Raw genomic sequence first — 72,089 nt, 5'->3', positions numbered from 1 at the left:
GTTGTTCTCATTTGCATTTATATTGGCATTTCGGCCCCTCTGTGGAACTTGAGGTAAGACCTCACCTTATTCTAGATCCTCTACCTCCTCCCCCACTATCACATTGCCGAGAGGGTCGTTTGCATTAAGAGTCATTTGTACCTTATTGATCGACACAAACAGAATTAGTAAACAAGAAGGAAAGAGAAGGAAAACACAAAACTAACTAAACAGATAGTCAACACCGTAAGCTCCCCGGCAACGGTGCCAAAAAGTGATCGCTGCCAACTCGATGCTACACTAAGGTAGGTAGAGCAGGTTGCAATAGCTTTTACTCGATATGAGGGTCGAGATCGATTTCCTTAGGGAGCTAGCAGTGGAGTTGGATTGTCCGTCTAGCCTAGAGATGTGTTTGTACTCCTAATGTCACTTCAAACATTTTTGGGTTTTCGAATTAAAACTATTTTTATAAAACTATTGATTAACACTAAATTATGCTACGAGAATATTGCTAAGTTGTATCTAATGGGAAGAAGGACACTAGGGTCATGACACTACTTAGGTGGCTAATTGACGGGTAGATGTTACTAAGGTTCGATTGACATAATTGTGGCTTATGCTATAACCGTTGCACAATTTTACCCACTCTCACACCTCTCGGTAGAGAAAGTGACTTTGTCCAATTGACTCTCTCGAGACCAAATGGGTAGGCAAATTAGTCCAAGCAACTAGGGTTCAAGTAGGGTAATTACTCTCTCGAGGTTTAATCCGTTAATTGGAACTATCATTTCTCATGAGTCCATCCCAATTCCTTGTTGGGTCAATTTTGGGGTCATAGACTCTCTGTCTCAAGAAGAGTTCAACCTACAAAGCTTGAATCAGTGTTTGCAACCACCAATTCTAGATTAAAACATAAAATCAACCCAATTAGCAAACACCCATAGTCAATCTAACATTAGATGACAACACCCATCATACTAGGGTTGAGCCACAACCCTAGCTACTCATGCTTGAAGAATAAAATACAGAAATACATGAAGAACTAAGAATATTAATTAATTGCTAAAATTAAAATACAAGAATCTATTGTAAATATAAAGCAAAAGCGCCAAAATGGCAACAAAATTCATTCTCACGAGCGCAACCATTGTCTGATCTCTCTCCTCCCCTAAAAAATGGTGAAATGTTCTATTTATACTAGGCTGGAAAATCTAGACAAAAATACCCCTGTGGGATCAGTGCGGGCCGCATTAAATGCACCGTGGCCACACTGGGCTCACTTCTGCTTCTCTGAACTTAGACTCCGCGGACCGCGTAGAATGGACCGCGGCCGCGGAGGGATCTGGTGCGGTCTGCGTAATCACGACCGCGGACCACATGGCACTGGCTTTGCAGACTTTCATCTCTCTGAATTTCATGACTGCGGACCGCACAAAAGAGTAGTGCGGCCGTGGAGCATTCACTGCGGACCGCGAGATGTGTACCGCGGCCGCGCTTCTTATAGCCTGATTCACCGACTCTCTGAACCACCTAGTGCGACCTCATTCCACTTTGCGCGGTCCGCACTAGGCCTTCTTTTCTTAAATTTCTTGGTCTTTGATACTTGAGCAAGTTTCACTCCTTTTTTTTAGCCGATCTTTGACATTTCGTCATGTTGTTGATCAAACTTGCAATCAAGCACAACTTGTGAGCCTTTTAGGACTATTTTGTAACAATATATGATCAAAGAATAGGCATGAAGGGGCATAAAACATGTTAAAATCCTAACTTATTAGTGGGAATAATCACAAATTCGAAGAGTATTCTTGGAGGAAGTTGCAATGTTCTTCGCGATCGCGATGGGTATGATTGTTCAGTGAATTATAAGTACTCTATTTCGAAGGTTCAAATATTTTGAACATATTTTGAGCTATGAACCTAGGATTGAGGCGATTTTCATCAGATGAATTGTGGTAAATGTTTTGTACTCGGTATTGATTTTATTCCGTGATTCCATCTTCGTTTGTGGCATTTGATTGATAATTTCAAAAGAGAAATTGAGGGGTTTTGTCTAAATTTCCCTAAAATAAATTCTTGAGATTTGAACATCGATTCGGAGTTGGATTTGAATAAAATTAGTTGGGTTGGACTCGTAAATGAATGGTTTGTCAGATTTTGTAAGTTTTGTCAGTCTTCGAGGTGCGGGCTTTGGTTTGAATTTTTTGTTGGGTTTGGGCTTTTTATTAAAGATTCAACCTTTATTGATTGAGATTATTTTCTTTGGCATTATTTGATGTTTTTGAGTTGCTTTTGGTTCTGAGGTTGTTACGCGCGGATGATATTTCTAAAATGTTGTTTGACTTGCTCGGTATTAGATTCGGCTTGTTCGAGGTAAGTAACATATCTAAACTTGGATTTTAGGGTATTTAATCCTATGTACTATGTTATACGAGATGCATTGAGGTGACGCATATGCTAGGTGACAAGCGTGTGGGCATGCATCTGGGAAAGCATGATGCTAGTTGACTATTAGACTGTGACCGGACTTATTTTGCTGTTATATCTTGTTACATCCATGTTCTCCCTACTTGTTTGATTATATGAGTTGTGAATCATATTAGAAATCATGTTTAGGCTATGCGCTTAGAGGTCATTTCTGTTGTTGAGTTATTTGCTTAAATTGCAATTATATACTCAGTCATATTCATTCATTTGCATATCATATCCCAGTCTCTGTTATCATTTGTTGTTACATCATATTTTCATTGTTTGGGCTGATTGGCATGAGATTTGTAAGCCCGAGAGACTGAAGAGATTAATGACTGAGTTGGGGCCTGAGGGCCGAATTATGAGTGACATTTATGATATCGGGTTCCCGCCGCAGCAGGATTTATTGACTCATTATGGAATCGGGATGCATGTTGCTGCATGCCATGTTGGCTTATATTAGTTCTTGGGAAGGATCCGCCCCTGCGGTGTCTGACATACCAGCAATGAGCCAAGTTACCGTACAGTGCTGAGTGATTGAGTGTGCCGAGTGATTGAGTGTACTTAGTGATTGAGTATTCTGACTGATTGAGTATGTTAAGTGGGAGTGGAGATAGTAATATTGAGTACTCTGAGAGTGTGACTACATGAGTTTATCATTGCGATACATTACATTTGACATGCATACTTGGCATATATGCATATAGATGCATTTTCTCAAGTTATTAGGAATTGTGACATTCATGACTTGACATGTAGGCATAGAGATGTACTTTCCTCATGCTGTTTGATATTAAAATATCTTATCATTTGTTGAAAGGTTTTGGAAAAAATCATAGCTTCCTAATATACTAATATTTTTGTGATTTCAGTGAACGATTTGGGTTTTACTGCTATACCTGAAAAGCAGTGCCATTTTCGTAACTATGAACGAGTTGAAAATAATATCTTTAAATTATTACTTGCACTATTTTTATTATATTGTTACGAGTTGTTCTTGGCCGTTGGTGTTGGACTCCGACCTTCTCCCGAGCTCGTCACTGCTTTCAACCTAAGGTTAGGTTTGTTACTTATTGAGAACATGAGGTCGGTTGTACTCATACTACACTTTTTCACCTTGCGTGTAGATTTTGGAGCTGATGTTGATGTGTATGGCAGAAGCTGGCATTAAAGATATACTTACGTTCCTTTATAGTTGCCTCTTGTTCTTGGTAGCTTTAAATTTAAAAATCTGTTTATGCATATTTCGAACAAATGATATATTTATTTCATACCAGCTTTGTAAACTCTAAATCTTAGAATCTCGTGATTTATATTACTAGTCCTTGGGGAGTTGTATAAAATTCAGTTATTTTTTTTTACTCTTATCAATATCATTATACTGTGGTTTATTATTGTTTGACTTACCTAGCGGATTGTGTTAGGTGCCATCATGACTAGTTGGATTTTGTGACACAAAGCTTCGACATTTATTCAATTTCCAAAAAGCCAATAAAAGTCAAATCCTGACCCACATGATCAAAATCTGAGTTAATGGATAGATCACGACTACCCATAACCCTACAAGTCCAAAGATGTGATTAGATTCCAAAATCAAGTTTCAAATCATAGCTCAAATCCTTAATTATTTTTTTTCTTAATTTGTAGGAAAATCTCCCATATTTCCCTCTAAATTTTATATTTTGGGATGTTAATAATTCATGTAGATTCTTGAAATAATACCAAAAATAAGTAAAAATTACTTATCCCAAAGCCTTGTGTGAAAATCTCCAAACCAAAGTAGCCTCCCCCAAGTCTAGGGTTGAAATATGAGATAATGAGTCAAAATCCCAAAATGGCTCTATATATCTAGCTTCAGGTGTCGCATTTGAGACCAAGAGTTCGAAAATGCGACCCTCGCAAATGCGAACTAGGCAGACGTCTCTAACATGACCAAAAACCTCACAAAAGCGATGAGTCGTTGCAAATGCGAAGTACCCTTCGTAAAAGCGGATGCCGCAATAATGACACCAATTTCGCATACGTCGCAAATTTGATCCAAATTCCACAAATGCAGACCTTGCAAATGCAAATAGAACATCGCAAATGAGATGTCTGTTGCGCCAACAAAATTCTCAACCTCCAAAATCAATACGAAACAAATCCGAAACTCACCCGAGCCCCTTGGGCCCCACTCCAAAATGCACACACGTATATAAACCTCATATAAACTCGCTCTTAAGCTCTAAAATAAAAATAATATCCACAACTAGGAATCAAGCATCAAAACTCATGTTGCATGCATTCAAGTTCAAGAACTTTAATAATTCACAATAAAGCGTCTGATTCATACCTAACTAACTCATAATGCAACCAAACTTTGAACACAAGTTTCAAATGACGAAATGAACCTATTTTAAGTTTTGGAATAAAAATCTTAATATAATACCATCAGAGTCAACTTCCAGTAAAACTTGTGAACTTTCCAAACCTTCAATTTGCTAATTTTAGGAAAATAGAGCTGAAACATCCTAGGAAACTCTAAATTCAAATTCGAACATATGCCTAAGTCATAAGATAACTATACGAACCTATTAGAACCATCAAATCACCAATCCGAAGTTATTTTTATAAAAGTCAAACCTTAGTCGACTCTTACAACTTAAGCTTCTAACAATGGAACTAAGTATTCCAATTCACTTTAAAACCTTTCCAGAAGCAAACCAACTAACCCCGCAAGTCACAAAATAATAAAAAATTATATGGAAAGCATAAAATTAGGAAACGGGGCTAAAATATATAAAATTAACCGGTCAGATCGTTACAATCTAAATCTCAAGAGTCAACTAAAATTCAACTCGGTTTCACATAGTCAATCACAAAAAGGGAGTCAATTTCTAGTGATTAGTAATCTTCTAAGTCCAAATATATAATTTATTTCTAAATTGGAGTCCAAATTAGTGTTCGAAAATTCAAAATACATTTTCTTATCTTTAAGTAAAAATTCCTCTTTTCTACCTTCATATTCGTTGATTCTAAGGAAAAATTGAAGATAGATTCATGTAATAATCATATGTCCAAGTTAGAATTATTTAACCTAATGATGTAGATAAAAACTCCCGCAAAGATTACCTTAATCGAGTTTTTAGCTTCGAAAATGGTGAAATAAACTCTAAGTATGAAATGAAGCTATTTATACAAGTGCGAATTAAAGGCTGAAACTATAAAAAAAAATTAGTTGATGGTGCAATTAATTTTGCTGTTTTTGCCATTAAAACTTCTCCAAACATGCCGAAACTCATTTGAGTCCCCTGAGACCCTCCAAAACATCCATAAAAGTCCATATAAACTATATGGAATTATCAAAAGGCCCAAAACACAAAGAAAAACACCATATGTCAAAATCAAGATTCAATTATGTAACCATCCGCTAGGGTATTTTAAGTTTTAGATTTCCATTTATATTTTAAGACTTTGCATAGACTAATTTGATGATTTATGACTTGCGTGTGTGGTTCATTTTGATTTTTCGAGGAGTTTAAATGTGATTTTTCAAAGAAAACTTGATTTTTAAAACTTAGGAGTTGTTGGTAAACGACCTTAGATTGTTACTTTGATGATTACGGTAGTTTTGTATGATAATTTTGGACTTGTATAAATATTTGGTTGGGGTCCCGAGTGAATCGAGGCTATTTCGACATTTATTGTAGAAAGTTGAAAAAATGAGTTTATGAACTTTTAAATCTTTAAGTTTTGAAACTTAATTCTTGATTGTAGATGTTATTTTTATGTTTTGGGCTTATGAGCAAGTTCTTAAAAGATTTATATACTTGTGTGGATATTTAGGGTGGGGGCTTGAGGGGCCCAAGTGAGTTTCAGGGTGGTTTCCGGCACTTTTACACAAGTTGCAGCAGCTGATCTGCTGCTGGTGTGGTGTGCATCACAAATGCAGAGCTTGTCTAGCGTTCACGAAGGTTTATTTGTCCTGGGAGGTTTTACTCTACGCAAACACGAATGTGAGTTCGCGAACACGATGGCTTAGGGGGATTTGGAATTCACGAATGTGACTGCCTATTCGCAAACACATAGGCTCGGGCACTTGGGGGCTGGTGGATCTTTTTCATCGCGAATGCGACAATAGGGTCACGAACGCGTAGTCTTGGAGGCCAACAAGCTTCACGAACGAGAGGAGGCCTTTGCCAAGGTATATAAAGAGTTGAAAATTAGGATTTATCCACTTTTCACTATTTTTGAGACCTAGAATAGATTGAGGAAATTTTTAAGAGGATTTTCATTCCAACTTTATAACTTAGTAATTATTATTTATTTTGATTTATTTTCATGAATACCTATAGATTTTTATTCTTAAATCTAGCGTTTTCTAGTTTAGAAATGGGGTTTTTCGGGAAAACTCTTGTGAGGGCTAATTTTGAGAATTTGGACCTTGATTTGAGGTCTAACCTCAATACATATAACATATTTGGACTCGGGGGAAAATGTGTGAACGTAAATTGATCTTATTTTTGGATTTTGACCATGTAGGCCTGAATTGACTTTTTGTTAATTTTTCCAAAGATGTCCAAGATTGAATCTTTTTTTTAAACTGGAGCAGTTTTTAAAGCTTGTTTTGAATTATTTGATTATAATTAGCTAGATTTGAGTGTTTTAGAGTCTTGTTCTAAAGGAAATACGGTATTGGAGGGTCTGATTTATGCCAAAACGTATCTTGGTTAATCTTGATTTGAGAGAATTAGGATGTAAATATGTCTAATTGCTACGTGTATTATGCTTTGAGAGCACCGTATATGCAAGATGCGAGTATATATGTGTTTCCTAAGGGTTAAACATTCGGGTAGAACTAGATTATTTATATCTTGTTGCTTCAGGTATTATATCTTTCATACTTTAACTAAATTGTGAAACTCTTTGATTGTTCTTATTCATGTTAATAGCCGTATTGAGCTTGTTGTGATATTGGTCAGTAAGACCATTGAAATATTAATTTGGCTATTAGTTCTAAGTGATGACTATTTTTTATATGGCGAGTTATGTTTAATCACTCTTCTACATATTGTTTGTGCTTCCCATCTTGCTTGGTACTTCTTTACATATTTATATTTGGAAAGGAGCAATAAATTAAACGAAGAGTGTTTTCATACTTATGAGAAATACCGATCATGCACAAAGGGTTTTCCGTATTTCTTTATATTATTACTATTGCACGAATGATATTTCCATGTTTGTGAGGATGAGAGAAAAATCATGAAGGGTGATGCCATACCATTTGATTCTTATCTCTTATTCTTTGCATTTACTATATAGATGGAGAACTTGTCTGTGTTGTTTCATGGTTGCTTTGCCTGATTCTTGGTCTTGAGTTATTGTGGAAGGCTTGTTATTTTGAAATTATACTCATTACATTCCTTAGTTGCCTCATTAATTATCCTTCTCATTACTACTTCTTGCTATTACACTTGTTATTTACTTAGCTTTCGTACCTGCTATTTTTCTTCATTTCCTTAATTTCTATATCTCTCAATAGTTTTCCTCAATATATGACTGCTCCAATTTATATGTAGGTGTCTTGTCATAGCGTCAACACTACGTTGTTAGGGTTAGGCTTGACACTTATGACGTACATTGGGTCGATTGTATTCATTCTATACTTCTGCATTTCTTGTGCAGATTTTGTCATCGAACCTAGTTGTACTTAGGGGACGTACTAGCTTGTTTGATTGAGAAGACTTGAGGTAGTACTGCACTCTCATCCACATGCCTTGATTTCATCCATCTTTTAGACTTTCTATTATTTATTTGTACCAAAAGTATATTTATCATATTAGATGTTGTATTTAGTAATTCTGTAGAAGCTCATGTACGCAGTAACACCAGTTCTTGGAGGTTTTAGACAATTGTTGGTTTTAGTCTTGTTATACATTACTGAGCTTTATCCTTTATTATGATTTCATGGTTTTTTATGTCTAGTTTTGTTCCTTTATTTTTTTTAAGTGTCGGGTTGCCTCGCAAACGGTGTTAGGCGTCATCACGACCCTTTGATGGAAGTTTGGATCGTGAAAAATTCAAACGTATTAACTCTTAAAATCCTGAAGTTCCATTTCCTTAAGTACTAGTGCGGAATTGCACCCGACCCCCTTAAGTCCCAATCTGAATATACGTACAAGTAAAAAATTATCATACAAACTTATTGAAATTTTTAAACCATGGATCTAAGCTCGTTTATCCATATCATACAAACCTATTGAATATGAGAGTAGTATTCTAGAGAGTACCATGAGCAATTCTAATCTGGAAAATTAGCAACCAGAGGTAATTAAAATTAATGGCGGTAATCGGAACAAACTTAGCAGGATTGGTAAAACGACCACAACCCTAACATATTCATCTCATCTGAAGCCGGACTCACAAAAATTGATTTTCTCTTGTTTGATATTTTTAATAGTTGTTTAATTCCTGCAATTGTAGACTAATAACATACTTTAATTTTGGTGAGATCCAACAAAAATAAAATATTCTGAGTAAGTAGTTTAATGATGTGTCCTTATAAGTTCAACATCCGACTCTATGTCACTTTACTACTTTTTAACCATGTATACTTGTGTGTACATTTGGGAGCGACAATTCGGAACTCTATTATTCATTTTTTTAAACAATTAAAGGATTTTAATCAAAAGCATGAGGCTAATTGTAACGACCCTACCGGTCGTTTTAAGTTCTAGCGCGTTGTTTGGCGGTCTGAGGCCTTGAGTAGCTTCACTTAAGGTATAATGACTTACATGTTTGATCGGAATTGACTTTCGGGAAGTTCAGAGTCAATTTCAAAGGGAATATCTCATCTCGGAAGCTTTAAGTTGGAAGGGTTGACCAAGGTTTGAGTTTTTAGGAAACGACCTCAGAATCAGGATTTTTAGGTTCCAACATATTCGCAGATGATTTTGGACTTGGGCATTTTTCCGGATCGGGTTTTGGATGACCTAGAGCGTTCTAGCACCTATTGTGGAAAGTTAGTATTTTAGAAGAATTTTATAAATTTGGGTTGAAGTGTATTTTAATGTTATCAATGTGCGTTTGAGATTCCGAGCCTGAGAATAGCTCCGTGTGGTGATTCTGGTCTTAGGAGCGCGTCCAGATGTAGATTTAAAGGCCCGTAGGTCATTTCGGGGTCATTTGGCAAAAGTTAGAAATTTGAAGGTTTTGAGGAAGTTTGACAGGGGTGGACGTTTTGATATCAGGTTCGGATTTCGATTTCAAAAGTTGGAGTAGGTACGTAATGTCAAATGTGACTTGGGTGCAAAATTTGGAGTAGGTCCGATTTCTGCATTGAATGTAGAAATTTTGAAGTTCTAAAGTTCGTTAAGCTTGAATTTGGGTGAGATTCATAATTTCGATGTTGTTTCGTGTGATTTAAGGCCTCGATCAAGTTCATGCCATGTTTTGGGACAAGTTGGTGTGATTGGACAGGGTCCTGGGAGCTCGGGGGTGTTTCGGGTGTTATCGGATCATTTTGGGCTACTTTAGGTACTGGTTTTCTTATGTTTGGTGTTGATCTTCGTGTTCGCGATGAAGGATTTTGCTGCTGGGACTTTGTTCTTTGCGTTCGTGAAGAGATTCTTGCATTCGCAAAGAAGAAATTCTTGTTGTCCGTCGTCTAACTTTGGAAGCTTATATCTCGTAATCTATAAGGAATTTGGAGATAATTCAAAAATGGAAGTTGTAGCCCTTTGTGTCTAGTTTTTAGAAAATTAAACTATTTGGCATTTGGAGTTGTGTAACATTATGGTTGGTACACTACAGTCTGTCCGGGAAGGTGTTTGGAAATCGCGAAGAAGAAATTTGTGTTACACAGGGCTGATTGGAAGCTTATATCTCGAAATCTATAAGGAATTAAGAGATGACCAAAACATGAAAGTTGTTGATATTGTGTCTAGTTTCATAAAAGTAAATCATTTGTCATTTGGAGTTTTGTACAAAATATTATGACCATTATATTAGGAGTTGTATGAGAAGAGTTTGGAAATGGCTTTTGAGAATTTTGTTCATCGCGAACGCGAAGAAGAGAGTCAGGGTAGTGTTATAAGTCCTCTATTTCGGACCTTTGAGCCATTATTTCATATTTTTAGTTGGGAACCTCGCGATTTAGCGATTTTGGAGAGGAATTTCACCACAAAACTTGGGGTAAGCATTCTTGACTCACTTGTTATATATTTGTATGTTCGATCGGGCTGTACGACATCGGCATAATTCGTGCGTAAGAATTCTTGAAGCCCAATTATAATTGATATTGTTTCATTGGCTTGAGAGATTAACTTGTTAAATGATGGAAATTAATCCGGAATTTACCATTAGTGAAAGAATTGTTTATGTATTTCTTGTTATTGAGTTTTCAAGTGTATTTATATAATCCATGCTTAATTATAATTTTGGTACTTTATTGTTAGCCCATAGTAAGTGCCGAAGTCGAACCCTCGTTACTACTTCTTCGAGGTTAGACTAGATACTTACTGGGTACGCGTTGATTTACGTACTCATGCTATACTTTTTGCACATTTTTTGCAGGTACATATATGTTTAGTAGTCTTGTGGGCGCAGAGGCACGGCTATTGCGGGGACTTACGGTGAGCTGCATTACATGTACGAATCCACAACATACAGAGTCCCTATCAAAATTATTTATATTCTTCTATCTAATTCGTATTCTAGACAGGTGTTGTATGTTATCATATTTCCTAGTTAATGCTTATGCACTTGTGATACTTGGTATTTGGGGTTCCTACTGGATATTTAGTATGGTAGTTCACGTAATTATCATTTGTTAACCCTGCAAATTCTATTTTATATTATTTAATTAATGTAAATTATGATTTCAACAGTAATAAAAATTAGTAATTAAGTGGATCAATCAATGTTGGCTTGCCAGATGACGACGTTAGGCGCCATCACGACCTATAGTAGATTTTGGGTCATGATAACTCGGTATCAGAGCATTAGGTTTACTTAGGTCTCACGAGTCATGAGCAAGTCTAGTAGAGTCTTGCGGATCAGTGCGAAGACGTTTGTACTTATCTTTGAGAGACTACAATGCTGTTAGGAGCACTTCCCGTCTTGATTTCCTCATCGTGCAGTTTGATTCCTTTGATGCTTATGCCTTTATATCTGTCCTACTCATTCTTATACGATGTTCAACGCTTGTGTCAATTAGGCATCTCGGAGTTGCAGTGGTACTACAGAAGGGGAGCAGAGTGTTTCTACATGCGCATTCGAGCATGCTATTATCTTCTTCTTGTGGAAGGAGGTTCTGTCATTTCAGCTCAGTAACTGTATTTTCAATGGTTTCAAGGCTACGTACAGGTTTCTATAATGTTCAGACATTATTATCGCACAGTGTTTGTGTAATGGTAGGGTGCTTGTCTATGTGTCGAGGCAGTGAATAACTTGAAAGGAAGTTTTACTCAGTGCATGATTCAGAGGTTCAACATTTTATTTCCAGTAGAGGAAAGGCTATTGGACTATGCATGTTCAGGTTTTGGTTAATGGAGTGACGAGACTTGGTATTTTTGAGTGTGGTGGAATTTTCAATTGTGATGTGGTGTCACCAACCTTGTTGAACGCGTTAAGGAATGCCGGTGTTATGGTCTTCATCAATTTGCCTTTAGGGCAGGGTATTTTGAAATGGTGCCTGAGAAGTGGTTGTCAGAGATAGCGAAGTGTAGCAATTTCGGAACCAAATGGGTATTTCTAATGTTGATGGCTCGAGATGGATGATTTTTAGGAGGCTTAGAGTTGGTGGTAATTTATTAGTTCAAGTGCTACGGAGATGGATTCGGAAGTGAGGCAACAATTGTACTCAGGGGACGGACTAGCTTGCTTGATTGAAGAGACTCGAGGTAGTACTGCATTCTCATCCGCATGCCTTGATGTCACCCATCTTTTAGACTTTCTACTGTTTATTCGTACCAAAAGTATATTTATCATTTTGGACGTTGTATTTAGTAATTCTGTTGAAGCTCATGTACACAGTAACACCAATTCTTGTAGGTTTTAGACAATTGTTGGTTTTAGTCTTGTTATTCATTACTGAGCTTTATCCTTTATTATGATATCATGGTGTTTTATGTCTAGTTTTGATCTTTTATTTTCGCTAAGTATTGGCTTGCCTCGCAAATGGTGTTAGGTATCATCACGATCTCTTTGATGGAAATTTGGGTCGTGACAAATTCAAACTTATGAACCCTTAAAATCCTCAAGTTCCATTTCCTTAAGTACTAGTGCGGGATTGCACCCGAGCCCCTTGAGTCTCAATCTGAATATACGTTGTAAAAATATTATCATACAAACCTATTGAAACATTTAAACCATGGATATAAGCTCGTTTATCCATATCATACAAACCTACTGAATATGAGAGTAGTATTCCAGAGAGTACCATGAGAAATTCTAATCTGAAAAAATTAGCAACCAGAGGTAATTCAAAAATGGCGATAATCGGAACAAACTCAATAGGATTGGTAAAATAACCACAATCCTGACATATTCATCTCATTTGAATCCGGACTCATAAACATGGATTTTCTCTTGTTTGATATTTTTATTAGTTGTTTAATTCTTGCAATCGTAGATTAATAACACACTTTAATCTTGGTGAGCTCCAACAAATAAAAAATTCTTAGTAAGCAGTTAATGATATGTCCTTATGAGTTCGACATCCGACGCTATGTCACTTTACTACTGTTAACCATGTATACTTGCGTGTACATTTGGGAGCGACAATTCGCAACTCTATTATGCGCTTCTTCTTCTTTTTTTTTTTTTTTTACACAATTAAAGGATTTTAATCCAAAGCATGAGGCTAATGTTGCTCCTATTTGAGTTTTACTATCTGGATTGAAACCTTAGCTTATTGGTTCCATATGGCAACAATATTGGAATTTGTCGATCCCATTATATATATATATGTCTGAGCGGACCCCACCCTTCAATTTTGTGCCAATTTGGCTTGGGTTGATTTGATAAAGGAATTGCCTTAGCATGTTCGGATTAGTGTAGCCTTGATATTTTGAACAAAAACATGATAAAATAAGGTTAACTCCCATTTAGAGTTTTCTCACTATCAATTCCCTCTAAGCTAACTCTACTTCCAATCCAATAGTGTTATTGTCTGCATAACGTTATTCACGATGAAGTGGAAAGGAAATATTATGATGGCAGAGGCGGACACATGCTATAGGTCGAGGGGCCAAGACATCTAGAAATTTTGATAAAAACTTCATATATACTTGTTAGTGTCTTAAAAAATAGTCAGATATTAGCATAGGTCTTCGTACTAATCTTTATGAGCAGTGATAAATTTATACTGAGTGTTTTCAGGGGAGGATGCAGTGTGGTAACTACGAGTTCAATTGAACTCATAACTTTCGACGCGGAGTAAAAATTTATATATAAAAATTTAATAAAATTACAAAAAGGTAGATTTGAACCCATAACTTTAAAAAAATAATGGGTTCAATACTAAAACCCTTAAAATTGAACTCATAGGATTTAAATTCTAGATTCGCCTCTGAGTGTTTTGCTGGTTATGTGCACGTATTTTCTCTGTTTTATTCCCTTTAATAAAGCTATAAAAGCTTTAGTGCATGCACATAATAAGTTTTCATATAAAACTTGTTTATGTTTCATGTTGATTCGTGAGCATATCTACTTTTCACACTCAGAATGTATACTTTGGAGCCATCTCTTTCTTACTATAGCCGTAGCTTTATTCTATTAGCCTTAAAACACCTTTATTAATTCCCTATATTAGAAGTCTAGAACTAGCATTGATTTCAAGGTCCTTACTGCTGCAATCTCATTGTTCCACTTGTTCACTTCAATCAGGTTCCTGAATAATATAGTTGAAGGAATTATTGGTTCCCCAAGACAGACAACGTGGGAGAAACGTATTATATATAAAGAGCTTTTGGTTATCTATTTTGAGATAGTCATCTAGAATTTTTAGTCGATTAATAGCAACAAAAAATAGTCGAAAATGCCACTCTTGTTTTAATTCGTCCTTTTGGGGTAGCATTGACGACCAGGGGCGGAGCTAGAATGTAGGAAGCGGGTTGGCGTCTAAATTCAGTAGTTTTGATTCGAACCCTGTATTTGTTTTAAAACTACCATTAAACATATATAAATTATTAATTTAAAACCCAATAACTTCAAACGAATAAAATCTCGAACCAATAATCTTAAAATTCTGGCTCTTTTGACAACCACCAATTGTCCAAGAAGTATGCTTGTCCTTATTTATTTATTTATTTATTTATATGTAATATAATTTAAATTTTATTATGCTCGTCTATTTGTTCTCTCTGGTGTGCCACTCCATTCATTTCTAGATGTATTATATTATGAAATAGGACAAAAGTAGTGTAAAATTTAGACTAGACGGGAGTTTGGCAGAATTGACTGCATGTAGCTTGAACAAATATATATGTATTCAACTTATTTATATTGATAATATATAAATTATTACATTGTCTTTTTGTAACATGTAGATATTCCTTATTAATTTTCAGATTACTAATTTTATTTGTTATGAACAAAAATCTATAATTATCTTTTAGATTATCTGATTGTATAAATATTTTGTTATATCATTGGAGTCGTTTGGTACACGGACTAAATTATTTCGAAATTATAGTTTGAGATTATAATTCCTGAACTAATTTATCCCACTTGAGAGGTGGATAAAATAATCTCAAGTTTGATAGAATAAGGTATGATATCCACTAACCAGGATTAAGTCTGAAATTAAAATTATACTATATTTGATTGACAATGCAATAATTTTATACCGCCAATCAAATACAATATAAATTTAATTTCACACCTTACTCTGTGTACCAAACGGTCCGAGTATAAAGAAATTAAACTATGTGCACATGTGTGTATTAGAAAGAAATTAGGCAGAATGAGAGATGTGAGAATGGAGATATTTGTTGGGTTTGATAATTATGGAGACGCTATTTGGCATTGATGAAGAGGCAGCAAGCTCCACCCACCTTCACACAAACATGGCATATTGGCATAGCTTACAATAAAGGAAAAGAGATAAGAAATTTCAGATCACAAAAACAGCTACTCATTAACCAAAAAGCAATAGTATGTGTTTTCGAGTTCTCATTGGGACGTACTCATTGACGTGTATCAAACATTGTACGGTAAATATTATAGTAATAATAATAATTTTTATTATTTATCTTGGTGGAGTTACCACACTATCTTTCCTTTTCCACTTAAATATTCTACACTATTATTTCGATATTTCCCAGAGTTTATCTATGCTTTTGTTTTCCATTTTTATCTCATTTTTCTATTTTAGGTAGTTTTCTAGGTTTGCCAAAACTAGCAACGGATGATGTTTTGGTTCTCCACTGCAATATTATTATACTTTTTCTCTCTTTTTTCCTTTTTCATGGTGGCCTGTGGGGTCTGGAGCCAGAAGCCTAGAACCTAATAGAGCTTAATAAAGGATATTAGAGAGATAAGAATGTGCACATGAATAAGGAGAGAAATTAAGTGAAATACTGACATTGCCCTTTCTTTCTTTTGATGATATATCCCAAAATAATTCTAAGTTATGTATGTTGATTGTGCATATGTTCAATATAACAGATTATTATTTTAATTTTAGATCACTATGTCAAATTTAATATAAAGAGCTACCTATTATGGTAGGTCGATCAATTTAATTTGATGATGTAAAACATGGATTAAAATTATATAAATTAATAGTGTTTTATACCATCAATATAATTTAATCTATTATAGCACGTCACTTACTATTTATTCTAAGTTATCAATCAATGCTGTAAAATCGAATTACTTTCAATCACCTTTTAAGTAACGTAATTATATGAATATGTTTTACATAAATCTATACAAATTATGGATTTGAAAGTGCTGACAAATTGAACATGGATGAAAACTTGCTCCTACCTTAGAGACCTTTTTTTGGGTTTTTCTAGGTTACTAGCTTTCTCTCTCTCACACACAAACACACATTTTATTCATCAGATTTGTGACTTTCATCTTTTTAGACAGTACTCCTATTTTTGCAAGCAAAAGATTCTCTGTGGTTTTTGCCAATTTTGTAAGTCCTCACTATTCCTCCACCAACTATGCTAATTATACCCTTCTCCTTTAATTCTTTCTTTGAAATTCTTACAAGACTTTATCTCCTCCATCTTTGTGATTTCAGGGTTATAGAGGAGATGGTGAGAGGGAAGACTCAGATGAGGCGTATCGAAAACGCGACAAGCAGGCAAGTCACTTTCTCTAAGAGGAGAAATGGGTTGTTAAAGAAAGCCTTTGAGCTTTCAGTTCTTTGTGATGCTGAAGTTGGATTGATTATTTTCTCTCCTAGAGGCAAGCTCTATGAATTTGCTAGCTCAAGGTAACATATTTTCTTCCATTTCTCTGCTGTCCATCTAGCTACTGTTTTCATATCAAAGAAAAATGATTTTTTTATGTTAATTATATACTCATGCTCCTGAAATCTGATTTTCTTTCCGTTTCTAAACAGATCTCATCCTTTTATTTAATTTCTAAGTCCTTTGAATCTGTCCGTCAAACAATCCTAGTTAAAAGATTGCTCTAGAATGTCATTTTATCACTCAATATGGAGAAGTATCATTTTTTTCCACATGAATTCTTGCTTATGCTACTTCGAAGTCAACAAAGTGAATATCACAAGTCCCAAGTTTTCAAGATAGTTCTTACCATAAAATAAACCCTAGGGCATAGGCAGAGCTACAACATTCTTTTTACTTTCTCACGCTGTATTTTATTAACTTTGCATTTGCATTTGAAAATTTATTAAATATGTATAAATACTTAATTAACTATAACAAGTTATAAGTTCGATGACTATTGTGCCTCTGCACTAGGGTACAATAATATACATTGTTTTTCAGTAACTCATGTGTGGTTTGTTCCATTCGATTAGTGACAGTGGAAAAATGTGCTTCATGATGAGGCCCTCATCTTATGTACTGTTGTTTAAAGTTTAGACATTTCTCACTTAGGGTTAACAAGTGTGGTCATCAATGTCCTTCTTTACATTAAACTTGATAAAATAACCATAAATTACTGACAAAGTTAATAAAATACAGCGTGAGAAAGTAAAAAGAATACTGTCTCATTAATTGTTTAAAGGGGTAGAGAGTTAGTACTTTCTGTGAACTTCAAAGCTAAGTGTAAGGGAGCCAGTTGTCAAGTTAGTACTTGGTTTCATGATCACTGTCCTTCCTTACTCTTATGCTGTTTCCATTATATAAACACACCTTGAGAATCTTTTGGGCAGAATTATTTGTACGGCATTCAATCCAGATCCCAAATCACTATGTGGCTTAGAGTTTAACTTGTATCCTAAAAGAATACTGCAAATAACTATTCACGTTAGGTAGAATTAGTTACATAAAATAAGACAAATAACCTGCTACACGAGGTAAAGCTACAATAATAGTGTGTACAAATTAATTTGAGTTTCATTTGTATACATGAGAGCGTAAAAAAATCCGATCACCTAAAAGATAACTATAAGTAACCTTCCACAAACAATGAATTCTAAAACATAAGATGGATTTTTACATGTTACAACATATTAAAATATACTATAATATAAGAATACTATGTATATATAAGTTAAATCCATATAATATTATTAATGCTTGCTGAATCCTCCATGTCATTTCTTGTCTTCAATGTTCTTTGGGGCGAGTATACCCATGTACACCCCACATCCATAAAAAATGCCAGAGAATCCAACTTTGACAATGTCAAGATATCCCTCAAAAGTCATGCTGCCATGACAACAAACACGGGAACAAACGAGAAGCCAAAGGTAGTTCCCCTCTTTCAAATATCCTTTCTGTTATTTGATATTTCACAAATTAGAGCCAGAAATTTCAATAAATGGATTTTAAAAAACATAAAACTGTCGTGCTTGGAATTCAAAGTTACAACTTAACATTTTTTGAGTCACCTTTATTACTACAATAGAAATTTTACTTATGTTAAGCAGATCAACAATTTATAAATACACACAGATTTTGCTTCAATTGAATCCCTTTAATTTGGACCATATACTCCGCCCTTGCTTCCCAAACTGTCTTTGTTTTAATCCATCCATGGCTACATGGAAATATCCAACTAAACCTTCTACAAGATTTTATGACTACCGGGGCCACAAGAGAATCTTGTTTTAAGTTTGTGTCTTTGCCAAATGCGTAAGCACATGGTAGCCAAGTGTGGAAGAGAAAGGCTTGCCTTCTTCTATTAATTAACAAGAATATATACACGTCAAGTAGTAAATCATACTACTAACAAATATGAAAAACTAGTCCTAACAAATACGGAAAAAAAAGTCATACATTATATTTACTATCCATATATACACTTTATTTACTAACAAATATACGCACACTTTAATACCACCCTCAAGTTGGCGCATGCAGATTACAAATGCCCAACTTGCACAAGAGAGAAACATACTGAGATTTTCCTAATGTCTTCATAAAGATATTTGCCAATTGCTTATGTGAAGGCACAAAGATAGGACGAATGTTCTCACTATCAATCTCGTCAAGAATAAAATGATAATCCACTTCAATATATTTAGTTCTTTCATGAAAGACTGAATTCTTGGCTATATGCAACATTGCTTGACTGTCACAATAAAGATGAATAAGGGAGGTGCAAGCACTCCCAAACTAGATAAAATTTCCTACAATCATTTTACCTCACATATTTTCATTACCATAGAGCAGTATTGAACCTCCATAGATGATCGAGAGACGGTATGTTGCTTCTTAGTCTCCTAAGATATGGATGAGTCACCTAACGAGATAAACCGACCCGTGAGAAAGCATCAAGTCAAAGGACAACCAGCCCACTCAGAGTCACACCATCCATAGAAACGTAGATCACATTTGCTTCTCAACTAAATACTTTATTCGTGAGTCCACTTCAAATAGCGAACAACCTATAAAGTTACATCCCAATGCTCCTCTTTTGGTTGTTGCATGAATTGAGATAAAATATGAACATTGAAGGATAGTTTCGGCCGAGTGAAGCACAGATAAATAAGTCGATCTATCAAACGATGATAGCGCTCAGGGTCAAAGCGCCTGTCTATCCGCCAATGCCAGCCGAGGATTTTGCTCCAATGGTATTCCTACAGACTTAACACCTAATAACCCAACAGCTGAGATAATACCCAAAAAGGCATATTTTTGTTGTCTTAAGAACCTGCCTTCTGAATTTCAAGAGACTTTCACTTGTAGAAAATATTTCAATTTACCAAAATCTTTTATGTGAAAGCATTTGCAAAGATATATTTTGAACTCATGGATAGCCTTGGGCTCATTGCCAGAGATAATTAAATCATCAACATACACAAGGACATTTACTCGAACTTCACCCTTTTTCAGAGTAAAAAGAGAGTTATCAGAGTATGAATGCTTTAGCCCATAGTCCTCTAAGGCATCCGACAACTTAGCAAACTAACACCTCGACCCCTGCTTTAACCCGTAAAGGGACTTTCGAAGTCTGCACACTTTACTTGGACTTGCAACTTGAAAACCTAAAGACTATTACATGTATATCTCCTCTTGAAGATCCCCGTACAGGAAGCAATATGTACATCCATTTGATATAACTCTTAATTTTTTGTTGTTACTATAGCAAAAAATATGTGGACAATCACCATCTTTTCCATTGGGGCAAACATTTTATTATAGTCGATCCCCTCTACTTGATGATTCTCGAGAATAACAAACCGGCCCTTGTGTCACTCAACTGTACCATCAAAGTTGTACTTTATCTTGTAAACCTATCTACAACCGAGAACTTTTTTATTATGAGGTAGATCCTCTATTACCCGCATTCTATTATTCTCCAGAGCTGTATTTTTAACCTAATTGCTTTTCTTCACTTCCCATCTTTCACAGCCTTAGAGAAATGAGCCAGTTCATATTGCAGTGATTTATGCAAAGAAAGCCCTTTGTTGTACAGAGAACTTATTGCAATTCACATATTGTGTTAAACGATAAGGCCTACTTGAGTACTGGTGTAAAGTGGATGGAGGACAAAATGGACTCAATTTCTTGACAACATTAATAATATAATTAATCGGACAAGTGTGTATTTTTTGCTGGTGTCTGCATCCCAACTGCTCCTCCTCTATTATTTCATCTACCTCAGTTTCAGCCACTACTTTGTGGTGAACATTTTCCTCTATCTCAGCTTCGTCGTAATCCTCCATGTCAAGCTCGTCTTCACGAGCTTGGACGGATTCACTACCCCTCCCCCTTCCCCCCGCTTCAGACTCCTCATCCTCTCTCAGTTCCTCCGCATGTATATTTTTAATTTTAACTCGTGATAGTGTTATGTGTTAATGAAGCGAAAGGAAATTCAGTCTCTTAGATCAGTGTCTCATTAAACAATATATTCTTACTTCTCATGAAACAAGATATTCTTTCTTCTCTAAAGCATACACCTTACAACCGTTCTTTCCATAGAGATATCCCACCAAGACATACTTACGACTTCTACTCGAAAATCTATCACCCTTTCTCCCTAAACATCAAGCACAATATAGTGAGCCAAATAATCGAAGATGTCCATACTCAGGCACTCGACCATATAATAATTTATAAGGTGTATTTTCATGTAAGATTAAAAATGGAGTTTGATTAATCAAGTGACAAGCCATCAAAAAACATTCCCCCAAAAATTAATCGGGCAAGTTGCCTTGAAAGTGAAAGGCCTGGACTACATTCAAGATATGATTTTCTTTCTTTCCACTGTCCCATTCTGTTAGGGTGTTCATGTACACAATGTTTGAAAAATAATCCCATATTCAAGAAAGTAATTTCTCATACATCTAAACTTTGTTCCATTGTCGTTCCTGAAGGTTTTAACTCACTTACCAAATTGTCTGTCTATCACAGCAAATAAATTCTTCATAGTTTGCATTACTTCTTTCTCATCAATAAGAAATTCACATAGCATGTCAGTAATCTTTTACAATAGTCAAAAAATATGATGCACCACAAGACAAAATTGTTCGATAAGGTTCCCACAAATCACAATGATTCAACTCAAAAATGCTAGAAGCTCTATTATTACTCAAAGAAAATTTGTCTCTTGTTTGTTTAGCCCGATGACATACATCGCAACTTCTATTCAAAGTATCACTATTTTTCCTAAAATATATGTCAAGAATTAATTTGGTTACTTGTAGAGAGGGATGACCCAAACATTGTGCCAAAGATCCAGCAAGCCCACACCACCAACCTTTAGAGCACATACCCTCTATTTGTTTCACAAATGGTAGAGTCCATTTTTTCGCTCACCCACTCCAACCAGCATCCTCGGGGTACGTTCCTGCATAATACATAAAAGTTTACTAAAAAGGATCAAACAATTTGAGTAATCAACTAATTAAGGTACGGAAGTCAAGTTGCACATTAAGCTGGCCACACAAAGGAAAAAATTTCGGACCAAATTTCCTTCAAGTTTTGTTTAACCTCATACACTAGTAATAATTCTGCCAAAACCGACCTTGGTCTACCTACCAACTTCGGTCGGTCAAAGACACGGGCCAAAAAATCAATCGAAGTCGGTCGGTTTTTCAAAATATTTTATTTTTAAATTTTTTTTACAAAACCGACCAACTTCGATCGGTTTTTTAATTTGTTGGCGCAAAAATGCGGGAAACTATCTTTGCATCCCGCGAAATTTATTTTTCAAGAAACCGACCAACTTCAATCATTTTTTTATTTAAAATAAATTAAAATTAATATTCAAAAAATCGACCAAAAATCGGTCGTTTTTTAATATGACCACTAATTGTGTAGTGGTAAAATAGTATCGTGCGAGAGTATAGACCCCGCTTCGATTTTCAGATGGTATTTTTATATATAATTAAAAATGTCTACCGACTTTAGTCGGTTTTTCGGCAAGTTTTTTATTTTTTGATCGTTTGTAAAATTTAATTGACCGACCGAAGTCGATCACTTGCACTTGGCTCTACTGACCACACTTTACCGAATGTCTCAAATCGGTCAATTTTTGGTCGATTTTTGCCAATTACTGACCAACATCGATATATTTGGCAATCGGGATTCCCCATTTTTAGTGGTGACTGGTCGTTACATCATTACTCCAACTAATAGGACATTGCTCAAATTTCCCCATATTATACAATAATTTTAATCACCATGTCATATGATTTGTTTCTATGTATCGATGGCACATAATTTTGCTTTCCGATCATCTTCTCATTCCAATTTATCTGTTGGTTGTTCAACATAGCAATCAACGTTCGTCATTGCTCATTACTCAACACCGGTGGCCTAGCCTTTTTTCCCCCTCACAGCAACAAAGATGCCACTTTCAGTGGCATGTGCAACATTCGCGCGATACGCAGCGCCACGGCCACGGCCTCCATTGATTCCACTCCTCTGATGATATTGTTTTCCTATACCGCTTCCACTTGATTTACCATCACCACGAGGTCTGTCTCTTGACCATTCTGGATACCTAATAAGCTAGAAGCAACTTTCTGAACCATATCTAGTTCACTTACAGTAGTAGCACGTATTTTTGTCTTTTACTTCATTCTGACCTCTATCGGGGGATGTCCCTTGTACAACAAAGGCCATAGCATCTCCACATTCATCTGTTCCTCGAGCCATCCTTTTCACGCGTTCGTCTTATACCAACTTCAAGTAAACTCGATTCAAAGTTGGCAACAGATTTTGAGCGAGAAAGTTTGACCTTATTGTTCCATATTGTGTTTCATCTAACCACAAAAAGAAAAGGTGCACCTTATCCTCATCCCTTTCTTTTCCAATATTGCACAAAGATCGCATGTGTATTTACCACACGTGCAAGTCGGTATTTGATCATAATTAGCAAATTCTTCTTACAGTTTTGTTAATTTTTAGAGTATTTAACTATGGTCATGTCATTTTGTTTTGCACTTCACAAGTTCCGCCTTTTTTCGGCCAGATCCTGATTTCGTTTTGCTTCTCCCAATCGTCGAGCCTGATAGACTCGACTCTTTTACCTCCCCCCGGCCTCTCAGTTCGTTTCATTCTTATCCTGTACTCGCTGAAATGAAAACATCCGATCAGCCCGACTTTTTCAAATGCTCCGCTCCCCCCTCCCCGGTTCACTAGGTGGTTGGTTTACCAAGGACTTGCTCGCTACTCCTGTCGCCCGCTTGGCGGGTGGAGTGCTCGTTATCCTGACTTTTCTCTCTATTAAAGCCCTCCATTGTGAAAGCCATAAGCTATGGCAAATCTAGCTCGCAACCATAGGGATCCACTCCGCGAGGCTAGACTGGGCTCAACGGTAAGCCTCTATTCGAATTATGTTAGGGTCTTTCGCTTTTTCCAGATCTAGAGAGATACTACAAGTCCGCCGTCCCAAACAATAAGTACCTTAGCATGCCAAGTTTATGTTGAAGGTGCAGCTCAGGTAAGCCTTCAATGTTGCAATATCATCATCATCATCATCACTAATGACCACAATATTATAAACATTTACTATGGTCAGGCTCAATTTCTCATCCTTTATTACGAAATGTGCATGATCAGAAGCACACCTTTTGTAGCCAAACTAAACTAAGGACTTACTGAACTTCTTAAACTACGCTATCAGGGATTGCTTCAATCCATACATGGCTTTCTTCAATCTGCATACTTTATGTTAATTGCTTTCACTGCGGGTATATGATCGGGATGATGACTCTTCTTACCTATAACTACCACTTCTACAGGTTCATCTGTCACGACCCAAACTGGAGGGCCATGGCTAGCACCGGACCATACTTGCCGAGCACCAACGTATATTTTATCTAACCTTCTTTATTATCTTTTAGGACTGATGAGATTAATATAAATGGTAGACATGGATCATGGACAACCAAAAATAATATATGATGGCATGAACATACATAACATGGGATGACCAGACAATCAAGAAACTATATATAAGGTACGAGCTACCACGCTACCATGAAAGACTATACAACAAAAACCAGCCAACAAGGCATACCAAACTATACATGAGTCGACACTTGTCTATGAGCCTCTAAATGAACATAAGTGCTGCAACATAGCCGGAACAGGCCCCGACATACCCATAATGTCTATAACAAAAATGCATACCAAGACCAAGGCAAGTCCGGAGAAGGGATCTCGCCAATCACCGCTGAACTAGACAGTCTACTGTGGTGGGGGAGCTGCACCTGCCTGTCTATCAGGACCTGCAGCACGACATGCAACGTCCACAAATAAAAGGACGTCAGTACGAATAAAGTACTGAGTATGTAAGGCAGGGAACCATGAATACGATCAGTAATGTAAGCAAGGATAGAGAATATACAACCTGTAACATCTTAGTACCTCTGAGGGCTACTGACATAAAATGCATGATACATAAACTTTTAAAACATACGTCTCTGTGGGCATCATCATCATCATATCGTACCCGGCCGTAATAGGCTCGGTAAAAAAACGTACCCGGCCATCATAAGGCTCGGTAGTATCGTACCCGGCCACATGGAGCTCGGTAAAACCCAACTGATCCGTGGTTGCACAATAGGTGTCGTACCCGACCGACTATAGCGCGGGCTCGGTAGAGTAAAATAGATACATATATATATATAATGCATGCTCGACTCATGGAATCACGTTTTAAACCTTTCGGAGTGACGTAAGGTCGGTATCCTTTGTACACGTTATTAGGACTAACTCTTCACTATGAATCTTATAAGAATCAAGAAGTACCAACAACATTGATAACATAAGAATAAGAGAAGCAACATCAACATCAATTGTTCCATAAGAGGGGAAACAATGTAAGTACTGCTAGCTTCTAAGAGTAGAGTATCTTTGGAAGCTCGTTCATTACATAATGTACAATCGAAGTCGTGCAAAAGAAGGAAAGGGATAGCCTCACATACCTTGTATATACTGCCCCAATCTCAAGCTATGCAATTTTCAAAACTCCTTAGTCTACAATAAGAGAAACGATACTATCGTTATCATTTAAGCGTCATAACTATTATGTATCGACCACAACCTATTTTACGATGAAACGGACAACACCTCCCCTATATATATGACTTCACACAATTCAAAACAATCACCAAACAGCCCAAACAACATCAATAATAATCATATTGAGCCTCCCAAAATAGTCCACGCACAACCTAATCACTTCATACTTACGACGGCCACCATAGTCGTGTCAAATGACCCGGAAATGTTATGAAGAACTATCAGCCCACAACCCTACATATATATATGGTGTTTCTCCACCCCCTTCCACCTACAAAACTCCACAAAATAGTAGTAAAACATGCCGCCTAACAGCAACACAAAACAATCCACAAAATAGTTCGCTACAAGTGAATAACTCGAACTCACGGCTTCCGATCACCGTCCCCTGAGTTCTTACATGTGTAGAACAAATTTCCATGAATTCACAGCAGAAAAAATGTATGAAAGAGAGTAGTAAACTTATCTTGTTGGATAACTCAGCCTTTCCCTTGGTTCTTCAAACTCTAGGTTTTACCCGCAAATAGAACTTGAAAGAGAGGAAAAATCGATTAGGGTTTGTGTGGGATTTTTGGGGAGGCGTTGCAGGGAACAATTTGGTTTTGAAGGTCTGAAATATGGGTGAAATAACTGAGTTGATAATCCCTTAAAAGTCCCCTCTTGGCTGACTTTGGGGCTTTTAATTTTCTCCTCTCATTTTGGCAAGTAGGTGATGCACCTACTTGTCACCGACCAATCTGCGCAGGCTCGCGAAAATACGAATATCTCTATACTCCGAAATCGTATTGACAAACGGTTTAATGAGTTGGAAACTAGACTCATAGATCTTTATTTTGGTGGGTAGATCACCCCATTATTTCTTTGTAAATTGGGATGAAAGCTTAGTAACATTTGACCTAATGTTTAAGTAAAATTATGCACCTAAGTTGCGACAACTTTTGTCGACTTTTGTTTCATAACTCGTTTGACTTCAAGACTTATGATACGGATATTATATGATTCAAATACCTTAAAACACGACCTCTTGAATGTATTAAGCACCTTTAGGTTTACCCAAAAATATGGCTGACAACATCCTTGATTCGTTTAACTTCTAATACTTGTTAACCACCCTTATACACCTTTGTATCATTTAAGACCAATAAGATTAACTTCTTATCATCTTAAAGATAATCTCTTCATGGATTTATGTCGACTACCTTATGAAATGAACTAACGTACGTGAATATGGGTTGTAACACCCTCCCCCTTAGGAACATTCGTCCTCGAATGTAAGGGTTTATGGGGATTCCAAATCATCCTGGATTCCAACGGAAATATTTGGTCAATTTCCCCCTATAAAATGGTCACTAGCAAAGCTTGCAAGTAGTTAAGCCCAACGTATGGCCTCACAATGCTACACAAAGCATTATGGATATGTATATTATCTGCATATCACCATTTTGTATTAAGGAAGAATATTATCAAGTTATTGCTTACCTCAGAGTCGTTTCACCTTCTAATGTATCCTGTGTTCCACCAACATCCTTGTTATCTTCATTCTTAAATAGGTAAGGGTATTTAGACTTCATCTCCTATTCTGCTTCCCATGTCATTTCTTCCATATTCTTGTTCCTCCACAATACTTTGACGGAAGCTACATCTTTTATTCTCAGTTTGCGGACTTGTCGATCTACTATAGCCACTGGAACTTCTTCATACGATAGATCCTCTGTAACTTGTACATCTTTGATAGGGACGACTCGAGAAGAGTCTCCAATACATTCCCTTAACATATATACATGGAATACCGGGTGGACAAATTCCAATTCAGATGGCAATTCTAACTCATAAGCAACCTGTCCAATTCGTCGAAAAATTTTATACGGCCCGATATACCTTGGACTCAGCTTACCTTTCTTCCCGAAATGCATAACACCCTTCATTGGTGAGATCCTCAGGAAAACCCAATCAGCAACCTCAAACTCCAGATCACGACATCGGATATCGGAATAACACTTTTGCCTGCTTTGTGCCGTCCTTAATCGCTCCTGTATCACTCTCACCTTTTCAATGTCTTGGTGAATCAAATCTGGCCCATATAATTCTGTTTCACCGACTTCGAACCATTCAACTGGTGATCTACATTTCCTCCCGTATAGTGCCTCGTATGGGGCCATTTTAATACTGGAATGATAGCTATTATTGTAGGCGAATTCTATGAGTGGAAGATGGTCATCCCAATTCCCCTTAAAATCTAGAACACATGCTCGTAGCATATCTTTCAGTGTCTGAATAGTACGTTCAGCCTGCCCGTCAGTCTGCAGATAAAATGCAGTGCTGAGATTCACTTGTGTGCCTAAAACCTTCTTGAAAGACCTCCAAAACTTAGCCGTAAATTGAGCTCCTCGGTCTGATATAATAGATACCGGCACACCATGAAGCCTAACGATCTCCTTGATATACAACTTCGCATAATCTTCAGCCGTGTAAGTTGTCTTAACTGGCAGAAAATGGGCACATTTTGTAAGTCGATCAATTATCACCCAGATGGAGTCAAACTTATGATAAGAGCGAAGTAATCCAATAATGAAGTCCATATTAATCACCTCCCATTTCCAGGTCGGAATCTCTATATTCTGAAGCAATCCATCGGGATTCTGATGTTCTATCTTTACTTGTTGACAACTGGGACACTGGGCTACAAATTCTGCAATGGACTTCTTCATGTTATCCCACCAATACTGCTCCTTGACATCATGATACATCTTTGTCGAGTCGGGATGGATGGAATATCAGGATTGATGAATCTCATTCATAATCTTCTCTCGCAACCCTGCCACATTAGGCACACATAATCGACCCTGGTATCTCAGTGCCCCATCTCCTCCGATCTCAAAAGTCATAATTTATTGTTGAATGCTCTCTCTCAATCATACTAAGATAGGATCTTTATATTGCGTGCTTTTACCTCGGCTACCAAAGATGATTCTGATGTATTCTGTACCGTAACACCTCCGTTATCAGAGTCTAACAATCTGATACTCATATTGGCTAGCTGATGAAGCTCTTTAGTCAACCCCCACCTACCTGCCTCAATATGTACTAAGCTTCCCATTGACTTATGGCTGAGAGCATCTGCCACAACATTGGCTTTACTGGGATAATACAATATCTCGACGTCGTAGTCTTTCAGTAATTCAAGCCACCTACGCTGCCTCAAATTCAACTCCTTCTGATTGAAGATGTACTGTAAACTCTTGTGATCTGTGTAGATGTCAACATGGACGCCGTATAAGTAGTGCCGCCATATCTTCAAAGCATATATTACTGCAGCCAATTCCAATTCATGGGTTGGATAATTCTTTTCATGCTTCTTCAATTATCTTGATGCATAAGCAATCACCTTTCCACGCTACATCAATACGCACCCCAAACCTATACCTGAGGCATCACAATATACCACATAACCTTCTGTCCCTTCAGGAAGAGTGAGCACTGGTGCGGATGTCAATCGATTCTTCAACTCCTAAAAACTACGTTCACAAGCGTCAAACCACTGGAACTTGGTAGCTTTCTGCGTTAACTTTGTCAATGGTGATGATATAGAGGAAAACCCTTCTATAAACCGCCTATAATATCCTGCTAGTCCCAGGAAGTTGCGGACTTCTGATGGTGTTGTAGGTCTCGGCCAATTCTTTACTACATCGATCTTTTGAGTATCGACATTAATACCCTCGTCAGATATCACATGGCCAAGGAATGCTACTGAGTTCAGCCAAATTCACATTTGGAGAGCTTAGCATATAACTTACGATCCTAAAGCATCTGTAATACTATCCGCAAGTGGCCCGCATGTTCTTCCTCTAAACGAAAAACACCAGAATGTCATCAATGAATACAATCATAAACACATCAAGATAGGGCCTGAATACAGTATTCATGAGATCCATGAAAGCTGCTGGGGCATTTATTAGCCCGAACGACATCACCAAGAACTCAAAGTGCCCATATCTTTTCCGGAAGGCTGTCTTTGGAACATCCTTTTCCTTAACCCTCACCTGATGATACCCTGAACGTAAGTCAATCTTGGAGAAATACTTGGCATCCTGGAGTTGGTCAAAAAGGTCGTCAATCCTTGGAAGTGGATACTTGTTCTTTATAGTAAACTTATTCAACTGTTGATAATCTATACACATCCTTAACGACCCGTCTTTCTTCCGCACGAACAAAACTGGCGCACCCCAAGGTGAATTGCTAGGCCTAATGAAGCCCTTATCTAGCAAGTCCTTCAACTGCACCTTCAACTCTCGCAACTCTACCGGGGCCATTCTGTATGGAGGGATAGAGATCGGTTGAGTGTCAGGCAACACATCAATGCTAAACTCAATCTCCCTTTCAGGAGGAAGGCATGGGAGTTCATCTGGGAAAACATCTGGGAATTCATTGGCCACAGGGATTGATTGTAAAGTAGGCGGTTTCGCCTCCGCATCCCTAACGCGAACGAGATGATAAATGTAACCTTTTGAGATCATTTTCCTTGCCTTAAGATAGGAAATAAACCTACCTTTCGGTGTAGCAATGTTCCTTTTCCATTCAATGACGGGTTCACCAGGAAATTGAAACCTAACCATCTTCGTACGACAGTCAACATTTGCATAGCATGAGGCCAACCAGTCCATTCCCATTATCACATCGAAATCAACCATTTCTAACTCAAATAAATTTGCCGAGGTTTGACGACTACAAATCATCATAGTGCAACCTCTATATACCCTTCTAGCAATCACAGAATCTCCTATCAGAGTAGATACCGCAAGGGGTTTACTTATCAATTTAGGTTCAACGCAAACTTATTAGCCACAAAGGGTATAACATATGATAATGTAGATCCCGGATCAATCAGCGCATATACATCATAAGAAAACACAGACAATATACCTGTAACAACATCTAGAGACGAATCGAGATCCTGTCGACCTACTAGAGCATATGTTTGATTTTGAGCACCACTCGAACTCGGCACTGCACCTCTACCTCTACCATGACTTGTCCACTGCTGAAAACCCTGTGCTGGAGGTCGAACTGATGAGGAAAAACCAGACACAGATCTAGTCGGCTGAGCCATACCACCACCTCCTCTTTTAGGACAATCCCGCATCATATGGCCAGGCTGTCTGCAAGAATAACACGCATCAGAACCTCGATGGCACAATCCAAATTGAGCCTTACCGCACCAATCACAATGTGGTATTGGGGGTCTCGTCTGACTAGTATCCCTGTGATGTTGCGAGCCTGATGCCCGTGAACTCTAACCTGGACTAGAATAGGTAAATCGATCATATCGAGGCCTCTGAAACTGTGGAGGAGCACTAGCTATAGGAGGTGCCGAACTCCTTGAAGTCTGGGGCCTGACGCTGCCTCTGAAGTCATCAGAATACCCTGTAATTCTCGCCCTCTTATGCTGGCCCCTATCCTGCTCCCTATCTGCCTGTGCTGGCACTTACGATCCTCTAGGGTCTGGGCATAAGCCTGAATACGAGAAATATCCATGCCCTCCACCAAGGAGGCTGTCGTGCACTCATTTATCAAATGTGGTCCCAACCCGTTCACGAATAGATGCACCCTATCACTCATCTCGGCCACCATATGGGGAGCATACCTTGCTAAAGAATCAAACTGCATACTGTACTCTCGCACACTCATATTACCTTGTCTAAGGTTCAAGAACTTATCAGCTCTAGCTCGTCGTATCTCAACTAGCAAGTAGTGACGAAGAAAGGCCTCAGAAAAATCCTTCCACACAACTGGAGGAGCGTTTGGACCCCTGGATCTATCCTAACTATCATACCAGAGAACCGCTAAATTCCGTAGCCGATAAGAAGTGAACTCTACTGCCTCTGTATCACTAGCATGCATAACCCGCAGTGTATGATGAACTTGATCAATAAAAGTCTGTGATTCCTCCTTGGGGTCTAGTCCGGTAAACACTGGAGGGTCTAGATTAATAAAATCACGAACTCTCGTACTAACCGGTTTATCAACAACACTGGTATTCTGCCTCTGAGCCTGAGCAACTACCAAACTAGTCAACAACTGCACCGCATTCCGCATATCCTGGTCTGTAGTGCCAGACGGAGGAACAGGTGGTGCTGGGTGCCTCCTAATTTCCTCTGGAGGAGACGGAGTAGATGAGGTATGAGACGACATCTCACTCTAAGCCTCACTTTGGCCTGCTCTGGCTTGGGGCACCTGACTGGTACCATCTCCCGTAGCTGTATCAAGTTGTCTACTAATTTTTTACTTCCTAGTCGAAGGCATCGCTGAAAGAAAACAAAGTGAATATTAGAGATGAACACTTACGACTCAACTCTATGCACGATCCGGATTCAGGAAGAAGATAACAACCCTAGATGGCATGTAGCCTCCTGATTATAAATGTGGCACGCTACACATCAATAATCAAGACTCTACTAGACACGGCTCATAGACTATTCCTAGCACAGGCTGGCTATAATACCAAGTTTGTCACGACCCAAACTGGAGGGCCATGACTAGCACTCGACCATACTTGCCGAGCACCAACGTACATTTTATCTAACCTTCTTTATTATCTTTTAGGGCTGACGAGATCAATATAAATGGTAGACATGGATCATGGACAACTAACAATAAAATATGATGGCATGAACATACATAACATGGGATGACTAGACAATCAAGAAACTATATATAAGGTACGAGCTACCACGCTACCATGAAAGACTATACAACAAAAACCAGCCGACAAGGCATACCAAACTATATATGAGTCGACACCTGTCTATGAGCCTCTAAATGAACATAAGTGCTGCAACATAGTCGGAACAGGGCCCCAACATACCCATAATGTCTATAACAAAAATGCATACCAAGACCACGACAAGTCCGAAGAAAGGATATCGCCAATTACCGCTAAACTAGACAGCCTACTGTGGTGGGGGAGCTGCACCTGCCTGTCTATCAGGACCTGCAGCACGACATGCAGCATCCACAAATAAAAGAACGTCAGTACGAATAAAGTACTGAGTATGTAAGGCAGGGAACCATAAGTACGAACAGTAATGTAAGCAGGGATAGAGAATATACAACTTGTAACATCTGTGTACCTCTAAGGGCTACTGACATGAAATGCATAATACATATGTATATATACATAAACTTTTAAAACATACGCCTCTGTGGGCATCATCATCATATCGTACCCGGCCGTAATAGGCTTGGTAAAAAAATGTACCCGGCCATCATAAGGCTCGGTAGAATCGTACCCGGCCACGCGGAGCTCGGTAAAATCCAACTGATCAGTGGTTGCACAATAGGTGTCGTACCCGACCGACTATAGCACGGCTCGGTAGAGTAAAATAGATACATATATATATAATGCATGCTTGACTCATGGAATCACGTTTTAAACCTTTCGGAGTGATGTAAGTTCGGGAGCTTCTATACACGTTATTAGGACTAACTCTTCACTATGAACCTTATAAGAATCAGGAAGTACCAACAACATTGATAACATAAGAATAAGAGAAGCAACATCAACATCAATCGTTCCATAAGAGGGGAAACAATGTAAGTACTGCTAGCTTCTAAGAGTAGAGTATCTTTGGAAGCTCGTTCATTACATTATGTACGATCGGAGTCGTGCAAAAGAAGGAAAGGGATAGCCCCACATACCTTGTATATACTGCCCCAATCTCAAGCTATGGAATTGTCACGACTCCTTAGTCTACAATAAGAGAAACGATACTATCGTTATCATTTAAGCGTCATAACTATTATGACCACAACCTATTTTATGATGAAACAGACAACACCTCCCCTATATATATGACTTCACACAATTCAAAACAATCACCAAACAGCCCAAACAACATCAATAATAATCACATTGAGCCTCCCAAAACAGTCCACGCACAACCTAATCACTTCATACATACGACGGCCACCGTAGTCGTGTCAAACGACCCGGAAATGTTACGAAGAACTACCAGCCCACAACCCTATATATATATGGTGTTTCTCCACACCTTTCCTCCTCCAAAACTCCACAAAATAGTAGTAAAACACGCAGCCCAACAGAAACACAAAACAGTCCGCTACAAGTGAATAACTCGAACTTATGGCTTTCAATCACCGTCCCGTGAGTTCTTACATGTATAGAACAAATTTCCATGAATTCATAGCAGAAAAAATGTATGAAAGAGAGCAGTAAACTTACCTTACTTGTTGGATAACTCATCCCTTCCCTTGGTTCTTCAAACTCTAAGTTTTACCCCCAATTAGAGCTTGAAAGAGAGGGAAAATCGATTAGGGTTTGTGTGGGATTTTTGGGAGAGGAGTTGCAGGGAACAATTTGGTTTTGAAGGTCTGAAATATGGATGAAATAACTGAGTTGATAATCTATTAAAATTCCCCTCTTGGCTGACTTTGGGGCTTTTAATTTTGTCCTCTCATTTTGGCAAGTAGGTGATGCACCTACTTGTCACCTACCAATCTGCGCAGGCTCGCAAAAATTTAAATATCTCTATATTCCGAGATTGTATTGACAAACGGTTTAATGCGTTGGAAACTAGACTCATAGATCTTTAATTTGGTGGGTAGATCACCCCGTAATTCCTTGTAAATTAGGATAAAAGTTTAGTAACATTTGACCTAATGTTTAAGTAAAATTATGAACTTAAGTTGCGACAACTTTTGTCGACTTTTGTTTCATAACTCGTTTGACTTCAAGACTTATGATACGGATATTATATGATTCAAATACCTTAAAACACAATCTCTTGAATGTATTAAGCACCTCTAGGTTTACCCAAAAATATGGCTGACAACATCCTTAATTCGTTTAACTTCTAATACTTGTTAACCACCCTCATACACTTTTGTATAATATAAGACCAATAGGATTAACTTCTTATTATCTTAAAGATAATCTCTTCATGGACTTACGTCGACTACCTTATTGCATGAACTAACGTACGTGAATATGGGTTGTAACATCATCACTCATTGTCCCGCCAATTGTTAATTCATCACAAAGTTATTTAAAAATTTTCTCTAGGCTAAAAGGATGGACTTCACGGTGTTCAACATTTTCGAAGAGATAGATTCGAACCCCTACTCAGTCTAGCTGCCCCTCTTCGTATTTTATTTCTCAGCCTTTTCACAGATTTATTTCAAAATTTCATTTTATACACGAAACGGGGGTACTTCTGCGTTATCAGCCTTCAACTGTTGTATTCTAGGACCATTAGAGACCGAGAAACGTTCTTTAATACTAGTCCATAAATCTTTAGCAACTTCTATGTGTGGTATAGACGAAGCAAAGTAGGCTCTATAGCATTCTGAATCCAAAAAACCGACAAGAGTTGATGGTCCACCAATCTTCAAGATCTGGAGACTTATCATCCGTCTTCTGATTGTTCCGTCAATAAATCGAACTTCTTCCTCGCCCTGAAGGTGTTCCTCATGGACCTTGCTCATTCATTATAGTTTTCTCCCTTCAGTGCCACCTAAGTTATCAAAATTCCAGGATTATCACTTAGATGTTATATCATACGGAGAGATGGTCTTTCATTGTATGTTTCGTCACCACCACCGCTCCCACCGGCAGCGGCGACGTCTTTACCATTGTCCCATGTCATTGGTACATCACTCTAAGTTTCTTATGATTTGGCTCGACTACCATGCAATACACGCAAACACATAGTGGCCAAGTGTGGAAGAGAAATGCTTACCTTCTTCTATTGGTTAACAACAAAACAATATATACAAATCAAGTAGTAAACCTTGCTCTAACAAATATTTTAAAAAAAAAATCTCCCATTCCTAAACATATATAAAATATACTTACTATCCATATATACACCCTTTATTTGCTAAAAAATATACGTGTCTTCATATCTTTGTTTGTTTACTCATTGAGGTTCTTTTATCTTGCCTCGTTGATGGAATCGTAATCTGAATTTTCTTATAACAGATGGTTCACAACACAACTGATTTTGGTCCAATGTGGCAATAAGTAATGTAGGGATAGTTTGAACAAATAGGCTATTTCCATGTCAATGTTTAAGTTTTGATCATGTTTAAATAAGTGTAGCAAATTGTGGGTCAGAACTTGGCCGCAAGTCTTAGCATATCACAAGAAGTTTTGATGGATGGGCGAAGACTTGGTTTTCCACGAATCCTATCAGTTCGTCATAACTTTAGTGCAGATTGTACAGTAACTTTGAAACAAATTGATCGCAAGTCCTAGAAGATTACTAGAAGTTCTGATGGATAGGCCTTGCCATGAATTCTGGCAGATCGTCAGAACTCCATAGCAAATTGTATCACAAATTTGGTATAATTTGTTCACAAAACCTGACGGGTCGGCAAGACTTGCTCATAAATTTTACATGTTTTTGCTTCAAATAGATCCAAATCAACTTTAGATGATATCAAATTTGATATACAACCTTCTATACCAATCTCAATGGTTTGATTTAACCCAAACTTCTAAGAATTAACATATCCATTTTGTCTCGTACGATAATCATACTCAACAAAATTCAGTAATGATGTCCTTCGAGTTTCTCTATAGAAAGAACATTGAAAGTGGCTAATGGAGTAGAAGAAGGTTCAACAGAATTTAGGGTTCAAGGATTATTTGGGAGCAAGGTTGGATTTCCTTGAGACAAATTATTCAATGACAAGAATAATATAGGTGCGACTAGGGTTGAGGAAGGACAATTGAAGAAGATTGTGTATTGGGTGAAAAAAAAAACACACATCTATAACCTTTGTGATTGTTGTTATACCCTAAGAAAACACCTTAGGTACAATATTCTAATTTGTGTTTATTATAAGTCCATAAATAAGGATGATATATACAACCAAAGACCTTGAGAAATTGATAGTTAGGAGAAGGAGAAATATTGTTTTGAGCTTAGTATAGACTCCAATTGATGAGGTATACAGCCGAGAGAAAGGCTTCATCAAAAAAATCTAAGGGCAAAAGAAGCATAGTTTAAGAGTGTTAGGCTGGTTCCTACATTGTTATGATGCTTTCTTTCAATATTATTGTTTTGTTCATGTTGTGTATGGAGACAATAAAATTGACGAGTGATATCCATTTCTGAAGTAATTTTGAGCACGTTCTGCATTCACTACCTTAAGCAGGTTGGAAAGATTTGATCTTCCTTTAAAAAAATATTTCAATACCTGATTCCTAAACTAAAGAAAGACATGTATGAATTTTGCGTTTGGGCTTAATAGGATAGAGCCAAGTGTATTTTCTAAAATCATCAACAAAATGAAGCATACTAATGAAATTTATAGCATGCAAGATAAGGGTAGGACCCAATGCATCTGAATAAACTAAATCTAGAGAAAGGTAATTGTGAATTTTGCCATAATGGTAAGAAGAACAAATACTTACTTGAAATTCTAAAGACATGTAAATAATGTCTATTCACTACATGTCTAACAATGTTTATCGAAGGGTCCAAAACGACTACGCCATAAATCTATGGAAGATTATGACGTACGAAGACCTTGATGTTGAGCAGAATAGGCTTAGCCGGACTTACTCATGTCCTTTGCAATAGAACCTTCTGTGTTGCTTGATCCTTCACAAAGCAAACATGAGGATGAAATTCAAATTAAACATTGTTACCAACAGTAAACTGAGCCACTCTTAACAAATTTCTTTGTATACTTGGGAATACGTAAACTATTTACTATTGAGCAGGGTCGAAAAGAAGTAGGCAAAGTAAAATCACCACTGTGAGCTATTTGTAAAATTGTGCCATTCCCTACATGAAATTTTAGTACTAGAATATCCGCCAATGTTTATATTGTTGAGACCATTTATGATTTGGTCCTAGCACCTGAATCTGACCAAAAAGGATCAACTTGTGCAATAAATTCTATGAGTTATTGCTTGTTTCCGACTTGAAAGGCATGATAAAACCCTATGGTAACAATTTGCAGCAATGACCAAACTTGTTACATACTTAGCATTGGATTGTGGATGTTTGTTGATGTTGCTGACCATGAAAACCACGTCCACCTTTTCCAGGACCTCCTTTATTCCTCCCTTATTGATATTGATTAGAAAACCCTCTTCTTGACTCGTTTTATTTTGACTAGCAATGGTTTATTCAGTGACATTAACGATATTTAGGACTTAATATATAGAAGCATATGATGATCTGTAAGTTTGATAGGCTCTGCCTGAGATGTCACTGAGACAACTAGGGTATCTTATTAAGGCCCTAAACATCAAAGTATGTAGAGAATCAAGTCATCTTCTAAACTAGATCGGGAGGTGCAACAAGGTTGTCCGTGATAATCTTCATTTTCTAGGGATAGTAAATCATGGTTTGAGCTCCTTTCTTGGTAGTTTGAAATAAACCTGTCAATTGGGCCGGGTTGTCCCATGTTTGGAGCAGTTTGGCCCTGTCAAAACCCAAATTCAAATGGCCGGTTGGGCATGTGCTCGGGCACGGCTCAGCCCGTTACGATCTGTATATTATAGAAAAACTTTCAGAAACCACTATGTTTTAGTGGTTATTAGCTAGTTGTAGCTACCATTTACTATATTACTTCCTATAGCTATGTTTTCAGGTTTTTAGAGTGTATTCGATGTATTTAAGCTACTGTATTCATGAATACAGTAGCATTTCTCGGCGTGAAATAGGGGATTACAGCTAGACAGATTATTGTATTCGACTGTATTCACGGCGTGAAACAGGGGATTACAGCTAGACAGATTATTGTATTCGACTGTATTCACGATATGTATTTGTGAAAGCAATAACGTAAATAGTGCAATTCGCGGTCTATTCAGTTGTTTTTAAGCGAAAAGTGAATCAATTAACACAATAGACTCCTAATATAACTCAACAAACACAATTATAAATCTGAATACATAAAATACATAAATAATATTAATTAAAAAAACACATGAATATATTGATGGAATATAGCGAGACAATGAATACAATGAAATACATGGAATACAACGAGATACATTGAAATATAATGAAAAAAGAAGACAATGAATACAATGAAATACATAAAATATAGCGAGATACATTGAAATACAACGAAAAAAGGTAACAGACTCTTCAAGTTGCTCAGCCCCAAACTCCGTCTTCTTTATTCAAGAATAACCCTAATGTCATCTCGTCGATAGCAGATTTCGAACCTCCATTGTCAGCCCCAATTTACCCTATGCCAGATTTCGACATTGATACGAAACATAAGACATTGATTTCTAAACAGACTCTTCAACCACTAAATCTTCATCTTGATCTTGACTTTGACATAGAAAATTGCGGCTTCATCTAAGTCTTGACAGAAAGAAAAGTTGGGAAAAAGAATAAAACGAAAGAAAGAAAGAAAAAGATAAATGGAATATCTCAAAGAAGGGAGGAATGGGATGTTTGGGCGGTGCAACTATTTGAGATTGGGGGAAACGGGAAATAGTGATCACTGGTGCTTATAAAAATCAAAAGGTAGCTATATAATATGTTTATTTAAAAGGATATTTATTTAAAATAAATAAGATATCAACCTTTGCTATAAGAAAATATAGCCATTTTCTGATCGTTGGCCAACGGTCATTTCTGCAATTTGACTATTAGCTTAAAAAGAGACTAAAATGGCCTCCCAATCCCCCCCCCCCTAAATTTTAGTTTTAGCTTTGAAGTTTATAAAATTATTAAATACTCATAATCTTTCTTTATGTTCATACTTCTACTTACTATCTCTCTCGCTCTTTCTCTCTCTCGCTCTTTCTCTCTCTCACACACATTTAAATTTCTTTCAAAAAATAATTTGCATAATAGATAGTCCTCCTCGTGTGTCTTGGTCCGAGCAACAACAAGTCATGTATGGAATTATTTAGATTGAATAGATACAATTACGGTTCAATATAAACTTTGTACACAAAGACAAAAATAATAGAGAGGGGACGGGTCGTCTTATTCAATACTTGCGTCTAGGGGTGTCAATGGTTCGGTTTGGATATTTATTTTATAAAATTTGTATCATACCATTTTTTCGGTTATTCTATTATGTATAACCAAAATTAGACTTTTCGAAGCCGTCCCAATCATGTCGGTTTCTCTTCGGTATCGATACGGTTCGGTTAATTTTCGGTATTTTTTTAAATATCATATAAAATTCACTAGTAGAAGTAGAATGCAATAACATAAGTTTTTATAGGATTTAGCAAAACTCTCTAGACATTTTTACTGTTTAAAGGGTGATGAATTTTAAAAAAAAAAGATGGCTAGAATATAGATCCATCAACTATTCTACAACAATGTAAAAGAAATCAAATAAAGGCAAAAAAAATATAAATCACACGAGTTGAAAGATATACCAAGATGAGACTCAAGAATAAAGTCTATAGAAGATAAAATATTCAAACAGATAAATCTAAATTATATGAAAGAAAACATATTCAATACATTGTAGTTTGCTACTCATAATCGATAAAATACTTTGTGTCTTGCTAATAAAGAGACTTGAAATAATTTAGTTTAAGTAGAAGTAGCATAATAAGTTTTAGGAATTAGTAGTTTGAGTTTAATTACTTGTTGGCTTGTAATAGTTTTCATAATTCCAAGGCCGAAAGAAAATTTAGTGCATTATTATTTTTAAACTTACCAAATAAATATATTTTTCACGTGTAAAATTTATTCGGTAAGGTTCGGTTATTTTTCGGTTTATTTTTATAAAATAGAAAACCTACTCTAATTATCGGTGCAGTTATAGATTTATATAAAAACCTATGATTTCTTAAAAGGAAATCTAAAAATCGGTTCGATACGATACGGTTCGATCGGTTTTCGAATATCCATTTACACCCCTACTTGCGTCACAAGCACCCACATGTGAGAGATAAAGTAGGAGGCCCTATAGGATCAGAGATTGAATTGGATCAGAAGCCAGAACAAAGAAGCAAAGGTTACTACAGCATAAAATCGTCCAGACTTTAATTTTATGCTTCTCTTTATTTTTTTAAGTCAATTAAATAAGAAAAACCACATTTGCACTTTGAAACTTATAAGCTTTGAAATTTGAATTTATAATTATGATGTTATTATTATCAATTGAAGTTTGAAGATTGAAATATCTTTTAAAAACTTTGTCCATTTTAGAAAGTTCAATATTTACTTCAACAAGAATAATACAATTTTTATGAAAAATGACTCATGTCAGTACCGCTTGAATAACACCCAAAATCGGGTACGAGGGCAGGGTCGGACAGACTTCCCACCCAAACCCGACCCCTTAATGGCAGCCTGGTCCGACCCAAAATCGGGACCAGGCCCGTATTGGATGTGTAAACAAAGTCCCGCATGAAAAATAGAAAGGAAAAAACTTGGTTTGTATGTGTGTATATAGACATGGATTACAACGTGTACAAGCATTCATGTTTATTGATCACTTTTCTTGAAATAACTTTATATGCTACTATGAAGCGTTCAATGTTGGAGCACCGTGACGGGGACTAGTAATTTAATTGAACTTCCCCTCATCTCCTCCCCCACCCCATCCCCATCCCCTCCAAAAAAAAAAAAAGAAGGGATGAAAATATTGGAGGAAAAAGAAAAAGATAATAGTTTGGCTTGCACGAGTTTGTGATTGCTTTATGGCCATGGTTATTTTCATTTTGCCTCCCTTCACCTATATCCTCATAAGGTAGGGGTAAGATCTGCGTACATACTATCCTCCTCAGACCCCACGATGTGGAATAATACTGGGTATGTTGTTGTTGTTGTCGTCGTCGTCACGTAATACATATATCCAATCCTTGCCAACAAGAAGAGTTGCCTCTAGTTATGTTACACGGGTTTGGTTATGGGTATGTATCTGGTACGAGTATGTGCAAGGATGTAGGAACGGCCAAATACCACATAAAAGGTAAAAAGAAGCTGATTGTGTTAGTGTTTTTCTGGAGAAATGCAGCATGCAGGAGATTATGGAGCGTTACCGGAAGCATAATGAAGATGTTCGGGGAGAAATACCACCTGTGGAACAGAATAATATGCAGGTTTTGGTCTTTCTTTAATGTCTTCTCATGAGATGAACTGATATTAATGTCTTGTGAAATTTTACTGGTCGCTATTGTTGCTGTTGTCTTACAAAACTTTCTAATGATTCAGCGTACATTATATAATAATGCAGAATTTGAAGCATGAAACAACCACTTTGATGAAGAAGATTGAGCTTCTTGAAACATCTAAAAGGTTTCCTCCTACTAGAAGTTGTTTTATTTGTGTGTTTGGTATGATAGAAGTTATTTTTCAAGAAAACTTGTGTTTGATTATTAATGAAGATATTTTTCATCAAAAGGGATAAAATAACTTCCGCCACTTATGGGCGTAAGTCTCTTTTTTTTTTTTTTAACAACAACTACCTTAATTTTTAAGTTCATGTTACTTGTTCAACTAACACTTTAACACTTAGACGTTGTTAATTATTAACCTTTAGTATACTCACAAATTTCACCAAGACACTTCTCAATACTATTAATCTTTAATTAATAGCATGTTTTTAAAATATTTTCTACTAACCGATCAAGAATGAGAAAATATCTTTCAGGAAATATTTTTCATGAAAAATGACTTTTGTTATATCAAAAAAACAACTTCCAGTATGTACTTTGAAGTCCTTCCAACATAAATTCCATTTCCATTAGGAAGCTCTTGGGAGAAGGTTTAGGATCTTGCAGCCTTGAAGAAATACAACAGATAGAGCGTCAGTTGGAACGGAGTCTCAACGTTATCCGTGCAAGAAAGGTTTATTCATAAAACATCATGCAGTGGTCTATTCTAAGACAAAATGCAAACATACTACAATCACGTAGTGTGTTAGCAATATATCTATCTCTCTATACCTGTATATATAGCTCAGCAAAACTTGACATATCCTTTTCTTGTTTGTACTCAGATGGAAGTCTTTAGGGAACAGATTGGGAGATTGAAAGAAAATGTAAGGTCACAGTGACTCATGATTTATTTCAAGCTGCAATTCCCATGAACCTCATGTATATATAAATTATAAAAGTAGCAGGAGTTTAAGTTATAGCCAGCTTGCTATTAATCTATTTCAATGTAATAATATGATTTTTACTAGACTGTTTTAAAATTCTATACACTATTTGTGCACAAAATGTAATAGCAGCGATAGGGATAATAAGAACCGAAAAACAAAGTTTAATAGCACATAGCGCGTTTTTGCACAGCATCACTTATTTCAAGCAATGCTACTACTTGAAGAATTTATATTAGTACTATAATTGTTTGCCTCATGCTTTTCTGTCTCTTAAATCCAGGTGAAAGACCTTTCATCCGAAAATGCAATGTTATTGGAGAAGGTACTTTTTCTTTCCCTCAGCCTGAATGTTTAGAATACTAAAAGATGGAACCTTTTAAAAGTAAGAAGGAGATCAAGAAAACTACTGTTGTATGGATCAAAACACCTTATGTAGGAGTCCTTTCAATTCTATACAACAAAGATTAATTATTAGTATGATTTCTTACTTTAGTATGAACATGGTAGGTAAATTTCTCGCATGAAAAATATTTCTCGAGAATTATTTTTATTAAGATTGATAAAAATATAGCTTTTCTTTAGTCAAACATGACCAACTCTCTGTGCCAAAAGATCTTCAAAGGGCCTTCCCATGAAGTACTGTAATTCATATGGTTTTCTAATGGTTATCTCAAAGCCATAGACGAATTCACGATATGAACTTTATGTGTTAGAGTTCGGGATTCTATCACAACTTATTTAGTGGATTTTTAACACATACAAAGTCTAAGCCGAAGCTACTGAGTTTATCTGACTCCATATATTACTCAATATATCCACCCCTGGTTATTTTAAATTGAATACCCTATAGGTTTACATAGGGAACGTATTGAAAATACTCAAATGCCCATTTTTACTATTCCTTTACAGACAGCTTCAAGATTGTTTCCTTCTTCACAGTTTAATTATTTGAGAAAAGGAAACTATATAATTGCCTTGCCCTTTTGTTTTAGTGTGGTGATCTTGAACAGCCAAAAGCGTCAAGTGGAGAAGATCAGGGAGAAGACCTTTCACTTTCAGTAGAAGGTAGTGAAAAATCGGATGTTGAGACTGAATTATTTATTGGACTACCAGAATGCAGAACAAAGCGCCCCCTACAGAATTGATAAGAGAATTGTCCCTCTTATGCAGTTATACATACATAATGTTTGGGTTAAAGTATACTGATAGTGTAAAAATTCTTTATATCGTCGGTGTATATCCGTTAAATCCATATGTAATAATAAGTTGTGAAATAGTCCTCCAACTCATGAGTAGTTTTAATTTTCTCTTGGTGCGCTGCTGATGGTACTTTAATTACTCCTAATATATTCTGTTTTTTACTTGGATGTATACGACAGTTCATTTAATACTCTCTATACAACTCCCCAACACCATTACGAATTTGAAAACTTGTTTTCAGATATTAATTTCTGACTAGAAAGAACCATTTGGAGGGCATTTTATTTCCAGAAAATAAATGTTATTTCATCTATTTCAATTTAAATGACACATTTCGCTGTGTAGTAAATTTCTATGACCATTTGGTAGTAAATATCTTATATGTTGTTACCGTGTTAGTTGTTGAGGATTTACGTAGCCAACTCCAACTACTATTGGATTAAGACAAAATAGATGTTGCTTATCAGTGTTTTTGATTTGGTTGGAAATCTTTCATGCAGTTAAATAGAGTTCACATGATTTTCCTCACACGAAAGGATTCACCACCCAAATAAAATGCATCACATGCCGAAATATTACAAGTGCTACCTTGTCCTGGGCCATATAACATACAAAATAATTGAGAGGTGAACCGTATTTTATTATGTTCACCATCCTATCAAATGATCTGACGTTCGGGTATAAATATCTACACGCAAAATACAAATCCATAAGTTAAAATTAGTGTTGAAGTTGTCAAACTCCCACATCGGTTGGGGAGAAAAATTGTTGGGATTTTTCCCTTATAAAAGGAGGCCTAATATTTAGGATTTAAACACACCTCTCATTTGCCTTCTTATCTTCTTAAGGCATTTGTATCTTCTCTCTTTAGTATTATTTCACTTGTATTTTTGGAGTGGAATAAAATATTGGTTGTGTCCGAGGAAGTAGGCAAAATTGGCCGAACCTCGTAAATTCTGGTGTTCCTTTTATTGTTGCTTTATTGTCTTATTTATTATTTGGTGGCTGCCATAATTTTTGGTATAGTAGTTGTGACTCATTCACACTATATACATTTGGCTTTCGCAACAATTGGTATCAGAGCCAAGGTACTGTCTAAGTATGCTATGTGGTTGCAGCATAGTCTGATCTTCCATATCAGAAAAGATTTATCTTGGTAACTGAGTCAAGGTTCTGTCTGAGTATGCTCTGTGGTTGCAGCTTAGTCTGATCTTCCACACCAGAAAAGGAAATAATCTTGATTTGTGTCGTCAGCTATTAAATAATATTTGTGTCAAAGATGTGAGACAATAAACAAGAAGAATCTACATCAAGTGTCAACAATACGTCATCATTGACATCTTCGCTTATGACAAGAATTGTGTCAAATGCGAAATTTGCGGTAGAAATTTTTGATGGGTTAGGACATTTTGGGATGTGGCAAGGTGAGGTTCTAGATGTCCTTTTTCAACAAGGGCTGGATCTTGCTATTGAAGAAAAGAGACCAGATGTTATTGGAGAAGAAGATTGGAGAATTATCAACCGTGTTACTTGCGGTACCATTCGATCCTACCTTGCTAGAGAGCAGAAATATCCATACACAAAGGAAACTTCTGCAAGTAAATTATGGAAAGCACTGGAGGATAAATTTTTGAAGAAAAACAGTCAAAATAAATTATACATGAAGAAGAGACTGTTTCGCTTCACCAATGTTCCTGGTACCACGATGAATGAACATATCACCAGTTTCAATAAGTTGGTCACAAATTTGCAAAATATGGATGCAACTTTTGATGATGGTGACTTGGCCTTGATGTTGTTGGAGTCACTTCCTGATGAGTACGAGCACCTTGAAACTACTCTACTCCATGGGAATGATGAAATTTCTCTCAGAGAAGTTGTTCGGCTTTGTACAGCTATGAACAAAGAAAGGGAGAAAAACAGAAGGGCGGAGAAGGAGAAGCACCGGTTGTGAGGGGTCATCCTCAAAATCAAATGAGGACAAAGAAGGGAAGATCCAAGTCAAGATCTAAACCCAACAAAAATGAATGTGTCTTTTGTCGAGAAAAGGGACACTGGAAGAAAGATTGTCCGAAGTTGAAGAATAAGGCCAAACATAACAATGGAAAGGCCATTATGGATTCAAATGTAGGTGATGGTGATGATTCAGACTTCTCATTAGTTACAACAAAGCCATCAACATCATCAGACATATGGTTGATGAACTCGGCTTGTAGCTATCATATGTGTCCCAATAGGGACTGGTTCATGAATTTTCAAGAAGGAGAATATGGAGTCGTCCACACAGCGGATAACAGTCCTCTTACCTTATATGGCATTGGTTCAATATGATTAAGGAACCATGATGGAATGATCAGAATATTAACAGATGTTCGATATGTACCGGATTTGAAGAAGAATCTCATCTCAGTGGGAGCCCTAGAATCAAAAGGGTTCAAAATCATTGTAGAAAATGGAGTGACGAAAGTATGCTCCGTTGCACTAGTTGTAATGAAGGCTAATCGGAAGAACAATAATATGATTGTGTACCGTTATCGTGGTAGTACAGTTATTGGGACAGCGACAGTGGCATCCAGTGACGGCAAAGAGGCAGAAGCAACCAAGCTATGGCACATGCGCTTGGGACATGCTGGAGGAAAATCCTTGAAAACTCTATCAGATCAAGGATTGTTAAAAGGAGTAAAGACTTGCAACTTGGAGTTTTGTGAGCATTGTGTCAAAGGAAAACAGACAAGGGCTAAATTTGGTACAGCGATTCATAATACTAAAGGCATTTTGGATTATGTACACTCTGATGTTTGGGGTCTTTCTAAAACACCTTCATTGGGTGGGAAGCACTATTTTGTAACCTTTGTTGATGATTTTTCCCGAAAAGTGTGGGTGTATACAATGAAGAGCAAAGATGAAGTGCTGGGAATTTTTCTCAAATGGAAGACGATGGTGGAGAATCAAACAGGCAGGAGGATCAAGTATATTCGCACAGATAATGGAGGTGAATACAAAAATGGTCATTTCAATAAGGTCTGTGAAAATGATGGCATCGTCCGACACTTCACTGTCAGACATACACCACAACAGAATGGAGTGGCAGAACGTATGAACCAGACCTTGCTGAAGAAGGTACGATGTATGTTGTCCAATGCTGGCTTGGGCAAAGAATTTTAGGCTGAGGCAATTACATATGCATGCCACCTCATTAATCGTCTACCATCTACTGTTATTGATGGCAAGACACCATTTGAAAAATGGTATGGAAAGCCTGTTGTAGATTATGACTCTTTGCACGTGTTTGGCTCAACTGCATATTATCATGTGACAGAGTCAAAATTGGATCCAAGAGCAAAAAAAGGCTATTTTTATGGGGATTACTTCTGGAGTCAAAGGATATCGCTTATGGTGTCCTATGACAAAGAAAGTAATATTCAGCAGGGATGTTACCTTTGATGAATCTGTTATGGTAAATAAGGTAATAGAAGATACCAAACAAAATGAGGGTGCTTCTAGGCAGGTGGAGTTTGAGGGAAAATTTATTTTTCCTACACAAGAAGCAGAGGAGGAAACAAATGAAGATTATCCTCTAGAAGAAGAGCCAGTAGAGAGGGAGATTCCAACTCAGGAATCTCAACAACAACTTGAATCAGTAGCAACCAGCAGGCCAAAAGTTGCTTGTGTCACCTCAATTGTAGTTGATGATGTTCTTACCACTTATAAAGATGCAGTCCAAAGTTCAGAAGAAGATAAGTGGAGGATTGCCATGAATGATGAAATACAGTCCCTTCATCAGAATCATACACGGAGATTGGCCAATCTCCCGAAGGGAAAGAAAGCAATTGGGTGCAAATGGGTATTTGCAAAGAAAGAAGGATTTCCTAACCAAGAAGATGTTCGCTACAAAGCAAGATTGGTGGCCAAAGGATATGCTCAAAAGGAGGGAATTGATTACAATGAAGTATTTTCTCCAGTTGTAAAACATTCCTCCATTAGAATTATGTTGGCTTTGGTATCACAGTTGGATTTGGAACTAGTTTAGATGGATGTAAAAACTGCATTTTTACATGGAAACTTGGAGGAAGAAATCTACATGACTCAGCCAGAAGGATTCAAAGTTGCTGGAAAAGAAAATATGGTGTGCAAACTTGAAAAATCATTGTACGGATTGAAACAATCTTCTAGACAATGGTACAAGCGATTTGACGAGTTTATGTTGCGACAAGGGAACAAAAGAAGCAAATACGATTATTGTGTGTATTTGCGCAAGCTTAAAGATGGTTCCTTTGTATATCTTCTCCTATATGTTGATGATATGTTGATAACTTCCAAGAATTCGGAAGAAATTGATAAGTTGAAGATTCAACTGAAGAAGGAGTTCGAGATGAAGGATCTGGGTGAGGCAAAGAAAATTCTTGGCATGGAGATAATAAGAGATAGACGTTCAAAGAAACTCTGTTTATCTCAGAAAGAATATTTGAAGAGAGTACTACAGCGTTTTGGCATAGATAAGAAGACTAAGCCAATTAGTACGCCACTTACTCCCCATTTTAAGCTAAGTACTACTATGTCGCCAAAAGATGAAGCTGAACGAGAGTATATGTCAAAGGTACCATACACAAATGTTGTTGGTAGCTTGATGTATGCAATGGTCTATACGAGACCTGACATTTCACAAGCTGTTGGAGTTATTAGCAGATATATACATAATCCAGGAAAGGAGAATTGGCAAGTTGTGAAGTGGATTCTACGGTATATTCATAATAGTGTAGATGTTGGGTTAGTTTTTGAGTAGGAAGACAATCAGTCTGCAGTTGGATATTGTGACTCAGATTTTGCGGGTGATCTGGACAAACGAAGATCAACTACTGGTTATGTGTTTACTTTTGCAAAGGCACCAGTTAGTTGGAAGTCTACTTTGCAGTCAACAGTTGCTTTGTCTACAACAGAGGCAGAGTATATGGCTATTACAGAGGCTGTGAAGGAAGCAATTTGGCTTCAAGGATTGCTAAAGGAGCTTGGTGTTGAACAAAAAAGTATCACATTTTTTTTCTGATAGTCAAAGTGCTATTTAATTAGCGAAGAACCAAGTTTATCATGCAAGGACGAAGCACATAGATGTTCGGTATCATTTCGTACGAGAAATCATAAAAGAAGGTGGAGTCACGGTGAAGAAAATTCATACTACAGAGAATCCTGCTGATATGCTGACAAAAGTGGTGACTGCGGTCAAGTTTCAACATTGTTTGGATTTGATCAACATTGTTGAACACTGAAGATTGAGGATGAAGACACAACCAAAATTTGTTATTAAGAGAAAATTGAAGATGTGGAATTTTGCCAAGGTGAAGATTTGTTGAAGTTGTCAAACTCCCACATCGGTTGGGGAGAAAAGTTGTTGGGATTTTTCCCTTATAAAAGGAGGGCTAATGTTTAAGATTTAAACACACCTCTCATTTGCCTTCTTATCTTCTTAAGGCATTTGTATCTTCTCTCTTTAGTATTATTTCACTTGTATTTTTGGAGTGGAATAAAATATTGGTTGTGTCCGAGGAAGTAGGCAAAATTGGCCGAACCTCGTAAATTCTGGTGTTCCTTTTATTGTTGTTTTATTGTCTTATTTATTATTTAGTGGCTGCCATAAATTTTGGTATAGTAGTTGTGACTCATTCACACTATATACATTTGGCTTTCGCAATAATTAGTAGGTGCACCCCGTAATATATATATAAAAAAATTATATTTGCTTTTGTTACCGGGATAGCAATGGACTAAATTCCAGAATATATGATAATTTTTACACAAGTACTAGTCATAGAAGGGGTGGGAATAAGGAAGCTTTTCAGTGGGTGGGGGAAATTTGATTTGATGTGGCACCATCCAAGATTTTAAGCACTGCTTCTTTTGTTGGCAACGCAGGAATTGCTCCTTTTTCTGTTACAGTTATAGCTCCACATCCATTGGCAAAAAGGAGTGCATTCCTTAGCTTCTTCTCATCCTGTAACCAAAAATTAAAAGACAATTACAAACTTAACTTTCATTTATAAGGATTGAATATTAGAATATAATTTATATACACTGATAATACAAAAGAAATTATAAGAGTCGGACTGTTACCTGATAAATGTCTGGATCTGAGGCCATACTGTTGAGAAGTCCACCAACAAATGCATCACCTGCTCCTGTGGTATCAACTGCTGTTACTTTAATGCCATTCACTCTCCCATGAAAATTCTGCAATAAGTTATCTAGCTCGTTAGTTTTCAAAATTAAATGAAAAAGTGGAAAAAAATTAATTTCCATTTGTTAAATTTTAAAAAGAAGAACTGGTTGGACCAGAAAATTGAAGTATTTTCTAGAAATCAAACCAAAACATTTCCTGTATAATAAGAAAATAAACAAACTTAAGGTTACACTATACCTTAGTATAGTATCTGCAACCTTCTCCACCTTCGGTTACCAGCAAAAGCTTAAGGTTAGGGTGGAAAAGCTTAGTCATCACCACATTGTCATCGTAGGCGTCCTCACCATCTGTTAAGAATGTGATTTCGTCTTCGCTTACCTACAATTTTCATGTCGAATCAAAACAAAAAACGTCAACCCGGAATGCATATATAACTTTAATACTCAACATTGTTACGTTTATATATTTAAGTGTTTTTATCAAGTAATGTAACTTTTTATATTGTCCGTACATAAAAATTAAGTACCTTAATAACATCGGCTTGGTCCCAAATGCTCAAGATGCCTTTACGAGCAGCATCTGCGGATGGCCATAAGGGCAACCTTAGATTTGGGTCATAAGAGAGAATGCAGCCTGCTTTTTTGGCAATCTCCATGGCTGCAAGATGAGCTGACCTACACGGTTCCGCAATCAAAGAGATTGACCCATAGTGAAATATTCTTGCCTGCAAATATTAAGAAAAGAAAAAAAAAACATTTTTGTGATCAGTTTTTTAGCAAAATAAAAGCATGTTTATTTACCTTTTGAATGAGATCTTTGTCCAGCTCTGCCTCTGTAAGAAGCATATCAGCACTTGGATTGCGGAAAAACATGAATTCTCTCTCACCATCTGCTCTCAAAGTGACAAATGCTAATGCTGTCCTTGCATGGGTATCGAAACGCATGCCAGAATTGTCGACATGGTTCTGTTTTAATATATCAGATAACATATAACCAAATTCATCTGCACCCACCTGCAACAGAAATGAAATGCAGAGGAAAATTTAATACAAGTTCAAATGCATGCATCAAATGAAAATTTTGTTTAAGTGATAGTTCTAGGAATATATTGGTCGTTATCGACCCTGTATTTTGTTATGATCTTTTTAACCAAAAACAAAACTTAGATAATACGACAGTTACAACATGTAAAAATATATTGAAGTGTAAAAATTCTTTACGTGACTATAATATATAGTACCTTGCCAATAAAGGCGGAAGAACCTCCTAATCTTGCTATACCAACTGCAACATTAGCTGGAGCTCCACCAGGAGCTTTCTTAAAACCAGGCGCTTCTGCAAGTGAAACTTCAGATACAGTAGGAACGAAGTCAATCAACAACTCCCCGAAACAAACAACCAGGTGATTGTTTTCCTGGTCCCTTTTCTTCATGGATAGAGATGTTGGTGAACCTAAAATTTGGAGAGATGTTACAATAATGTTAAAGATACACACAATATTCACTAACAAGATATATGCATTTGATGCAAACATGAGTATGTGAGAATGTTAATAGAGGCGAATCTAGGGCAAACTGCTCTGTATGTGGAACTTAACATATTGCTTTTAGCTCGATATATACACATGAAGAAAAGCATTTGAATTGTATACATATAATAAGATTATATTCTTTGTGAATCTGGTGACTCTAATCGCCTATGAGAGAATGTATATTATTGACTCACGAGATAACCATGTCTTTATTTGCAAAAAGATGATGATAGATCAAAATCCCGTGGACACCCTCGGTTTACGGCGTGCTTAAGCATGGGAAATTTAAGAGATCAACACAGGAATGATTACATTGATATCAAGCACTGGCCGATCTAACAATGGGTTCACAAATTCGATAAAACCTAGTGTTTCGGGGTCGAATTAATTTTATTTATATTTGTGCGAAACACAATAAAAAATATAGATAAAATTAAATATATATTTCAGAACTCATTCTTTCAACTGAGAACCCAAAACATGCATCTATGTTATGAATATAAAAATGAAGATGAAATTTCAAATTTAAAGGAATAGGGAAAGAAGCTTACAGATAGAGCTCTTGCTTTTATTGAGCTTATCAGAAGAAGAACTCTTAGATAGCTTGAAGCTGCTTTTCATGGATCGGTCAAGGATAACAGGGAAACAACAGGCCAATTTGGACCCCTTTTTACTTGACCGATCCATTTTATTTACATGTAAGGTAGGCTAGGCAGCTATGAAATTCAACTTAAGGGAAACTTCATTCTATATATAGACAAGTATGAACCCTACTACGTAGGAAATCTTGTGGTTTTCATAATTCTCATGCTACACCACAAATCTTTCTAATCTCATATGTTTTTTTTCCCTTTACGTGACCAATTACACAAGAAAATGACCGGTTCTTTTGGGTGGATTTTCTTAGGCGAACACTTGCCATTTCTGTCCTAGTTTTTCTACCTCATCAACATAAACTTTGATTGTTTTAGCCGCTAACGACGATTATTTCTATTAATGTCTCATCTTTTATGGTATCCATATCTGGATGTAAAGTTACAAAGTGTTAATTTGGCTTGGCCAGGAATGTTTGCATATTAATTATAAACGACAAAAAGTTACGAGGAAAGCGTTATTACTTTTATGTTTTAAGTTGACAAAAGGGAAAAGAAGTCATTATTTTTTAATAGAATAGGTGAATAATAACATAAGAAAATTAACGGCCAACTCTATTCTTCAACCCATGAAGAAATGATCAAGAGATTATTTTGATCTAACATTGATATCTGTATGGGTCCAAATTTGGACGACCACGACCGTTGATGAATACGACAAGCGACGAGATCCTCGTAGCTCGACATCCTGCAAGGATGATAGACAAGCAAGCAAGAGACTGTACGACTTTCACAGTAGTGTAGGTCCATTAGGGGGCATTAGGAATATTCTTTCGAATATTCTCTATGATTTGTCTTTCGGGGCTTAAAAGGAGTTTGTCCCTTATATATATAGCGTAAAAACAACCTTGTAAGGGCCTTCTTCGGGTTTTCCAACTAAGAACACTCTCTGTAACACTTGCTTACATAAACGATTAATACCATTATTGTTTGATGATTCATCTTGATAAGGTCAAGAAATATTACCCCCAGTATTCACCTTGTATACCTTTTGTTCTAAAGATTATTAATCTTAGCTAAGATTTACCCCTTCATTTTCTTTGATTGATTTATTCAAAAAGGTTCCAATATCTTTTGAGTCAAACAATTTGGCGTCGTCTGTGGAGATTTCTATAGCTGAGATCTTAGTTTCGTCTAGATCCTTGAAAGAAAAAATCACCTCTTCTTAGCCTCGCAAAGGCCAACAATGGCAGGAAAGGGAGAAGCAAGATTAAAGGCAATAGTAGGTGCCACGAACAACCTTCTGGATTCCCTCAACAAAGCCGGTAGGGAAGACAATGAAAACGCAACGCCAAGTGCTACACCTGAGGGAGAGATCTCACCTCTCCCCCTCCCCCACACGAAGGCGTGACTGTCTCGCGCGAGAGAGAAACCTCAACATCCGCAGCAGGAGAAGCACCACCGGCTGTGAAAAGGCTATTAGAAGAGTGGTTGACAAACATCTTGAGCAACATACTCGACAAACCTGCTCAAAGGGATATTGGAGGCACAATACCCACAGAAACCGCAAATGTCGTCGATGAGCCAGAAACTCCACGAACAGGTAACACTCATACTGTCATTGATGTAGGTAACGATGCGCTTACGGCCATCTTAAAGAAAATGGAAGAGATGGAAAACGAGAACAAAACCCTCCACGATCAGATGAAGGAGCATCAGGAAAGGGTCGATAAAATACCAGGCGCTCCGAAGCTGCTACCAAAACATGATGTAGGCCAATTTGTCGAACAACCATATAGTGAAGGGGCGGCTCCCCACTCTATTCCGAAAACCTTCAAAATGTCGCCATATTTGAAAATATATGATGGCACCACGGATCCGGAAGATCACATAATCCACTACGTCACTACAGTAAAAGGCAACGATCTATCGAAAAAACAGGTGCCATCGGTGCTGTTGAAAAAGTTCGGCGAAACTCTGACAGGGGGAGCGCTGATATGATATTCCCAACTACCCGCACGATCAATATCACTGTTCGAAGAAATGGCAGACAAATTTGTCCCCGCTCACACGGGAGCGAAAAATGCGGAGGCCGGGGTAAATGACATCTTCACCATCAGGCAGACGACAGGCGAAGGGCTTCGGGATTTCCTAGCCCGATTCAATAAGGTAAGAATGAGCTTACCAGATGTATCAGAAGGGATGGCGGTAGTAGCCTTCCAAAATGGGTTAAATAGAAATGGGTCAAAAACAATCAAGAAGCTGCTAAGTAGACTCATGAAGTCCCCCCCACCACGTGGAAAGAAATCCATAATGCCTATTGCGCCGAAGTAAGGGCAGACAAGGATGACCTAAATGGTCCGATCCAACGGTTAACATCGGTCCAAACCGAAACAAGGAGAGATCGACGCAACGATGGTCGAAGGGACCAACTATCCCATTTCAATCGAGAGAGGCATCAACCCTACATCCGGGCATCCATCCCGCCTCCTCCACGACATGCTGACGTCACGCCTCGACACATCGCACCACACTAAAACAAAAGAGGTATGCTTCCACTGTTATCTGCTCACACTACTAGAAATTCGGAAAAAAGCGATCACAAAAAGCAACCAAAGTTGGTTGCTTATAGGTCAAAAAGCGACCAAAAAGCATCCAAACTGGCTTGGTCACTATTTTGCTGGTCGCTTTACCTTAGAGACCAAATATTTCTGGTTTTAAATATAGAGACCAACTTTGGTCACTTTAGTATTTTAATAATTTAAATTTAGCGACCAAAGTTAGTCTCTATATTTAAATTACGTTTTTTTATTTATTTATTATTAATCAAAATATAGCGACCAATTTTGGTCTGTAAACCAAATATTATATTTTAAAATTTGGAAAATAGCGACCAAAGTTGGTCGCTTTTTTTAATATTTTTTTTAAACATAAGCGACCAAAATTGGTTGCTAATTGCAAGAATTTAATTATTTTTAAACATATTTTCCAGAAATTATTTTTTTTAATAGAATAGCGACCAAAGTTGGTCGCTTTTTAAGAAATCTGGGGTAATTAGCGACCAACCTTGGTCGCTATTGCCCAGAAAATATTTTTTTAATAAGAAAAGCAACCAAAGTTTGTCGCTTTTTTGGGTATAATTTTGGCAGAAACTGCCTGTTTTGGCAACTACACCACCTGCCAGCATACCAAATTCCCTATTATAAGCAACAACAACAACACAACAACAACAACAACATTAAAACCAACAAAGTATAAAGTTCAATACAACTAACACATTAAGCTAACAAAACTAAATTAATGCTTATTACAAGCCCATTCAAAAACCGGTTCTATTGTCTAGTTCAAAGTATATAAAGTACTCAAGGAGTGTTCTTTCAGCATCCTCATCCGAAAGTTGGATTTCCTCGCCCGACTCATTAGGTGGATGACTGCGTATGAATTCCTCCACGTCAGTTGTGAAGCAAACCTATAACAAAAATTACATTGAATTAGTATTTCAAAATTTATACAAAAGTATATCAAAATACTTAATGAAAAGCAAAAAACATACATGTATAGTCGAGGCTCGGCCCTCGACCCACCTTTCTAGATCAGTCTCTTTCTTCTTCTTTATAATACGAGTATTATTGAATAGCTCATCTTGCTTCATTGGCATCATAAAGCTGTCTGGTGGCTTTGGTGATTATCCTCGTGGTACTATTACTCGGGATGAACTTAGATACAGAGAATAACTTGAATATAATACCTGACAGGGTGTGTCTTTGATCAAATGTTGTTCTCATTAGCGACAATGATGATGAGAAGGCAATGACATGTGTTTCAAACAGTGATGGTGTAAGTAGGAATTTAACATTTCCTAAGCAGATAAAAGAAGAGGTTATAGAGGATGTAACGACCCGATCGGTCGTTTTGAGATCTAGCGCATCGTTCAGTAGTCTGAGGCCATGATCAGCTTCATTTCAGGTATTATGACTTGTTCGCAGGGTCGGAATTGAATTTCGGGAAGTTCAGAGTTGATTTGGAAAGGGAATTCTCACTTCAGAAGCTTAAAGTTGAAGGAATTAACTAAGATTAGATTTCAGAATAAATGACCTCGGAATCAGGATCTGAAGGTTCCAGCAGGTTCGTATGATAATTTTGGACTTGATCGTATACCCGGATCGGGTTTTGGATGACCCGAGGAGCGTTTTGGCACCTATTGTGGAAGTTAGCATTTTGGAAGAAATTTCATAAGTTTGGCTTGAAGTGCATATCTATGTTATCAATGTCCGTTTGGGATTCCAAGTTTGGGAGTAGCTCCGTATGGTGATTCTGGAGTTAGGAGCGCGATCGGAGGTGAATTCGGAGGTCCGTAGGTCATCTTGAAGTCATTTGGCTAAAGATAGGAATTTGAAGATTTTTGAAAAGTTTGACCGGAAGTGGACTTTTTGATATCGGGGTCGGATTCCGATTCCGGATTTTGGAGTAGGTCCTAATGTCAATTATGACTTGTGTGCAAAATTTGGGGTCAATTGGACATGATTTGATAGGTTTAAACATCAAAAGTTGAAGTTTGAAATTCTAAAGTTCATAAAGCTTGGATTGGAGGTCGATTCATGATTTTGGCATTGTTTGATATGATTTGAGGCCTCGAGCAAGTTCGTAACGTGTTTTGGGACTGGTTGGTATGATTGGTTGGGGTCCCGGGGGCCTCGGGTGGATTCCGGATGGTTAAAGAATAGGAAATGGAATTTTTGGAAGGCTGAAGTTGTTGGTTGCTGTCATAACCGCACCTGCGAGAATTGGGCCGCAAGTGCGGAACCGTAGAAGCGGCCCAGTAGTTGCAAATGCGGATTTGGCAAAAGAGAGCTGGGACCACATATGCGGTCGTTTGGCCGCAGAAGCGAAACTGCATCTGCGGGACTAGAAGTGCAAAAGCGGAAAATGGGAGCCTGGGGAAGAACCGCATAAGCGGTGAATTGGCTCGCACCTGCGGAACCGCAGAAGCGGTAGGTGGACCACAGGTGCGGAAGAGCTGGAGGCAGAGAGGTGTTTTAAAAAAATGGGGATTTGGCCATTTTCTCTCATATTTTCTTGGCTTCGGCGATTTTTGGGAGAGCTTCAAGTGGGATTTTCATCAACAACGATAAGGTAAGCTAATCCCATCCATCTTGAGTTAAATACATCGATTATGTATGGATTTTAGCATGTATTGGTAGAAATATGGGGTTTTTGGTAGAAAGAACTAGAATTTATATTCTTGGAATTTAACCACGATTTTGGGTATGGAATTAAAGGAAAATCATATATTTGAGTTCGTGAGTTCATGGGTAAACTTTTTCTTCGAAAATTTTTGGAATCCGGGCACGTGGGCCCGAGGGCATTTTTGTCAACTTTTCGATCGGGGTTAGGAATTGTTATAAATTGCATTATAATGAGTACCTTAGCATATCTTAATGAATTTGTATAATCATTGGCTAGTTTGGAGCATTGTGCGTCGATTTAAGTCTTCGGAGGAGCGTGGAATGCTGGTTATGGATCTCCGGAGCAAGGTGAGTCTCCCTTCTAACCTTGTAAGAGGGAATTGTCCCCATATGTGAGTTAATTGGTTATGTGCTCCTATTTGTGGGGGCTACGTATGCACGAGGTGACGAGAGTACGTGCATAGCTACTATTATGCTATTGTCTGGGTAATCCAGGACCCAAAAGTATCTTGTACTTGGATTAATTGTAAACTTATTGATAGCTTGAATTGCTTAAATCACATTGAATTAGTAACTGAATTTCTAAAAGGATTAAACTTCTTTTCTTAAATTGTTAAAAGAGGATTGGCTTTTATTTGGATAAATGTTCCTCGATAAATCCTTAATTGGCTATTTGAGCATGTATTTCGATGTGTGCCTGCGTCGCATGTATGATTCGCGAGCAGGGAATTTGTTTATTTTATGTTGACCGTGTTGCAGGATAGTTCGCGAGTGGTGCATCTATGGTTCGAGCCGTTCGACCCTCGGCAGTGCACATTTTACATTTCTGTTGGAGCGGGTCATACGTCCTCGGCATGATTTGCGCATGCTTGTATTGTTTTCCTTGAGATGATTTGAGATTGATATTTGCTCTCCCCGACTTGAGATAATTGGAAACTATTGGATTATCAATCTAGAGACTTTTAATATAAAAAGAAGCTTTCACCTATTCATGACTTACTTGAAATCACTGTCATTCTTAATAAATCCTTGATTATTCGCATTAATAATACATCCTTATTGGACCACTAGTAAGTGTCGAAGTCGACCTCTCGTCTCTACTTCTTCGAGATTAGACGGGATACTCATTGGGTACACGTTGTTTCGTACTCATACTACACTTCTATGCATTTTTGTTGCACAGGCACATGCGTCTCTAGTGGACTACGGGGCATGACAGCATGGTTGATACGAAGACTTAGGTGAGCTGCACTTCTTAAGGCGACCCGCAGCCAGCAGAGCCTCTTTCAAATTTCTGTATTTATTTCTGTCCAATATTGTATTCCGGACGATTGTTGTATTACATTATTTCCTAGAAATTACTCATGCACTTGTGACACCGGGTTCTGGGATGATTATGGGGTGCTCTTTAGAATTTTTACGTTCTTAAGATTAAATATCTAATTTAGGACTAATATAGCTATTTTAACTATTTTTACTTTATTTCGTTGCAAAAAGAAAATTTCAAAAAAAAATATATATATAAATTTTAGTTTATGTATTTCTCATAAACTTGAAAAATACAAAAATTGTACTTTATTTTGGTACTTTATATAAATTCGAAAAAATACAAAAATAATAATTCTATTAAAGTTTTATAGGCATTTTTAAATTTGAAAAAATACAAAAATATTACCTCATATTTTATCTTAATATTTAAAAACGAAAATTACAAAAAATAGTTTTATTAATATTTTGTAGCTATTTTTAAACCTTGAAAAATATTTAAAAAGATATAGTTTTGTTAAATACTAGTCTTATTTTTGGTAGTTATTTTGCTTACATAGGACTAGTTAAGCAACGTGTTCCTATTTCTCGGGTCCGGGCAAAAGAATAATATTCGGATTCAAACTACCCGATTTTAGGCCTAATTCCGGACCTAGCCCATAATAATTCGAGCACACCACGCATGGGGGACACAAGTCTTGGACCCCTACACACGTGGGGCCCAATTTTTTGAACAAGAAGCAAAAATGCACGGGGGACAAGGGCAAAGGGAAGGGGGAAATTTTAAAAAAAAAAAAGATTTTGAAAAGTGGGGGAGCACGTGAAAAGGGATGGGAAAATAAAATAAAAAAAAAGCAAAACTTTTGGGAAAGGGAAGGGAGAACGTGAAAAGGGGTGGAAAGATTTTAAAAGGCAAAAGAATCTTTTGGGAAAAGGGGGAGACTAGAGGAATTTTTGACTTCTGGGTCAGAGAAAAAAAAAAGAAAAAATAAAAACGAAAAGGAAAACATGTACTGCTCATCTTCTTCTTAAAAAGAAGAAGAAGAAAATACGCAAGGAGGAAAAAAAAGAACCACTGTTCCTTCTTCTTCTTCAAAGTAGCAAGAAGAAAACCCTACTGCCTCCCCCACTGTCCAAGCGCCAAACCCTCCTCCTCTCACCTTCACCTCCGACACCACCAAACAGACCCCAAACCACCGTCAACCTGCTGCCCCACGACCCCTCCAAACAAAAACCAGTCGACACCCTAACGACCACTCCGTCCCGACCAACCCCCCCAGCGTCGAAAGCCACCGGCAACCTCCTCCCCCTCCTGTCCAAACAACTACCTCCATCGACACGTCCGAGCTCACTCATCCTCAACCCGTCACCTTCCCCGGCAGCCCCACCATCGTCAACCTCCGAACAGCCCCCCACCATCGTCAACCTCCCGCACCAGTCCGTCGACCACCAAACTGCTCAAACGACCATAACCATCGCTGAAACCACCCTTTCCGACTTCTTCAAGTCAAACGACCCCCACATCCGCTGCTATCATTGCAGCAGCTGCTGTTTCTTCCTCGCCGAAACAGCTGCACCACCAAGTCACCTTCCACCGCGACCAAACGACCATCGTCCAAACACCACCACCAGTCCTAGCCATCCCACGCACCCCAGCAACACCCAGACAACCACCCGTCAAGCAGTAGCCATCGCTACTGCAGCGTCCAAACACCCCCTCCGTCAACCGCCATAACCACCACCAGTTCGTCAGCCCCACGCACAGCCCGAACAAGAACCAACAGGTCCGCTATTTTCAGTCCAACAAGCAGCCATCGCCGAGTACCAAGCAGTCGTTGTGGCGTTTTTGAGTTTTCTGTTTTCCGTAGAGGTCGACTTTGGTTCGTCGAGGTCCGGTACGTCGAGGTGCTGTCCGAGGTTCCGTCGTTGTTCTTCGGTCAGAGAGGTCCGGCTTGAGTTCCGTCGGAATCGTGTTTGTCGTCCTGAGTTTGCCGAGGTTCAAAGGTTAGTAAACTTTAAGCATTGGATAAGGAAATGTTACGTTGAATATTCGAAGATGCAATATATAAATTGATGCGATAATGTTCTGCTTATGTTTTCACCATATGCGTTTTGTTCATTTTGGTGTTACGTATTTTGTTTATTTGATATCATTTAATTAAGTAGGGTTAGTTGTTCCATGACACAGTTTAACGTTAATTTGTTCGTCTTTTCTCTTGCTTAGTTCATTCGGACAAAACTAGCATTACTTGTTGTTATTACTTCCAAAACACTCATTTTGCTAGATTCCTTTTTTAAAATTGTAACGAGTTATGAGATTTCAGTTGTAAATAGGCTATAAGGTTTAGTACTGTTAAAGGCATAAAAATGGCATCCCTTTAAAAATATAAAAATAAAAATAAATAATAATAAAAAAAATAATAAGTAAAATGAGACGAGCCTCGCCAAATAAAAGGGACAAATTGCGGGGCCCTCTAAGTGTATATATTAAATGCTTAGATTCCGGGATGGGTCGTTTAGCAAATTTCACGGCCCTCCCCAAAAATAATAATGCGCTAGTTGCTTTAGGCGCGCCTTTAATAACGTTATCTCCCTAAACTCGGGTGCACATTTATGTGACCCAAATCCAAATCTCAACGAAATCGAAATGTGCCTCTAATCACGGGTACATTGACTGTGACGTGGTATGAGATGCATTTCCATGACGTTGCAAATTCCTTTTAAAAAATAAGCATGAGATGAGCCTCGCCGAATAACAACACAAATCGTGGGGCCCTCAATAAATACTTGTTTAAAATTACTTAGAATTCAGGAGGGTTGTTTAGCGAATTTCACGGCCTCCGCAAAATAATAATGCGCTAGTTGCTTTAGGCGCGTCTTTAATAATTTAATTTTCTTAAACTCGGGTGTGCATTTCATGCGACCCAAATCCAAATCCTAAAACATCAAATAAAATATGTTTCGGATTGTGGGTGCATTTCATGTGACACAGTCCAAAGATATATTTTAAGCGATGTTCACATTCTTGTAAAAACAATAATAATAAAGCGGTTAAAAGATAAATTTGCACATAAGTTCATATTGTATTAAAAATCAGATAAATAAGCCAAATATAACAGTTGAGCGACCGTGCTAGAACCACGGAACTCGGGAATGCCTAACACCTTCTCCCGGGTTAACAGAATTCCTTATCTAGATTTCTGGTACGCAGACTATAATATAGAGTCATTCTTTTCCTCGATTCAGGATTAAAATTGGTGACTTGGGACACCCTAAATCTCCCAAGTGGCGACTCTGAAATAAATAAACCAATCCCGTTTCGATTGTCCTTTAATTGGAAAAAACTCCCATGCGCCCCGCGGGCGCGTAAAAAGGAGGTGTGACAGCTCTGGCGACTCTGCTGGGGATTGACCCAGAACCACTGGTTCAGGGTTAGAAATTCGAGCTTAGATAAATTGTTATATTTGGTTTTATCTGATTTTTACATGTTTGAGCCTAATGTGCTAAATGCTGCTTTTACCGCTTTGATATTATTTGAACTGTATATAAACTGTGCCGAAACCTTTCTCTTCTTACCTCCGGGGATGTGCTTACTGGTTGAGACTCCCTATTCTGTTAGTGTCATACCCTAAATAAAAGAGGCTCGGATAGTTTTTAAGCCGGCTGGCCTTTTGGTTCCCGGAAAGGAGCTTCTTCCTCAGCTCGAGTTGTCCGCTCGGGTACACTGTCTAGAACACCGACCCAGGTTTTTGAACCTAGTATAACAAAGCCACATGCCGGATCCCTAGTAGGAACGTTTATTTGCATCATGTGCATTTGACTTAGGGGACTCAACACAGGGGTTGGGTCCGTCTAGGACAAGCAACCTGAAAATAATAGACCATCTTATGGCATCCTATGTGCTACATGTTATATTCAGTCAAGGGCGAATGGGTCATTTGGTTATTTCCAGCATGATGTTATTTTAATCAAAGCATGAGGAACATTTGTGGAATCCAAGAAGCCTTGGAATTCCCTATGTCCCCCACGCTTGCTTTTTGGGAAAGCACATGGGGAACATTCTTGGAATCCAAGAAGTCTTGGAATTCCCATATGTCCCCCACGCTTCATATGTTGGGAAAAGCGCATAGGGAGCATTTGCGGAATCCAAGAAGTCTTGGAAATCATTATGTCTCCCATGCCACATTTTTGAAAGAAATAACAAATATAAAAAATAAAATTACAAATAAAACAAAGCATGAAAATTCAAAATTTTTTGCATGTTTTCATTATTTTCCATAGATTAAAAAAAAAAAGAGATTAAAAAAAAATCGTGAAAAAGAGGAGAAAAATGACAGTGTAGAGATATAACTACTTATTTTTAGAGAAAAATCAATGTCCGAGTAGTATCGAAACTCTGCTGAAATTTTGAGAAAATGAAAAATGTCTTGTTAGTTTGTTATATTAAAAGCAAAGGAAAAATAAAAAAATCATCATTGTTCTGTCTGGTTTTTTTTAAATATTAAATAAAATAGTTTGTTTTGCCATTAAATGAAAATGAAAAAGAGTTTGTTTTAAAAAAAAAGTTTTATTTTGTTTGTCTATGAAAATGCCAGAAATAAAAATAAAAAGAGTCCGGCGTTGAATGTGATTTTATTATTTGTTCCAAAAATAAGTATATATAATCCAAAAAAAAATTTTAAAAGAAAGTTCAAAATTCAAAAAAGATAAAATAGAAAAACAAATCCGAAAATATTTTGATTCTTTTTTCGAAATTGAAAAGAAATTCAAAATTCAAAAAAAAAAAATATTTTGAGAAGCATTTCTTTTATTAAAAGCAAAATTCCGAAAAATATTTTCTTCTTCTTCTCTAGAATAAAGAAAAAAGAGCAAATGAAAATTCAAAAAATATATCTTAGAAGTGTTTCTTTCAAAAAAAATCAATCAAAAATCCAAAAAAAAAATATACTTCATTTCTTCTTTTAAAGTAGTTCTTTTGCCCGAACTACGCGGGTTTGATTCTCACCGGATGTGAGATACGTAGGCAACCCTCATCGGGTCCAACCCCACCTTTTGCTAAAATAGCTAAAAATCAAAATTTTTAATCTTGTCATAAATAAGTCGGGTGATGTCCAACCCACCTTTTTCTTAAATAGCCAAAAAACAAATAAATAAAAAATATATGTCAAATTTTAATTTTGTCATAAAGAAAGTCAGGTGACGCTGTTTTATCAAGACATAGCCGAATGTTCCCGAAAGAGACGCCGGAAGGCTGACTTGCATAAACAGCCACTTTTGGGTCATTTTTAAGACTTGGTCCAGTTGACCCCCACAGCCTAAAAATCTTCGTCCCCGAGACGTTGAAAGGCCGTGTTTGCAATATTGACTTTTCTCATTTGAAAAACGATAAAAAGAGTTATAAATAAGTCAGGTGATGCTGTTTTGTCATAAAAAGGGCCGAATGTTCCCGAAAGGGACGCCGGAAGGCTGACTTGGCATAAACAGCCACCTTTGGGTCATTTTGAGATATGGACCCACACAGCCTTATAAATCTTCATCCCCGAGGCGCTGAAGGGCCGTGTTTACAACTCCAAATCTTTTATTATAATTTGAAAAGAAAAAAAAACAAAGAGTCGGCGGTCAGGTGAATACTGTTTGAATTTTTGTCATAATAAGCTGAGCCAGCTTCGGCCGCGTCTTAAACCGTTCTTGCCGAAATAGCCTTAGAGTATCTTTCAGTTGTCGAAAGGTTATTTTCGTAAAAGAATGGACAAATTTTAAAGTGTCAAAATAATCCTCCCCGGCCTCAAAATTCATGTGAAAGTCGGAAGGGGCCACATTTGCAAAAAATAACCATTTGGTTGCATTTGTCGAACAGAGAAAGGGAGCTGGAATTTTTTTTTTTTTTGCCAATCTTTTGATTAGAACATGCAGTTTGTTTGATTTTCAAGTTTGCGGGTCATCTTTAAATCCTTGAAACCCAGTTTGTTCTAATATGAAAATTGAAAAATGTTTACTGTTGTTTATCTTTTATTGGCACGAACTACGCAAGGTCTGATTCATGCGGGGTCATGATACGTAGGCAATCTCCATAAGATTCGACCACAACAAAAAAAATGAAAAAAGAGAATGAAAAAAGAAATGAAAAAAAATGAAAAAAAAAAGAATGAAAAAAGAAGGAAAAAGCGAAAGAAAAAAAGAGAAATGAAAAGGAAAAAAAAGAAAAAAATCGAAAAAGAGAAAAAAAAAATTTGAAAAATCTAAAGAAAAAGAAAATACAAAATATAATAAAATACAGGGGTTCCCAAAGTACTTCAAAGGGGCGAATAAGCAAGCCGGGATGACGCATGTTTTTTGAAGCAAAGCATGTTAGGAACCGTTAACTGCCTAGGGGCATTGCATCCTCAATGTGTTGTTATCAAATCTTTTAAACTTTAAACGCTAACAAGTTTGTTGTTTTCCGAATCTCAAACAGTTAGTTGTTAAAGAATTCTGGCAACACACCCTTACCAAACTAGATCCAAAGGACCGACAACAACAAGCATGACTACTTCAGAGAATAGTACCGAGGAAGAAAGGCCGATGAGCCAGTTGTTAAAGGAAGCGATGGGAAAAGATAGAAAGGATGGGACTAGAGATGAATGCAATGCAGCTAGCTCTAGCCAAAGCACAAAAGAGCCCTGAGCCATTGGGGCACATGCCGGAATACCCTCACTCCGGCCCTTCAACAAGCCTCCCAAATCCCCATTACCATCAAGAAAGAAGCCCTCATGATTCCCAGGCTCCACCACCCCATCAACCTCTCCCCACACCCGATATCCCCACTTTTGTGGGACCCACATCAGCCCCTTTGCACAGAACGACCAGTGAGCCATTGTTTCAGGCTCACGATACGCAATACTATCCCCCTGAGCCTACATTCCATGCCCCCGAACCACATGCTTACAATCCACACTTGGAGGTACCGACAGAGATCGAAAAGCCGGTTAAAGCCCCTGAACAGGATGAGGTGTTGAGAAAGTTCAAAAGCCTGGAGCAGTCCTTCAGGAACCTGCACGGTTTGGGCAACCAGGTCAGCGTAGCATACAAAGATCTATGCCCTTTCCCAGACGTCCAACTCTCGGCTGGGTTCAAGATGCCTAAGTTTGATTTATATGAAGGGCACGGTGATCCCATGGCACATTTGCGGGGATTCTGTAGCAAAATGAGAGGGGCAGGCGACCAGGATGAGCTGCTAATAGCTTATTTCGGCCAGAGTCTGAGCGGATCTGCGCTAGAATGGTATACCAGGCAGGATTCCAGTAGGTGGTATATTTGGGATGATCTGGCACAGGCTTTCGCAGGTCATTTCCAGTACAATCTCGAGATAGTCCCTGACCGTCTCACATTGCTGAGGACTGAAAAGAAGCCCGGGGAAAGTTTTCGTGAGTTTGGTTTCCGCTGGAGAGAACAAGCGGCCAGAGTTGATCCTCCCATGAAAGAGGGAGAAATGGTGGACTACTTCTTGCAAACACTTGATCCAACTTACTTTGGTCACTTGGTGACAACGGTTGGGAAATCCTTCAATGAAGTGGTAAAGATAGGGGTCATGATAGAGGAGGGCCTAAGGTCTGACAAAATCCTAAATTACTCAGCGCTCAAGGCAACGACCCAAGCTATTCAGAGCGGCGCGGGAGGTGTGCTCGAGGTCGCATCAGTCGAAGCAGGTACTGGGTCCAAATTCAGAGGTCCTTCCCCTCACTACCAGCCCAGGCCCCACACTCCATACAACCTTCCACAACCCTACTATCCACCATCAGAGCCACTCTTTTCAGACCATCATGCCCAAGCCTGCCCCCGAGCTCCATATAATCCGCCTCAATATTATCCTCCGAACAAGGTCCGGTCGCAGGGTCAACCATCAGGTCACCCCCGCTGGCGAGAGCCAGCACCACGTAATGCATTCTTGCCTTCACAACGTTTTCAAGCACCCAACGACCCTAGAAAACAGGGGCATGGGGGAAAACAAAGGCAAGGAAACAATTTCACGCCAATTGGGGAGTCCTACGCGAGTTTGTTTGAAAAGCTAAAGCTTTCAGGACTGATTGAGCCGCTCCTTGGCTATACTCCAGATCCATATGCAAAAGGGTTCAATCCTGCTGTACGATGCATGTACCACTCTAATGTCCAAGGACATAGCATTGAAGATTGTCGTTCTTTGAAAAAGGAAATCGAAAGAATGATTCAGGAAGGGGCAATTGTGATCGACGACAGTGACAGGGAGCAGGCGAATCATCTTGAGAACTTGTTGATTGATGTTGATAATACTGAAGTTGGGGATGGTCTTAGCAATGTTGATATAGAGCTCAATGGCTAAAATGTCATGCTTTGCAGTTGGAAGATACTCCATTTTGGGTCAGCCGGAGATGTCGTGCTTGGATAGTTGGAAAGACACTCCATTTTGGGTCAACCGGAGAGGATCTTTGATGGTCTATTTTGTTGTCATTTCCGTTGTTCGGATTATTAGGATTGTAATTCGGATTTGTTTTGTGTCAATGTCTTTCCGCGTATCTTTCCGTTTTGTCATAGCGGTTTGTTTAAGTTTTGTCCAAGTTGTTTAGGATTTTATTCCGGTTTGCTTTGTTTTTAAAACCATTTGTTCAGTCCAATGCAAAAAATTCAGTCTTTGATTATTCCCAGTCATCTTTCTGTTTAGTCATTATGTCATCCTTATTCAGCACCGATTCTAGTGACATGACATGCGCACACAGTTTGGGCCTAGTCTTTAAAGTTAATCATAAAACCCCAGAAAGGCGATCAGACCATTTAAAGAAAATAAGGACGGTTTGAGATTATTCAGAGCCCGAGTCATGTGGAACTAGGGCGAGTTAAACACAAAGAAAACCGTTAAAGAAAGATTCGCCTAAATTGGCATGAGGGTCGTTCATAATAATGAGAATGAGAGTGTCGCCCAACGGTGCTTTAGAAGTGACAAATGAACAAACAGATGTTGAATCTAATTGTCAAGTCCAGCACCATCAGAAGAGACTACAAATTTAAATCGTGTTGTTTGCATTTGGCATATTTTGAAGACTGGAATGACGAAGGCATTTTGTTCTGCTACCCAAACACTTTATCCTTCGTTACCCCTTTTTGAGCCTTATTTATTTTCTTTCATACCCCTCGTTCGGAATTAGTAGCAACGAATAAAATATGCGAGCATGGCAGGTAAGAGAAAAGAAAGAAAAGAAAACAACAAAATGGAAAAAGAAGAATAAAAGAAAAAAGAGAGAAAAAAAAACAACAAAAAGAAAGGAGAAATGATAAGAGAAAAGAAAAGAAAAGTGATAACAAAAAGAAAAAAAAACAAAAGAAAGTCGGAATGAAAAGAGGAGTTGGGAACTACGTTTGACCTGATTCCTCAAAGAGGATACGTAGGCGCTTCATGGCTCGGTCATAGTTTTGAAAAATGAAAAATTAAGTAAAATATCCCCAAGCAAGAAACTGGGGCAAAAGTTGCGTTTGATGTAAATAAATCTAATTCCGAAGGTTGTAATTAATAACCCAAAATTAATGCATTTTTGAGCCTTTAATACCCTTTCTTTCTAGCCTGATCCAAAACCCACATTACGGTCCAAAGAAAGACCTTTCGATCAGTCTTCAAAAGATGCCAAGTCAGACAAATGAGAGTCTTACCGGCGAACATAACACTCTGTTCCACAGCAGAAAAGACTCTAATCTCCAACAGAAAGAGTCATACCGATGACACTCCAAACTCCCCAGCTGGAAAGTGATACAAATGAGAGAGTCTTATCGGTGAAAACCTTCACAGGCACCATAAGGCGATGAAAGCTGAGAGAAGATCAAAAAATAAGAGAGACTTGATAGGGAAAACCCTTCGGGCACTACAAGTCGGATAAGATTAAGAATCCAATGGGGAATCGCCAATTGAAGATCTTGAAAGATGATTGACGGTAAAGGATAGGCCACATATGCATGTCATGGCCATTAGAGTCGGTATCTGCGTTTGATAGATTTTTATTTATAGTTTCTTTTGTAAAAGAGTCATCGTTTCCTTTGTCTTTTATTTTGTTTCTGTTATCTTTCTCCTTTCATAAAAAATTTTCCCCAATAGAGTCTGTCCGGTCAGAACAAGTATGAAATGACTTCAAAATATGCCATCAGCTTTCCAAGATGAGATCTGACTAGTATATCCAAATGGTATAGTCAGCAAGGAACAAGCGCGAGGCCAGTGTCAAAAAAGGATATCCCCAGCAAAGGGAATTGACAAAAGGATTGACGAGCGTCAAGAGGGATATCCTTGCCAAAACCAAGGTTATAAACCTCAAAGACAAGGCCCGTGAACAAAGCAAGGAGAGCAGTGAGCATGATTCGGCGAAATCCATAATAGACTAAAAGGTCGGGGAAATGCCAGTTTCCAAGCTATGCCACAAAAGAAGAGGGATATCCCCCAGGAGGGAGGGATTATCCCCAGCACATAATATCATCCCCAACAAGTTGTGGAACACAAAGCAAGGAGGGAGAAAGGGAAAACCATCCCAGCAGGAGTATCACAACCAACCACCATGTTTTAAACTAACAATTTTGTTTGATTTGAAACAGGTAAAGGGAAGGGCATTGATGCCAGAACTGCGTGCCACAAGGGATATTATCAAACTGGGGCAGAAAATTTTCCTTTCATTTAGAAAATTTTCTGGAAGTCAGGTACCCTCAGCTGATAACATTTTACCCCCAACAGGTAAGTAAATAATTCCCCAACAGTATTATCCCTAGCAGTTGTGAGGAGTTCAACACAAGGTTGGAAAGTCGGTACCCTCAGCGGTTCCTTTCGGGGAAAGGCGAAACGACTCTCAAGGGAGGTAGTCTTCGAAGGAAGAAGCTATGAATAATATGAAAAAAAAAGAATAATAATAAAAATGGGGAAGGTAGAAAAGGAAAATTCATCCCAACCCCCAGCAAGTATTCGAGGTAAGACATTTTCAAGTCTTAAAGATATTTTGGGTTAATCCGCCCTCAAATAGGATCTGTTGGGTTCATCCGCCCGCGAATAGGATATTTTGGGTTCATCCGCCCGCGAATAGGATATTTCGGGTTCATCCGCCCTCAAATAGGATCTGTTGGGTTAATCCGCCCTCAAATAGGATCTGTTGGGTTAATCCGCCCTCAAATAGGATCTGTTGGGTTCATCCGCCCTCAAATAGGATCTGTCGGGTTCATCCGCCCTCAAATAGGATATGTTGGGTTCATCCGCCCTCAAATAGGATATGTTGGGTTCATCCGCCCTCAAATAGGATATGTTGGGTTCATCCGCCCTCAAATAGGATATGTCGGGTTCGTCCGCCCTCAAATAGGATCTTATTTTCAAAGTTATTGTTAAAGACAGGTGCCCACCTGAATAACGAGAGGAATACATTTTGTCTTTTCATTTCTGTTCTAGGTCACCCACCAGTAAAATGCGGGAATACATTTAAGTTCTAGGTCGCCCACCAGTATAATGCGGGAATACTTTTAAGTTCTAGGTTGCCCACCAGTAAAATGCGGGAATAACATTTTAAGTTCTAGGTCGCCCACCAGTATAATGCGGGAATACATTTTAAGTTCTAGGTCGCCCACCAGTATAATGCGGGCATATCATTTTTCATATCTTTACAACCAGGCGCCCACCTGTATAACGAGAGGAATACATTTCAGTCTTTTTTTACTTTCAAGTGTTGAAATTGGGAGCCCGCCCAAATAATAGAGGCATACATTCAGTCTTTTATTTTAAGTGTTGAAATTGGGAGCCCGCCCAGATAACAGAGGCATACATTCAGTCTTTTTATTTTTTTTAGTGTTGAAATTGGGAGCCCGCCCAGATAACAGAGGCATACATTCAGTTTTTACTTTCAAGTGTTGAAATTGGGAGCCCGCCCATAATAACAGAGGAATACATTCAGTCTTTAATTTTAAGTGTTGAAATTGGGAGCCCGCCCAGATAACAGAGGCATACATTCAGTCTTTTATTTCAAGTGTTGAAATTGGGAGCCCGCCCAGATAATAGAGGCAAACATTCCACGTCTTTACCCATAGGAGATGAATTTCCTCCTAAGTTTTAGTTTTACCCATAGGAGATGCATTTCCTCCTAGGTTTGTTCAGTTTTACCCATAGGAGATGCATTTCCTCCTAAGTTCAGTTTTACCATTAGGAGACGCACTTCCTAAGAATAGGTTCACCAATAGGAGACGCACTTCCTAAGTTGATTTCACCAATAGGAGACGCACTTCCTAAGCTAAGTTTTACCAATAGGAGACGCACTTCCTAGATCTATTGTACCAGTAGGAGACGCACTTCCTAAGCAAGTTTCACCAGTAGGAGACGCACTTCCTAAGAAAGTTTCACCAGTAGGAGACGCACTTCCTAAGCAAGTTTTATCAGTAGGAGACGCACTTCCTAAGCAAGTTTCACCAGTAGGAGACGCACTTCCTAAGCAAGTTTTATCAGTAGGAGACGCACTTCCTAAGATAAGTTTCACCGTAGGAGACGCACTTCCTAAGCAAGTTTCACCAGTAGGAGACGCACTTCCTAAGCAAGTTTTATCATTAGGAGACGCACTTCCTAAGATCAGTTTCACCATAGGAGACGCACTTCCTAAGTTTCAGTTTCACCAATAGGAGACGCACTTCCTAAGCAAGTTTCACCATAGGAGACGCACTTCCTAAAGTTCAGTTTCACCATAGGAGACGCACTTCCTAAGTTCAGTTTCACCATAGGAGACGCACTTCCTAAGTTCATTTCACCCATAGGAGACGCACTTCCTAAGTCAGTTTCACCATAGGAGACGCACTTCCTAAAGCAAGTTTCACCATAGGAGACGCACTTCCTAAAGCAAGTTTCACCATAGGAGACGCACTTCCTAAAGCAAGTTTCACCATAGGAGACGCACTTCCTAAAGCAAGTTTCACCATAGGAGACGCACTTCCTAAAGCAAGTTTCACCATAGGAGACGCACTTCCTAAAACACGTTTCACCAATAGGAGACGCACTTCCTAAGCAAGTTTCATCAATAGGAGACGCACTTCCTAAGTCAGTTTCACCATAGGAGACGCACTTCCTAAGTTCATTTCACCCATAGGAGACGCACTTCCTAAAGTTCAGTTTTACCATTGGGAGACGCACTTCCTAAGAATAGGTTCACCAATAGGAGACGCACTTTCTAAGTTCAGTTTCACCAATAGGAGACGCACTTCCTAAAAAGATTTCACCCCTAGGAGATACACTTCCTAGTTTGATTCATTTTAAGTTCGACCATAGGAGACACAATTCCTAGTCCAGTTTTTTGAAGTTTACCCGTAGGAGACGCACTTCCTAATCGAGATTTTATTCATAGGAGACACACTTCCTAGTTCTAATCACTGAAGTTTTCACCCTTAGGAGACGCACTTCCTAGTTTAGCTCATTCCGATTCAACCATAGAAGACACACTTTCTGGTTTGAGTCATTGAGGTTTTTATTTGAGCAGACACATTTTCTAGCAAGAGTTTTTGTTTTACTCA

At 37.8% G+C, this 72,089-nt stretch overlaps 2 protein-coding genes across 2 annotated transcripts; one reads left to right on the top strand and one right to left on the bottom strand.

The window, feature by feature from the left end:
* The first annotated feature begins 16,381 nt into the window (after positions 1-16,381).
* Positions 16,382-43,914, top strand: LOC107828738 (MADS-box protein SOC1). Its single transcript, XM_016656106.2, has 8 exons — positions 16,382-16,573; positions 16,682-16,876; positions 41,541-41,625; positions 41,760-41,821; positions 42,274-42,373; positions 42,525-42,566; positions 42,910-42,951; positions 43,622-43,914. Exons 2-8 carry the CDS (start codon positions 16,695-16,697, stop codon positions 43,772-43,774), a joined length of 666 nt encoding a protein of 221 aa, XP_016511592.1. The 5' UTR covers positions 16,382-16,573; positions 16,682-16,694; the 3' UTR covers positions 43,775-43,914.
* A 5,745-nt stretch (positions 43,915-49,659) lies between these two features.
* LOC107828739 (probable fructokinase-7) lies at positions 49,660-52,219 on the bottom strand. The gene is made up of 7 exons (NM_001326209.1): positions 52,084-52,219; positions 51,242-51,453; positions 50,802-51,014; positions 50,528-50,725; positions 50,239-50,379; positions 49,935-50,051; positions 49,660-49,815 (listed from the first exon to the last, which is right to left on the bottom strand). The coding sequence occupies exons 1-7, from the start codon at positions 52,217-52,219 to the stop codon at positions 49,660-49,662; spliced, it is 1,173 nt and encodes a 390-aa protein (NP_001313138.1).
* Positions 52,220-72,089: the final 19,870 nt, after the last annotated feature.

The sequence above is a fragment of the Nicotiana tabacum genome, chromosome 1, assembly GCF_000715075.1.
Source record: "Nicotiana tabacum cultivar K326 chromosome 1, ASM71507v2, whole genome shotgun sequence".
NCBI lineage: Eukaryota > Viridiplantae > Streptophyta > Magnoliopsida > Solanales > Solanaceae > Nicotiana > Nicotiana tabacum.
Note: the sequence above shows the minus strand (reverse complement) of the source record. Positions and strands in the feature narration are given on the sequence as shown.

Bases quoted from the DNA above. Each gene is read 5' to 3' on its own strand.
- LOC107828738 (XM_016656106.2), top strand. From the start codon at position 16,695: ATGGTGAGAGGGAAGACTCAGATGAGGCGTATCGAAAACGCGACAAGC. The intron at 16,877-41,540 runs GTAACATATTTT...GGAGAAATGCAG, and splicing joins TATGAATTTGCTAGCTCAAG to CATGCAGGAGATTATGGAGC. The intron at 42,374-42,524 runs GTTTATTCATAA...GTTTGTACTCAG, and splicing joins ACGTTATCCGTGCAAGAAAG to ATGGAAGTCTTTAGGGAACA.
- LOC107828739 (NM_001326209.1), bottom strand. From the start codon at position 52,219: ATGGATCGGTCAAGTAAAAAGGGGTCCAAATTGGCCTGTTGTTTCCCT. The intron at 50,052-50,238 runs GTATAGTGTAAC...AACTTATTGCAG, and splicing joins GTTGCAGATACTATACTAAG to AATTTTCATGGGAGAGTGAA. The intron at 49,816-49,934 runs GTAACAGTCCGA...TTTTGGTTACAG, and splicing joins CAGATCCAGACATTTATCAG to GATGAGAAGAAGCTAAGGAA.